The sequence below is a fragment of the Macrotis lagotis genome, chromosome 5, assembly GCF_037893015.1.
Source record: "Macrotis lagotis isolate mMagLag1 chromosome 5, bilby.v1.9.chrom.fasta, whole genome shotgun sequence".
Lineage (NCBI taxonomy): Eukaryota > Metazoa > Chordata > Mammalia > Peramelemorphia > Peramelidae > Macrotis > Macrotis lagotis.
In genome coordinates this window covers 8,676,173-8,747,338 of record NC_133662.1, presented here as the reverse complement: position 1 = coordinate 8,747,338, position 71,166 = coordinate 8,676,173, and the positions used below count along the sequence as shown (strand labels likewise).

Sequence of the window (71,166 nt, the reverse complement as noted above, 5' to 3'; positions counted from 1 at the left end):
TCTGTTAACCCTGTTGTCTTTGCTCAGACAAAGAAAATAGGCTCTTTGTTGAATGGGTTAGATTAAATGGAAGAGAGAACTGGTGAAAGGGTATATCTGTTTCTGGGAAGAGTCACTCATCCCTCCACTCTACTCCAAACTTCCTAGGAAAAATGGGCACTGTGTTCCCAGAGAATGGACTTACCACCTGATTGAAGGGAGCACAGATCTGAAGACTGAAGGTTGGTTACCAATTCTTCAAATCTTTCCTTTGTGTCCTCCAATTCCCTCCCTCCCTTTCCCCCTATAATCTCCCACTCCAATCTTTGTCCCTTATTCCACAACAGGTCGCCCTGATATGAAGACTGAACTCTTTTCCAGCTCTTGCCCAGATGGGATCATGTTGAGAGAGACAGGACAAGGTTACCAGCGCTTCCTCCTCTACAGTGAGTGCCCATGCAAAGTAGGAAGTAGAAATTCTAAAAGAAGGTGAAGGAAACTTTACTCTCCCACACTCTTCCCTGGAAAAAGCATGGTGATATCACCAGAGGGAGTGGTGCTGTAGAGGTCTATGATGTCATTCCCAGAGGTCTGGGTTCTGGGAGTAAGAGGATGGGAGTGTGTTTGAGAGAAATCAGTGTTGTTCCTTTGCTCCCTCTTCAGACAGATCCCCACAACCTCCTGAAGAATGTGTGAATGAATTTCGGTCTCTGACCTTTTGCTTGGACTCAAAAGCTTTCCTGAGGACCCCCAGGGAGTTAGGTGAGACCTGAGATATCAACAAAGAGGGGTGGATTCTTCAAAGGGAAAGAAAGAGTAGGGAGTTAGATAGTAGATCTTGGGGGAGAGGATGAGACACCCCCCCCCCAGTAGGGGTAGCCAGATCAAGGTAGGATTCTGCCTCCTAGAATGGGTCATTTCAGAAATATCAGTTGATATGGTTGGTGGTATATAAAACAGAAGAATGCCTCAGAAATTTTTTTGAGGAAGGAGTCATATGCTTCCAAGTTTTTCTTACTGTTCTCCCTTTTTCTTTCATTCTCTCCTGTCCCACTCCTCTCTTTCTCTTCTCTCCAGAGGCCTGTGAATTGTCCAGTGACTGACCTGTAACCTCTAGGGAGCTGGAGACCTCTTGTTCCCTTCAAAAACAATAAAGATGATTTTCTGACCTTTGTCTTTTCCTAGGACTAGTCAACAGGTACCAGTTTCACTCTCCGTCCCCACCCTTTCAGCCCCCTGCCCTTTCTTCCCTGAAGATAATTCACATTCCCCAGACTTTGGCTTCAATGTCGTCGATAGGAAGGAGACTGGAAGAAATGTGAATTTCCCTTTTGTAATGATATATTTAGGAGATCAGTGCAACAGTGATTGCTCAGTGATCAAGCCTCCAAACATTCAAGGTGGGCATGGGTGTTTCTCTAGCTATGACATCCCAAGGCTTTCTGCTGGGTTTCTTGGACCAGAGTGATTCTCCTTGAATCTCAAACCCACTCTCCATCCATCAGCTTTATAGCTGACATACCTCCCCCTTTATCCATTTATGACTAAGATCCTAGTATTCAATAAATCCTTCTGCTTTCCCTTCCATCTCCCTGGACCCAGAGGACAGTCCTGAAACTAGCATTCTTATCCCCTGGGGAAATTACAAGGGGTGGGTAAAACCTTTTTATTTTTTTTTTAAATTGGGGGATAGAGAAGTAACACTAAAAAAAAAAAAGGTGACTACAGCTGGTAGATTAGAGGGTAATTCTCCATACTTTGTAGTGCCCCAACCCAGTTGCAGAGGGAAGGGAGTCTAGGGGGTCACTTTCTCCACCCAGGTGATTTCTCTCCCTTAAGTCCCAAGTGTTCCTTAACCTTAAGGCAGTGACCCAACACCATGGTCACAGGCCCTCCCTTTAATTGCATCTTCCTCCTCCCTATCTCTTCCTTTTCCCCCCTCCCATTTGTATTCCTCTTCTTCCTGTGACACCTGGGTACCCTCACGGAGACTGACAGCCAGCACTAAGGCCTGCAGAAGGCCAAAGAGGCAGGCAAAGTGGAAGGGGTGTGCAGTGAGCAGGGTAAGAGCCATGTGAAGTCCATGGAGAGTAACAAGGAAGGAGAGAAGCCCATGCAGCCAAAGCCCCAAAGGCCCTCGAAGACCTAAGGCATCTAGGACCAGGCGCAGGGGCTTGGAACATAGCCCTAGTAGGGCTGAAGCCAGAAGTTCCAGCAAATGCAGGGTCAGATTAGTGGAGATCTGGAGCCATTCCTCAGAGCCCCCCAAGAACTGTGGGTGGGCCACCAATCCCATATTTGTTTCCCCCTGAAGCCAGCCCAGCAGCTTCTGATGATGTCCTATTTTCTCCATAGGAGCATCAGGGTTGGAGGAGTTTGTTCCCCATTTAAGAGGTACCCCTTGTCCCTTAGAGTCTTCTGAGTTTGGGGGGCTGCCTCTCACTCTGGGGATCACTCCCCTAGAGTCCAGTATCCTGGACTCCTCAAAGTTAGGCATATCCATGCACAGTTTGGGGGAATTCCTTCTGTCCCCAAGTTGTTCAGTATCTCCATAGTTGGGAGAGTCCCTGTTCCATTCAGGGGGACCCCTTTCCATTTGTCTCCCAGAGTCTCCCACAGTCTCTGGAGCACTGTCCCAATCACTCCCTGAGTTCTCAGGAGAGCTATCCTCCTTTACAGACTCAGGCAGGGGGTCTTTTCGGCGACCCCAGGAACGGGGCAGCCAGCCGCCGAGACGTTGAAGAAACATAGTTTGGGTGATGGGCAAGGGGAAACCCCTCGGACTAATGGGCTCTCCAGTTGTTCCTGGCCCTACGGGAGGAGGTCGGGAGAGGCTCCCCAGATGGCTCTGTGTTCCAGCTGCAGGGAAGGGTTCCTGTTTGATGTCCCTGGTAGTTCTTCAAGGGCTCCCGATATTCAATCAGGTTCAGTTCCTGCCTCTTAGGGTATGAGAAGGGCACTTTCTACTCCCAAGAACGTCACTGGAGATTCCAAGGTAGACGGGAAGCTACGGGCCTCCAAATTCATGAAAGCTCCTCAAAGATTCCAAGAATGCCTCGGGGATATATAGCAAAGCTCTGCAGTCCTACAAAAGTTTTCCTGTGGCGCGTATGATTCTGGGCCCTGTAAAGCGGCACCCCAATGTTCAACTCACCAAGCCACCGAGCCCAAGATGCCGCTGGAAAATGGGCGATGGTGTCGCCAGGAGAGGAGGCCCCTCAAAGTGTCCCAGGATCCACAGGTCCCTCTAAGTACAGGACGGGGCGGCCGCGCCTGCCCGCTGCTGCTGGCGGGCCTGGAGGTCTAGACAGAAAGCGGGCGGCGCGGCCGGGCTCCGGGAAACTCTTCTCGGGAGTCAAGGGCCCCCGCGCTCTGGCTTTGGGAGGGCGCAACACCCCCGAATCTGTGCTGCCAGTCCCTGGTCGGGGCGGGCAGGGCGCTGAAGCCAAGGCCGGGGGCTCGGGGACACCGAGGGAGCCGGCGGCGGGAGTGGCCCGTGCGCCCGCTCGGAGGCGCGGGCCGGGAGCTCGGAGCGCGCCGGAGGCCGGAGCCCGACTGCCGACTCCGGAAGCAGCTGGGGCCGGGAGGGGGCGGGGCGCGGGGGGAACGGGAGAGGGCGGGGGGGGGCGAAGGGAACGTGGGGGGGGCGAGGGGGGAACGTGGGGGGGGCGAGGGGGGAACGTGAGGGGGGCGAGAGGGAACGTGAGGGGGGCGAGGGGGGAACGTGGGAGGGGCGAGGGGGGAACGTGGGGGGGCGAGGGGGGAACGTAGGGGGGCGAGAGGGAACGTGGGGGGGGCGAGGGGGGAACGTGGGGGGGGCGAGGGGGGAACGTGAGGGGGGCGAGAGGGAACGTGGGGGGGGCAAGGGGGGAACGTGGGGGGGGCGAGAGGGAACGTGGGGGGGGCGAGGGGGGAACGTGAGGGGGGCGAGAGGGAACGTGAGGGGGGACGTGAGGGGGCGGGGAACGTGGGGGGGCGAGAGGGAACGTGAGGGGGGACGTGAGGGGGCGGGACCGAGAGGCGCCCTCCGCCCCACCGGCCGGCCCGCCCGCCTCCGGCCTTGCCCCGTGGGGCGCCTCATCTGTGTCTAACGTCATCTCCGCGGCTCACCCCGGGGGCTGGGTCTCTGTTCCTCTGCTCCAGTGCACGTACCCCTCCCTTCTGCTCCCCGCTTCGCTTCAGCAACCCCCACCCCAGTCTCCTCCCCGCCACCCCCTCACCCGTGGTCTCACTCAGCTGCGATCCAAGGATCTTCCACCCTAGGGGCAGCGAGGGCCAGCCCAGATTTGGGGTGGAACTCGAGGCAGGTTCATCTGCAGAGATGCTCAGGTCCGGGGAGATTCCAGAAAGTCTCCAAAGGAAGCTGAAACGTAGCAGTCAAGCAAGGAAGCATTGCCAAGAAAACTGAACATCAGCAGATGCAAAGATAAGGACTTGAGGAAAGGCCATGAAATTTGGCAAAGAAAGATGATTGATCGCCTTGCAAAGATCAATCCCAATATGAGGCCATAAATCAGACTGCATGGGTTTTAGGGGAGTGAAAGGAGAGACAATATAGACTTTTTTTTTTTTAGGGTTTTGCAAGGCAGTGGGTTAAGTGGCTTGCCCAAGGCCACACGGCTAGGTAATTATTGTTTGAGGCCAGATTTGAACTGAGGTCCTCCTGACTCCAGGGCCGGTGCTCTATCCACTGCGCCACCTAGTCACCCCAATATAGACTTTTTCAGAGAGTTTGGAAGAGAATTAGAAATATAGGATAACTTGGAGGAGGATGGAGTGTTTCTTATAAACTGGGGAAGGTGGGGCGGCTAGGTGGCATAGTGAATAGAGCACCGGCCTTGGAGTCAGGAGTACCTGGGTTCAAAAGCCACCTCAGACAATTAATAATTACCTAGCCGTGTGGCCTTGGGCAAGCCACTTAACACCGTTTGCCTTGCAAAAAAAAAAAAACTGGTGAAGGCAAAACCATGTTTGTAGGTAGCAAGGAAGTAGTTAATAGGTAAGGAAATATTGCTATAGATATTGCAGATGTACTCGGAAAAAATAAAACAAGAGATACGGAATGGAAAATCTAGGAAGGGAATAATGGACAAGGAAAATCAACACCTTAAAACAGGTACTGGAAAGCTCCATTTAAGAACTGAATGCCTTGAAACTTTGAATAGGCTGGAGAGTAAACAAAAATTAAATTAAAAAAAATACAAAAACAAAATCAAAGTATTTACAGAAAATAAAAAATCTAAGATCTATAATATCAAAAACAACTGATTTGGAAAACATTGAGAGATAATCTAAAAATTATCAGACCATCTAAAAACTATAATCATACAAAAATAGTCTGGGTAACATATTTAAATTCTAAATTCTAAATTCTAAAATGAAAGCTGCCTAGAACTTTTAAAACTAGAGGACAAGTAAAAACAGAAACTACTAGTCACCTCCAGAAAAAAACTCAAAAAATGTAAACTCCTAGGAGCATCGTGGCCAAAACACAGAACTTCCAGGATGGATGGATGGATGGATGGATAGATGGATAGATGGATGGATGGATGGATGGATAAAGTAAATATTACAGATAGTTAAAGAATTCTAAACTGCTCTGCTGACCTTTGGTCACCTTTGGTCCCGTATCTTCAACTGCCTTTTAGAAATCTCAAAAGAGTTGTCCTGTAGATATCTTAAGCTTAGCATATCCAAAAATTGAACTCATTATCTTTCCCTTAAATGTTCCATGGTTCCAAACTTTCCTTCTGGCTTGTCAAGGGTACCAGTATCCTCCCATTTATCCAGGCTTACAACTAAAATGGCATTCTTAATTTCTCCCTCTTTCTCACTTACTCCCCACCCCCATCCAACCTAATTGCCTAGCCCTAACAATTCTATTTTATAATATCTCTTGTAAACACACTCCCACTCCACAATTCTGCCCTCTCCACATATATACACACAACTCTGCTAACAATGTTACTACCTCAGTGTAACCATTTATCACTACCGGCCTATACTATTGCTTGCCTTTCTTTTGTTTATTATTTCCAATTTATCTTTTATATATTTTGATGAGGCATACTTATTTATATATTGGCTCTCCCATTAAGAATATGAGTACCTAGGGAGCAGAAACTATCTTTTTACTTTTCTTTGTGTCACCAGCATTTAGCACAGTGCCTGGAACTTAATAAACTTATTGATTGTTTAATGAAAAATCACAGGAGGGGGGCAGCTAGGTGGTACAGTGGATAGAGTACCAGCTCTGGAGTCAGGAGGACCTGAGTTCAAATCCAACCTTAGACACTTTATAATTACCTAGCTGTGTAATCTTTAACCTTTGGCAAGTTACTTAACCCCATTGCCTTGCCAAAAAAGAAAAACATTAAAACAACAACAACAACAACTGATCAACCTTGATGGATGCAGCTCCTTTAGGCAGTTCAGAGAATTAGGCCAACCCTGGAAGACAACAGATGTATATGTACAATATTCACCAGACTATTTGACACTGAGGGGGTGGGGGAGGGAAGGAAGAGTGGAAAGAAATTATATAACTTTAAACTATGCATATGCTTATGGATGAATGTTGAAAAACTTTCATTAAATTGGACTGGAAAAATAAAATATTAATAAAAAAGACACAATCTTTAATCCAATTGTCTAGGAAAAGCCTTTTTGTGCAAAAATAGGTTTGCAAAAAAAGTCATTGAATTGTGCATGCAATTAAAAAATTTCGAATAAAAAAATCAAAAACCCAACTAAAAATCAATGTAGGGGCAGTTGGGTGGCACAGTGGATAGAGCACTGGCCCTGGAATCAGGAGTACCTGAGTTCAAATCCAGCCTCAGACACTTAATAATTACCTAGCTGTTGTGACCTTGGGCAAGTCACTTAACCCCATTGCCTTGCAAAAAAAAAGCCTAAAAAAATCAAAGTAGAAATTCTGAAAATTAAAGATTAATACAATTGGCTGTAAGATATTTTATGTATTTTGTAATTATTTTTAGAGAAGGAGAAATTTTTCCTATCATTTTCTTGTGTTTTGTTAATGTGAATTTAAATGGTAACAATTTTTATGAATTTATTTTGCATCCTGCCACTTTAATGGTGTTATTAAAATAGTTTCTTTGCTGAGCCTCTAAGGTTTTTTTAAGTAAATGACCATAATGTGACTTTTCAAGGCCTCTTGGAAAATGACTGGGGTAAAGGATCATAAAGATCTCAATAAGGTAGGAAATGTGTGTATATAAGATCAGATTGCAGATCATACTCTCTAACTTTATGTTCCCTTAGGTTCTGATCTGGACCCTCATTTCTTCTCCCCTTTATACTACCTTCCTTCATTTGGTAATTGCATCAACTCGCTCATGGATTTAATTATCATTTCTATGCTGATAATTGTTGTTGAGTTGTCTCATTCATGTCCAACTCTTCATGACCCTATTTGGGGTTTTTTTTTTTGGCAGAGATAATGGAGTGGTTTATCACTTCCTTCTCCAGCTCATTTGATAGATGAGGAAGCTGAGACAAATAGGGTGAGGTGACTTGCCCAGGGTCATCCAGTTAATGAGTGTCTGACACTGGATTTGAATCAAGGGAAGAATAGTGTTACTGACTCCAGACCCTATCACATCTGAACTCATAAACATGATTTTCTTGACTCTATCCACTGCACCATCTAGCTGCTTTGTATGTGTTTTCTGAATGTTGTCTAGCTTTTAAATTGTAAGCTCCTTCAGGCAGGGACTGTCTTTAGCCTCTTTTGAATACCCAGCACTTAGCACTAGACCTGATATATAGTAGGGGCTTAATAGATATTGGTTGACTGGCTGGCATATTCAGAGGCAGTGTAGTGGATGAAGTACTTGACCTGGAATCAAGAAAAACTTACTTCAGACCCAACTTTGGACACTTAATAGTAGAGTGATCCAGGTGAGTCACTTAACCAATTGATTGTTTAATGAAAAATCACAGGATAGGGGCAGTGGATAGAGTACCAGCTCTGGAGTCAGGAGGACCTGAGTTCAAATCCAACCTTAGACACTTTATAATTACCTAGCTGTGTAATCTTTAACCTTTGGCAAGTTACTTAACCCCATTGCCTTGCCAAAAAAGAAAAACATTAAAACAACAACAACAACAACTGATCAACCTTGATGGATGCAGCTCCTTTAGGCAGTTCAGAGAATTAGGCCAACCCTGGAAGACAACAGATGTATATGTACAATATTCACCAGACTATTTGACACTGAGGGGGTGGGGGAGGGAAGGAAGAGTGGAAAGAAATTATATAACTTTAAGCTATGCATATGCTTATGGATGAATGTTGAAAAACTTTCATTAAATGGGACTGGAAAATAAAATACTAATAAAAAAGACACAATCTTTAATCCAATTGTCTAGGAAAAGCCCTTTTGTGCAAAAATATTTTTCCAGCTACATACACAGATAGTTTTCAACAATCATTTTGGGGTAAGGTTTTGAATTTCAAATTTTCTCCTTCCCTCCATTCTCTTCCCTCTCCCCTTGACAAAAAGCAATCCAGTATAGGTTATATATTTATAGTTATGTTAAACATCTATCCACATTAATCATGTTGTGAAAAAAGAATTAAATCAAAAGGAAAAAACATGAAAAGGGGAAAAGCATAATACATAAAGTATTTTAAAAATTAAAAATAGTAAGCTTTGATCTGCATTTAGACTCCATAATTCCTCCCCTGAATGTGGATGGTATTTTCTATCACATGTCCTTTAGAATTTTTAGGGTTTTTTTTTTGCAAGGCAAATGGGGTTAAGTGGCTTGGCCAAGGACATACAGCTAGTGTGTGTCTGAGGCCAGATTAGAACTCAGGTACTCCTGACTCCAGGGCCAGTGCTCTACCCCCTGCACCACCTAGCTGCCCCCTTTCCCTCTATTTTAATAGGTCTTTGTCACTCTTTACGTGGTATTATTTATCCTCTAATCTTTCTCCTATTAGTAATGTTTCTTTTCCATGTCTTGATTTAAACCTATATTGTAACCACAACCTCTATCACAGTATACTCTTATCTGTCCTGATAGAGGTACAGTTCTCAAGAGTTGATTGATTGATTTGATTGATTTAGAAGCAATATTACCTAATAGCCTCTGTTTAAGTACAGTCCCTCCAATTGTCTTATTAGAAATACAAATCTCAAGATTGATAAACATCATCAAATTATAATCTATTTAAACACACCTTTCCAAGTATGCTCTATAGAAACACAATTCTCATGACTAAAACGTCATGTAAAGCAAATGTACTCAAGAACTAAAAGTTTGGTCACATCCCAGTCAATTTATACCCACACCTTTTGTCTAAATATGTTCCTTTCAATTGTCCTAAGAGAAATATAGTTCTCAAGAGTTAAGTAACATTACCACCCCATCCACTTCCAATTACTTTTTTTATGCATTTCTTGAGTCTTATATTTGAAGATTATATTTTTTTGTTCAGTTCTGTTCTTTTTATCAGGTATGTTAATTAGGTATATTTCATTGAAAACCTTCTTTTCCCCCCTAGAAGAATATGCTGAATTTTGCAGGGCAGTTGATTGTTGGTTGTAATCCAAGCTCCTTTGTCCTCCAGAATATCATATTGCAGGCCTTCCAATCTTTTAATGTTGAAGCTGATAAATTCTACATATTCCTACTGCGGTTCCCTGATATTTAAATTGCTTCTTTTTGGTTACTTGCCATATTTTCTCCTTTAGCTGAGAATTCTGAAATTTGTCTACAATATTCCTTGGAATTTTTATTTTGCAATCTCTTTCTGGGTGTTATCAATGGATTCTTTCACTGATTATTTTATCTTCTTGTTCTAGGTTATCAGGGCAGTTTTCCTTGATAATTGCCTGAAAGATATTGTTCAGGATATTTTTCTGATCATGGCTTTCAGGTAAACCAAAAATTCATACATTATCTCTGCTGGATCTATTTTCCAAGTCAGTTGTTTCTCTTAAGAGGTATTTTACATTTTTTTTCTTTTTTCTTTTTAGGTTTTTGCAAGGCAAATGGGGTTAAGTGGCTTGCCCAAGGCCACACAGCTAGGTAATTATTAAGTGTCTGACTGGATTTGAAGCCAACTCCTTCTGATTCCAGGGCCAGTGCTTAATCCACTAGGACACCTAGCTGCCCCCCCCCCTTTTTATATATTTTACATTTTCTTCTATTTTTTTCAGTCTTTTGGTTTTGTTTAATGGAATTTTGGTGTTTCACAGCCATTCATTTCTATTTGTCCAATTCTAGTTTTTAAGGTTTTATTTTCTTCAGTTAGTGTTTTTGTTTCCTTTTCCAATTGGTTAATTTTATTTTCCAAATGGTCAAATTTACTGTTAAAATTATTGTTTTCTGGGGCGACTAGGTGGCACAGTGGATAGAGCACCAGCCCTGAAGTCAGGAATACCTGAGTTCAAATGGGGCCTCAGACACTTAATAATTACCTAGCTGTGTGGCCTTGGGCAAGCCACTTAACCCCATTGCCTTGCAAAAAAATCTAAAAAAAAAATATCGTTTTTCTATTCAGTTAATTTTTCATAATTTTCCTGCATGACTCATTTCTTTTCTTCATTTTTCTTCTTTCTCATTATTTCATTTTATTTTTTAATTTTTTTTCTCATTTAGGAGAATTTTATTTTTTATTTTTTATACAAATGATTTTTTAATACATTACTAAAATATACTTGTTTAAGAGTAAACATAATACTCCCTCCCCCAAAAATATAGACCCTCATGAACAATAAAGTAAAGAGAAAAATAATAATAATAATAATAATAATAATAATAATAATAATAGGGGCAGTCAGGTGGAGCATTGGATGGAGCACTGGCCCTGGAGCCAGGAACACCTGAGCCCAAATCCAGCCCCAGACACCCAACAATCACCCAGCTGTGTGACCCTGGGCAAGGCACCCCAACCCCATTGCCCTGCAAAAACCAAAACAAAACAACATTATATAATAATAATAATAATAATAATAATAATAATAATAATAATAATAATAATAATAGGGGTGGCTTGGTGGCACAGAGGACAGAGCACTGGCCCTACAGCCAGGAGCACCTATGTCCAAACCCGGCCTCAGACACCCAACAATCACCCAGCTGTGAGGCCCTGGGGAAGTCACCCAACCCCATATGGCCCACAAAACCCATACACCAATAATTAATAATAATAATAATAATAATGTGCTTCAGTCTGTGTTCCAACACCACCAGCTCTGTCATGGGTGGATCACATTCTTTATGATAAGTCCATCACAAAAGCTACTTCCATATTTTTCCATTGTTGCCATTACTCCCTTGCTCTTCTGAATATCTCATTCCAGCCCTTCAATCCCTTAATGTTGCTGTGGCCAAGTCCTGCATAATCCTTACTGTGGCTCCTTGGTATTTAAATTTTTTCTTTCTGGCTGCTTGCTGAATTTTTTCTTTTATCTGATAGTCCTGGAATTTGGCCACAACATTCCTTGATGTTTTCATTTTAGAATCTCTTTCTGGAGGGCATTGCTGTATTTTTTCAACACTATTTTGCCCTCTGGTTCCATGATATCAGGGTGATTTTCCATCACTAAATCCTGTAATATTAAGTCCAGGCTTTTTTTCTCTTCAATGTTCTCAGGAAGGCCAATAATTCTCAGATTCTCCCTTCTCGATTTATTCTCCAGGTGAGTGGTTTTGCTGATGAGGTACTTTACATTTTTTTCTATTTTTTCAATCTTTTGGTTTTGTTTAACACAATCTTGTTGTCTCATGAAGTCATGAGTTTCTGACAATTCCATTTTTTTTCTAAGAGATTTTTCTTCCTTTATCTTTTGCACCTCCTTTTCCAGTTGATCCATTCTATTTTTGAAGGCCTTTCTACTTGCCCAAATGCAGTTTTGAATCATTTCCTTTTTGCATTTGCCAAATTGAGGATTTGAGAGAATCATTTTCTTTTCGCATCTGCCTAATTGAAGATCTGAGTTATTCTCATTTTGTATTTGTCTAGTTGTTTTTTCCAAGGATTTGTTTTTTTATTGTGAGATGTTAATTTTCTCTTGCAATGTGTTAATTTTCTCTTGAGTTTCTTTTCACAACTTTTCCAATTAGTTTTTAAACTCCTTTCTGATTTCTTCAAGGAAGTGTTTCTGGGCTGGAGACCAATTCATATTCTCCTCAGCAGTGCTAGATCTTTCTGAGTTAGGATCTGTCTCTTCTAAGTCTTTCTCCATGGGCGCCCCCTTTTCTCTGGCTGATTTTCATCTTGTGTTGGGGGGTGAGGAGCTGGCTCTCAGAGGTTTGCTTTTGAGCCTCCTAGAGGCTTTGTTCACTTGGCTTAGTAATTCCAAGGGCCAGCCAGTAGGGGTGCTGGTTGCTTGGTCTGGAGTGAGGTCCTCAGCAGCAGGGTCCAAATTGACCTTGAAAACTAGGCTGGGCCCTGGGAGAGGGAGTCAATCTCTTTCGGTTGAGTGAGCTCTGCTGCCCTGAGGGGGTGGGGGGGGTGTTTATTGTTTCTTCTGGGCAAAGTGCTGAAAGTATGGAACTCAGGTCCCTGGCCCAGCTGGTTGTTCTCCAGGGTGTGCTCTGAGACTCTGTGCTGGAACTCACCCTCCTATAGCTCTTCTACCCCTGGCCAAATACTCCACAGCTAAAGCTGGATCTCATACCTGCCACTCACCAAATACTCCACAGCTGAGGCTGACCCTCTGGCCTCCCCCAGCTGCCATCCCCAGCACTGATCCTCTGCTCTCATCTCCCAGTTCAACCACAGTCCCCTGAGAAAGACCTTCTTGATAGGTGATCTTCTCCTAGCTTCTCTTTCTGGGTTTTGTTGATCAAATTTCTATTCAGAGGTTTCTCTCATGTTATTTCTGAGGGGAAAGAGAGAGCACTATCATAGTGTCTATCTTCTCTCCACCATCTTGGCCGGAAGTCCCTGAAATAAAGTTTTTTAAAGAATTGAATCTTACAAATTTATAGTCATGTATGAATACAGAAAAGTGATAAAGGTTTGAGGAGCAGAGATCAGAGGATTTCATGTTTTGGGTAATTAGGGGGAGAACTCCAGATAAATCTCAGGCCCTTTATTAAACCTGGTGATAGGCTAACTCAAAGTTTCAGGAAGTGTTATAAGCTGTGAGAGTAGAATAAATAATTTGTAGTAGTAGTAATAATAATAGCTAACATTTATATAGGGATTTAAGATTTGCAAAGAACTTTACAAATATTGCATTTTATCTATGCAACTATACTTGGAAGTATATTATTATTTACATTTTACAGATGAGGAAACTCAGTCAGACAGAAGGTTAATTGATTTGTACAGGATCACATACAGAGTATCTGAGGTCAAATTTTATTTTATTTATTTATCTATCTATCTATCTATCTATCTATTTATTTATTTCTTAGATTGAGGTCAAATTTTAACTCTTCCTAATTCTTGTCTAACACTCACTCTATCGATTGAACTTCTTAGTCATAAAATTAATTAACTAATTTAGTAGCTTGCTGTTCTCATAAGGGGCAGAAAGCAATGGAAGGAGGTATGGGTGGATACAGTTTTGGCAGCCCTAAGTGCACTATCACCTACCACTCATACCTACATCAAGTCAATAAATATGAATAATTTTGTTTCTTTTTTTGGCAACATTTAAACTTTTGTTTTCTTTCTGTTGCTCTACTGCAACCTAGGTGAATAGCTAGATGGTAAAGTGGGTAGAGCACCAGCTTTGTTGTCAAGAGGATCTGAGTTCAAATGTAGCTTCAAATACTTGACACTTATTTGACACAGCTAATGGGACCTTGAGCAAATTATTTACATCCGATTATCTCACATGCAGGGCTATTTCCAGTTGTCCCTGTTCCACATCTGGTTTATCATGACATTACCTCCCCTGATGTTTTCTTTACTCTTCTTTGAAATGAAGGACAGGGACTTTCCAGGGTGGAGCCAAGATGAAGATAACATGATCCCAGAGCTTTTCCCTACCAAAGATAAATGAAGCCACTGTAGTGACATTAAAGCTATAGATCCCACCAAGAAAAAGAGAAGATCCAAATAAGTTTTCAACAGTAGATATCTTGGAACATCTTTAGGAAAGTCTGTCTTTTTGGTAGAAAAGGGGAAGTAAAGGCCAGAGGGGCAGGAAGCTTTTAGCCACAGTGCAATCCAGGTTCCAATAGCCTGACATCAGCATAGGTCCTGGCAGCTAGATAGCAAGCCAGCAGGGAGGGTCCCAAACCAAAACAAGACTAAATCCTGGGAACACCAGGGCAAAAGACAGGACTGGGTTGGGAACAAACTGCTGCATAGGCAGAACCTGAACACAAAGGAGGAGATAAACCTCTGCAAAGGCAAGGCTTGTAGTACAAAGGCAACATCTTGACCAATGACAAGTCAGGGATCAGTCCTCCAGTCCCAGCATAAAAAGCTTGGATCTATACTCCCCATATCCTAGGACCGGAACCAAAACAAAGATGAGCAAAAAAGCTAGAAGAGCGCTCACTATAGAAATCTAGAAATCTACTTCGCAGATAAAGATGATAACAATGCCAAGTCAGAAGAAGAAATCAGTGAAAAATTACTTACAGGGAAAGTCTCAAAAGAGTCTATGAATTGGACTCAAATCTAAAAATTCATAGAAGAGCTTAAAAAAAGAATGTAAAAACCAAAGAAGAGAGGAAGAAAAAAGAAATGAGAGTCATGCAGAAAAATTAGGAAAAATTGAACAGAGAATTCAACACCTTTAAAAGTAAAAATCACCAATTGGGGAAAAAAATGAAACTCAAATAAAAATAAAATTCACCAACTGGAAAAGAAAACAGAAAATTTAATTGAAGAAAATAAGACCTTAAAAATTAGAATAGAACAAATAGAAACCAATGAATCAATGAGCTTACAAGATTCCATCAAATAAAATAGAAGAATTGAAAAAAATTGAAGAAAACATAAAGTACCTTTAGTATAAACAAACTACCTGGAAAAATCTATCCAGAAGAGATAATCTATGAATCATCAGACTACCAGAAAGTCTAGATAAAAAAAAAACCCAGGCAGCTAGGTGGCTGAGTGGATAAAGCACAGGCCTTGGAGTCAGGAGTACCTGGATTCAAATCAGGTCTCAGACACTTAACAATTACCTAGCCTTGTGGCCTTGGGCAAGCCACTTAACCCCATTTGCCTTGCAAAAAAAAAAATCAAACAAACAAATTAAAAAAAAAACAACCCCAAAACTGAAGAACTGGAAGACCTGGAATACCATATATCACATGGCAAAGGACCTGGGATTACAATCAAGAATTTACTACCCTGCAAAATTCATCATATAATTTCAGGAGAAAAGATCGATGTTCAACAAATAGTGGACATCCAGAATTTCCTCTCACAAATACCAGAAATGAACAGAGAGTCACAATTCAAGAGATGTATAAAAATATAATAAAAAGGGGAAACAAAACAAATATTAGTCAAGACCTTCAAATTGTATATAACCCTAAAAGGGAAGATATAACTCTTCTAAATCTGGAGAATTTCACTTCTCTTAGGATAATTAAAAGGTCAAATATGGTTGAAGAGATTGGACTTAGAGGATATGGCTATCATTGGGTCTTTTCTCTCCATTGAAGAGGTTCAAACTGACATCACTATTTTTAAGACATAAAGTCCTGATAAAAAGCAGGGGTGTTAACTCTAAACTTAAGTGTCTCTGTATCCTTGACCCATTTCAATTCAGCTGTGCTGATAAAACAGCATTTTCTCTGATGAGGGCATCATAAATTGGGCAATCTTGAGTCAGTGACTCCTATAATTGTAAAGTTCTTAAGTAAGAACTTCAGAACCTCCCCATGCTTAGAGCACTTTGATATTCTTATACTTAATTAAATCAGGGCTGAACTTAATCCATACTTTACTTAACAAGCAGTTAAGTACCCTGAGAGGGGAGGGGTGGGAGTGTGGAAGAAAGTATGCTTCCGGGAAAGAGTACAAATAGTTCATGAAATAATTTGGCTTTGGATGATACTTTTACTCATGAGGATTGTGTGTCCTTGGAGGGTACTTGAAAAGGAGGTAAAGTAAAAAAGGATTATAATTTGAAGCAATTCAAGACTCTTGAAAAGTGTCCTAATGAGACAGAAGAGGGTAGGGTACTTAGTGACTTTGAGGCAATGCTGCTTATCAAACAATCAATCAATCTGTGATGGAACTTTGATAAAACTTTGAATTTATCAAGCAATCAATTAATCAAACTGTGATTGATGATACCTTATTAATAGTACTTGAGTGATAAATTACACTATGTGAAGAAGCACAAAGATTTATAATTTTAGAAGGAAAGATGGGAGGGTGGGAACACTGAATAAATTCTATTCAATAGATTTGGCCCAGAGAGGGAATAAGACACATTTCCACTTGGTTTTAAAAATATATCCTACTCTACAGGGAAGAGCAAAATGGGGGAAGGGAAAGAAAAGGGAAGAAGGTACTGATAAAAGGGAAGGTAAAGGTATAAGTGAAAATAAACTGAAAGTTTAAATTTTAAAGGAAAAGTTAAAGGGAAAGGGAGTAAAATTTTGGTGAGGAGGAAGAAGAGGAAAGGCAAATGAAAAATTTAAAGGGAAAAGATAGCATGGAGTGAAATACAAAATTAGTAATCTTAACTGTAAACGTGAATGGGATGAACTGTCCCATAAAATGAAAGTGGAGAGCAGATTAAAAACCAGAAACCTACAATATATTGTTTACAAGAAACACATTTGAAGCAGAGAGATACACACAGGATAAAGGTAAAAAGGATGGAGCAAAATATATTATACTTCAGCTGAAGTAAAAAAATCAGGAGTAGCCATCCTGATTTCAGATAAAGCAAAAGCAAAAGTAAATATCATTAAAAGGGACAAGGAAGGAAACCAAATCTGTAGGAGGCCACCCCACAGCATACCTAGTGGCCTTGCAGTACATGAGATGAAGTCCCGTAGAGCAAACTCTAGGATATAGGCCAAGGCAAACCTTTGCTCTACACAAATCTTCTTAAAAGGCACCATAAATAATGAAGCTATATCATTATTAAACATGCATGCACTTAATGTTATAGCATCTAAATTCCTAGAGGAAAAGCTCAATGAAATACAAGGAGATACAGACAGTAAAACTTTAATAATGGGGGACCTTAACTTCCTTCTCTCAGAACTAAATAAACCAAATAATAAAATAAGAAAGAAGTTTAGAAGGTGAATGAAACCTTAGAAAACTTAGACATCATAGACCTCTGGAGAAAACTTAATGGGGATAGAAAAGAATATACCTTTTTTATTGTAAGCACATGCAAATTATACTGAAATTGACCATGTCCTAGGGTATAAAAACCTTAATTAAATGCAGAAAGGCAGAAATAATAAATGCATACCTCTCAGATCATGATGCATTAAAAATTACATGTAAGAAGGGGTCACAGAAAAATAAATCAAAACTAAATGGAAATTAAAAAACTTAGTTTTAAATGATGAGGAGAGCAAACATCAAATCATAGAAATAATCAATAATTTGAGTCAAGAAAATGATAATAATGAGATATCATACCACAATTTATGGGATGCAGCCAAGGCAGTTTTGAGGGGAAATTTTATATCTCTAAATGTCTATATGAATTAAATAGAGAAAGATGAAATCAATGAATTGGGTATACAACTAAAAAAGCTAGAAAAAGAACATGGAAATCCCCAATTAAATACCAAATTATAAATTCTGAAAATCAAAGGAGAAATTGATAAAATTGAAAGCAAGAAAACCCATCGATCTAATAAATAAAACTAAGAGTTGGTTTTATGAAAAAAGACAATAAAATAGATAAACCGTTGGCTAATCTGAATTAAGAAAAGAAAGAAGACAACCAAATTACCAGTATCAAAAATGAAAAAGGTGAACTAACCACAAATGAGGAGAAAATTAAAGAGATGATTCCGAACTACTTAATCCAGCTGTTTGCCAATAAATTTGATAACCTGAATGAAATGGATAAATATTTAAAAAATGCAAGCTGCCAGATTAACAGAAGAAGAAATAGCATACTTCAATAAACCCAATTCAGAAAAAGAAATTGAAGAAACCATCAATAAATTCTCTAAGAAAAAGTCTCCAGGTCAGATGGATTTATAAGTAAATTCTACTAAACATTTTTTTAAATTTATTTTTATTAAAGATATTATTTGAGTTTCACAATTTTCCCCCCAATCTTACTTCCCTCCCCCCCCCCCCACGGAAAGCAATCTGTCAGTCTTTACTTTGTTTCCATGTTGTACCTTGATCCAAATTGGGTGTGATGAGAGAGAAATCATATCCTTAGAGAAGAGACAAGAATTCTAAGAGGTAACAAGATCAGACAATAAGATATTTGTTTTTTTTCCCTAAATTAAAGGGAACAGTCTTTGAACTTTGTTCAAACTCCACAGCTCCTTGTCTCAATACAGATGGCACTCTCCTTTGCCTACAGCCCAAAATTGCTCCAGGTTGCTGCACTGATGGAATGAGTGAGTCCATCAAGGTTGATCATCCCTCCCATGTGGCTGTTAGGGTATACAGTGTTTTTCTGGTTCTGCTCATCTCACTCAGCATCAGTTCATGCAAATCCCTCCAGGCTTCCCTGAAATCCTATCCCTCCTGGTTTCTAATAGAACAATAGTTCTACCAAATATTTAAGAAACAATTAATTTCTATCCTACATAATCTATTTTTAAAAATAGGAGGAGTTTGGCCAAATTCCTTCTATGACACCAATATGGTGCTGATACCTAAACCAGGAAGAACCAAAATAGCCAAAGAAAATTATAGATCAATCTCTGTAATGAACATTGATGCAAAAAAAAATTTTTTTTTAGTTTTTACAAGGCAGTGGGGTTCAGTGACTTGTCCAAGGTCACACAGCTAGGTAGTTATTATGTGTCTACGACTGGATTTAAACTCAGGTCCTCCTGATTCTGGTGCTGGTACTTTATCCCCTGTGCCACTTAGCTGCCCCCATACAAAAATCTTAAATAAAATTTTAGCAATGAGATTATAGCAAGTTAATATTGGGATAATACACTGTGATCAGGTAGGCAGGGATGGTTCAATATTAGAAAAACATTTAACATAATTGAACATATCAATAGGAAAATCAACAGAAATCACATGATTATCTCAATAAAGGCTGAAAAAGCCTCCATCCATTCCTATTAAAAACACTAGTTTAGGAATAAATGGAGTTTCCCTTAAAATAATAATAATTAGTATCTATCTAAAAATTATCAACAAATATTATTGAGAATAAACGTGGAGCATTTCCAATAAGATCGGGGTGAAACAAAGATGCCCATTATCACCATTACTATTCAATATAGTATTGGAAATATTAGCTTCAGCAATAAGACAAGAAAAAGAAATTGAAGGAATTGTAATTGCCAATGAGGAATTAAAGCTTTTACTCTCTGCAGATGATATGGTGGTATACTTATAGAATCTGAGAAAATCATCTAAAAAACTTCTTGAAACTATTAACAAATTCAGCAAAGTAGCAGATATAAAATAAACCAACATAAATCATCAGCATTTCTATATATGAACAACAAAGCCCAAGAGCAAGAGATGGAAGAGAAATTCCATTTAAAGTAACTGTAGACACCATTAAATACTTGGGAATCTACTTCCCAAGACAAACCGAGAAAGTGGGATGAACAGAATTATAAAACAATTCTCACCCAAATAAAATCAGATCTAAATAATTAGGAAAATGTCAATTGTTCATGCTTAGGTCGAGTTAATATAATAATATAATAATGATAATTCTACCCAAATTATTATTTATTCAGTTCCATACCAATCAAACTACCAAATAATTATTTTACCAAACTAGAAAAAATGGCAGCAAAATTCATCTGGAGCAACAAAAGGTCAAGAATAGCAAGGGAACTGATGAAAAAAATGTACGGGAAGGTAGGCTAGCTCTACCATATCTAAAGCTATACCATAAAGTGGCAGTCATCAAAACTGCCCAGCACTCATTAAGAAATTGAATAATAGATTGTTGGATTAGGACAAGTTCAAAAGAAACAGCAATAAAGGACCATAGTAATCTACTGTTTGACAAACCCAAAGACATTAGCATCTGGGAAAGAGTTCTTCACTGTTTGACAAAACTTGTTGGGAAACCTGAAAAATAGTAAGGCAAAAACTAGGCATAGACCCACATCTCACACCTTATGCCAAAATAAGGTCAAAATGGATACAGGATTTAGACATAAAGTGCGATACCATAGACCTATTTGTTAATAATCAAGAAATACTCTGTCAGATATATGGAAAGGAGAGAAATGGACTATATTATAAGATGCAAAATGAAGGATTTTGACTATATTAAGAAATTTTTGCACTAAATAAAATTGATGCTGCAAAAATTAAAAGGAAAGCAGAAAGCTGGAAAACAATCTTCAAAACTAGGAGTTCCGACTAGAGAGCATAAGAATAAATGGACTGTTCCTTAGAATAATAAGCAGTATCTATCTGAACCCATCAACAAGCATTATATGAAATGGGAATAGGCTAGAGGCATCCCCAATAAGATCAGGGGTGAAATAAGGATGCCAATTATCACCACTACTCTTCAATATTGCATTAGAAATGTTAGCTTCAGCAATAAGAGGGAAAAAAAAAGAAATTGAAGGAATTAAAATTGGGAAGGAAGAGACAAAACTCTCACTCTTTGCAGATAATATGATGATATACCTAGAAAATCCCTAAAAATCATCTAAAAAACTACTAGAAATAATTAGCAACTTTAGCAAAGTTGCTGGATAGAAAATAAACCCACATCTCTATATATGACTAGCAAGATGCAGCAAAAAAAGCAATCCCATTCCAAGTTAACTTCAGACAATATAAAATACCTGGGAGTCTACCTGTCAAGGCAGACTCAGAAACTTTTTGAAAATAATTACAAAAACACTTCTCACACAAATAAAATCAGATTTAAATAACTGGGTAAATAACTGCTCATGGATAAGTCGAGTTAATATATAAAATAATATAATAAAAATGACAATTCTAACCATCTGTATCCAGAGAAAGAATTGTGGAGTTTGAACAAAGACCAATTTAGGGGAAAAAAACCTGTTATCTTATTATGTAAATTTTCTATCTCTTATACTTTTTCTTCCTTAAGGATATGATTTCTTTCTCATCACATTCAACTGAGATCAATGTATACTATGGAAACAATGTAAAGACTAACAGAATGCCTTCTGTGTGGGGGTGGGGGGAGGGGAGCAAGAATGAGGGGGAAATTATACAACTCAAAATAAATAAAATCTTTCTAAAAAAAAAGTAACCACTGATGAATTCATATGAAGTAATAAATCTCTTTTGTAGCTTTAAAAAAATGACAATTCTACCTAAATTAAACAATTTATTTTAGTACCCTACCAATCAAAATTCAAAAAATTTACTTTAATGAGTTAGAAGAAATTGTAAGTAAATTCATATAGAGAAATAAAAATTCAAGAATTTCCAGGCATTTAATGAAAAAAAAGTGCAAAAGAAGGTGGCTTTGCCCTACCAGATCTAAAATTATATTACAAAACATCAGTCATCAAAACTATCTGGTATTGGTTAATAGAGTGGTGGATCAGTGGAAAAGACTAGGTGCAATAGCAGGAAATGATTATAGTAATCTGCTTGTTTGCTAAATGGAAAGAGTCCAGCTATTGGGATAAAACCTCTCTCTCAATAAAAACTGTTGGGAAAACTGGAAGTTAGTATGGAAAAAACTTAGACCAACACCTCACACCCTATACTGAGATAAGATCAAACTGGATACAGGATGTAGACATAAAAAACAATATTATAAGCAAACTAGAAGATCAAAGAACAGTTTACCTGTCAGATCTATGAAAAGGGAAGCAAGTTATGACTAAGGAAGAGATGGAGAACATCATTAAAAACAAACAAGATATGGGGCGGCTAGGTGGCGTAGTGAATAAAGCACCAGCCTTGGAGTCAGGAGTACCTGGGTTCAAATCTGGTCTCAGACACTTAATAATAACCTAGCTGTGTGGCCTTGGGCAAGCCACTTAACCCCATTTGCCTTGCAAAAACCTAAAAAAAAACAAAAAACAAAAAAAAAGCAAGATAATTTCAATTACATTAAATTAAAAAGCTTTTTTACAGACAAAACCACTGTAACTAAGATTAAAAGAAATGTAGTGGGGGTGGCTATATGGCACAGTGGATAGAGCACCAGCCATGGAGACAGGAGTACCTGAGTTTAAGTCTGGCCTCAGACACTTAATAATTATCTAGCTGTGTGGCCTTGGGCAAGCCATTTAACCCCACTGCCTTGCAAAAACCTAAAAAAAAATGTAGAAAATGGGTAAACAATTTTTACAACTAGTATTTCTGACAAAGGTATCATTTCAGAGAACTCAGTCAAATTAAAAAAAAAAACAAGCCATTCCCCAATTGACAAATGGTCAAAGGATATGCAAAGGCAATTTACAGATGAGGAAATCAAAGCAATCCATAGTTACATGAAAAATTGCTCTACATCGCTAATTATTAGAGAAATGCAAATTAAAACATCTCTGAGGTACCACCTCACCCCTCTCAGACTAGCCAATATGACCAGAAAGGACAATGATCAATGTTGGAAGGGATGTGAGAAATCTGGGACACTAATACATTGTTGGTGGAGCTGTGAACTCATCCAACCTTTCTGGAGAACAATTTGGAATTATGCCCAAAGGGCAACAAAAATGTGCATACCCTTTGATCCAGCAATACTACTACTGGGTCTATACCCTGAAGAGATGATGAAAAAGGGTAAAAACATCACTTGTACAAAAATATTCACAGCAGCTGTTTGTGGTGGCAAAGAATTGGAAATTGAGTGAATGTCCATCAATTGGGGAATGGCTTAATAAACTGTGGTATGTGTATGTTATGGAACATTATTGTTCTATTAGAAACCTGGAGGGATGGGAATTCAGGGAAGCCTGGAAGGATCTGCATGAATTGATGCTGAGTGAGATGAGCAGAACTAGAAGAACACTAAGAACACTCTAACAGCAATGTGGGGTTGATGATCATCCTAAATGGACTTGCTCATTCCATCAGTGCAACAACCAGGCGCCAATTTTAGGATTATCTGCAATGGAGAATACCATCTGTATCTAGAGAAAGAATTGTGGAGCTTGAACATAGACCAAAGACTATTACCTATAATTAAAAAAAAAATATCTTATGTAATTTTGCTATCTCTTATACTTTATTTTTTTCTTAGGTATATGATTTCTCTCTCATCATATTCAACTTAAATCACTGTATACCATGGAAACCATATAAAGACTAGCAGAATGCCTTCTGTGGGGGTGGGGGGTGGGAAGTATGATTGGGGAGAAATTGTAAAATTCAAAATAAATAAATAAATAAATTAAAAAAACTAGAAGTTCTTATTGATAAAGGTCTCTTTCCAAAATATATAGAGAATTGGGGTGGCTAGGTGGCACAGTGGATAGAGCACTGGCCCTGGAGTCAGGAGTACCTGAGTTCAAATCCAGCCTCAGACACTTAATAATTATGTAGCTGTGTGACCTTGGGCAAGCCACTTAACCCCATTGCCTTGCAAAAAACAAAAACAAAAACAAAAACAAAATATATGGAGAATTGCATCAAATTTATAAGGTTACAAGTTATTTCCCAAATGATAAATGGACAGAGGATATGAACAGGCAGTTTTTAAATGAATAAATTAAAGCTATAATATATAATTATATGAAAAAATGCTTCAAGACATGTATATATAACAAACACACACACACACACACACACACACACATATATACATACATACATACATGATCAGGAAAACTGGAGAAAGAAAAAAATAGTTATAAAAAAAATTTTAACCATAGCAACTCTAACTGAAAACTATGTATATGTATAGTTGAGAACATTATTCATTTCTTTGATTACTTCAGAATTACTGCTATCATATTTTAAAATGCAAAAGTATTGTTACAAAATTATAATCATACTAAATCACCATCACTCAATCACTCCCCGTTTTAGTCAAAGGTGTGCATAATGATACCAGCAGACCAAAAGAGAGAAAAAGGACCTTTTCACTCTTACATTTTCTCAGAGAATAGGGAGGAAGTTCTTTTAAATATTCCTCATGTGACCATAGGGTATCTATCCTTTCCATCCCATGCAATATGAATACAGATGCAATTATCTTATTCACCAAAATAATAGAACATTTAGTAATTTCAATAAGTTTCTTCACTTCTACCCAAATATTTTTATCAATTTTAAAAAGAAAATGAATGGAGAGGCTAGGTGTCACAGTGGCTAGAGCACAGGCCCTGGAGTCAGGAGTACCTGAGTTCAAATTTGACCTCAGACACTTAATAATTACCTAGCTGTGTGGCCTTGGGCAAGCCACTTAACCCCATTTGCTTTGCAAAAAAACACAAAAAAACAAAAACAACTATAGACAACATAAAATATTTGAGAGTCTACCTACCAAGACAAACCCAAGTATTTTATGAATATAATTACAAAACACTTTTCATACAAATAAAGTCAGATCTAACAACCCAGAAAATTATCAGTTGCTCATGGATAAGCTGAGTTTATAGAATAAAAGTGATAATTATACCTAAATTAATCTTATTCAGTGCCACAAGTGTCAAATTGCCTCAAAATTATTTTATATAGCTAGAAAAATAATACTAAAATAACAAAAGATCAAGGATATCAAGGGAATTAATGAAAAATATGCAAAGGAAGGTGGTCTACCAGTACTAGATCTAAAACTATATTATAAGCAGCAATTATCTAAACTATTGGCTAAGAAATAGAATGCTGGATCAATGTTATAGGTTAAGTTCACAAGATACAGTAAATAACTACACTAATCTACTGGTTTGATAAACCCAAAGACTCCAGCTTCTGGGATAAGAACTTACTCTGTGACAAAAACTGCAAAGAAAACTGGCAAAAATTAGGCACAGACCAATTATCTCATACCATATACAAAGAATAAAGTCAAAATAAGTACATGATTTACACACAAAGGGTAATACCATAAACCAATTAGAAGAGCCAGGAATAGTTTATCTATCAAATCAATGGAGAGAAGAATATGTATGACAAAAGAAGAGATTAAAACAATTATAAAAAGCAAAATGAATAATTTTGATTACATCAAATTGAAAAGTTTTTGCACAAACAGAATCAAGATTAGAAGGAAAGCAGAAAGCTGGGAAACAGTTTTGACAGCCAGTATTTCTGATAAGTGTTTCATTTCTAAACTAAAGAACTGAGTCAAATTTATAAGAAGTCATTGTCCAATTGATAAATGGTCAAAGGATAACAGGCAAATAAATATCAGATAAAATAAATTAAAGCTACTTACAGTCATATGAAAAAATGCTCTGCCACTATTAATTAAAGAAATGCAAATTAAAGTAATTCTATAGGTTTCACCTCACACCTATGAGATTGGCTAATATGATAGAAAAGGGAAATGCTAAATGTTGGAGGTGATGTGGGAAAACTTAGACATATCCTTTATTGGTGGAATTAAGTGATCTAGACCATTCTGCCTTTATTTTTTTCTTTTTGGTTTTTGCAAGGCAATAAGGTTAAGTAATTTGCCCAGATCACACAACAAGGTAATTATTAAGTGTCTGTGGCTGGATTTGAACTCAAGTCCTCCTGATTCCAGGGCTGGTGCTCTATCTACTGCACCACCTATCTGCCTGATCCAACAATTCTCCAAAGCAGTTTTGAACTATACCCAAAGGGCAATAAAACTGTGCATACCCTTTCATCCAGCAATACTACTACTGTGTCTGTATACCAAAGAAATCACAAAAAAGGGGAAAAGTCCCACCTATATTCTTAGCAGCTTTTAGTGGTAGTAAAGAATTGGAAATGGAAGGGTTATCAATTGGGGAATGGCTGAACAAGTTGAGGCATATGAATGGAATATTATTGCTATATAAGAAACAATGAACAGGCAGATTTCAGAAAAATCTGTTAAGACTTACATAAACTAAGTAAAGTGAGCAGAAACAGAACACTGTACATCTTTGCAGCAGATAAGGAGGATGGATTTAGCTCTTATCAGCAATAGTGATCAAAGACAATTCCAGGACTTTTTTTTTTAGGGTTTTTTTTTTGCAAGGCAAATGGGGTTAAGTGGCTTGCCCAAGGCCACACAGCTAGGTAATTATTAAGTGTCTGGGACCGGATTTGAACCCAGGTACTCCTGACTCCAAGGCTGGTGCTTTATTCACTATGCCACCTAGCCGCCCCTCTAGCAGACTTTCAATGGAAAATATCATCCTTGCTGAAAAAGCTTTTGACAAAATACAGCACCCATTCCTACTAAAAACACTAGAGAGTGTAGGGAATAAATGGACTGTTACTTAGAATAATAAGCAGTATCTAACTGAAACCATCAACAAGCATTATATTCAATGGGGAGAGGCTAGAGGCATTCCCAATAAGATCAGGGGTGAAACAAGGATGCCCATTATCACCACTACGATTCAATATTGTATTAGAAATGTTAGCTTTAGCAATTAGAGAAGAAAAATAAATCGAAGGAATTAGAATTGGGAAGGAAGAAACAAAACTCTCACTCTTTGCAGATGACATGATGATCTACCTAGAGAATCCCAAGGAATCATCCAAAAAACTACTGGAAACAATTAGCAATTTTAGCAAAGTTGCAGGATATAAAATAAACCCTCATAAATTCTCAACTTTTCTATATATGACTAGTAAGATACAGAAGGAAGAGCTAGAAAGAGAAATCTCATTCAAAGTAACCTCAGACAATATAAAATACCTGGGAGTCTATATGCCAAGGCAGACTCAGAAACTTTTTGAAAACAATTATAAAACACTTCTCACACAAATTAAAAATATTCTTTTTTTTTTCAAGGCAATGGGGTTAAGTGGCTTGTCCAAGGCCACACAGCTAAGTAATTATTAAGTGTCTGAGGCCGGATTTGAACTCAGATACTCCTGACTCCAGGGCCGGTGCTTTATCCACTTCACCACCTAGCTGCCCTTCTCACACAAATTAAATCAGATTTAAATAACTGGGCAAACATCAACTACTCGTGGATAGGTAGAGCTAATATAATAAACATGACAATTCTACCTAAACTACCTGTTTAGTGCCCTACCAATCAAAATTCAAAAAAATTACTTTAATTAGTTAGTAAAAGTTGTAAGTAAATTCATATGGAGAAATAAAAAGTCAAAAATTTCCAGGGATTTAATGAAAAAAAGTGCAAAAGAGGGCTTTGCCCTACCTGATCTAAAATTATATTATAAAGCATCAGTCATCAAAGTGTGTGGTATTGGCTAAGAAATAAGAGTGGTGGGTCAGTGGAATAGACTGGATGCAATAGAAGGAAAATGATTATAGTAATCTGCTGTTTGATAAAATCAAATAGTCCAGCTATTGGGATAAAAACTCTCTCTCTCTTTGATATAAACTGCTGGGAAAATTGGAAGTTAGTATGGAAGAAACTTAGATTAGACCAACACCTCACACCCTTTACCAAAATAAGATCCAAATGGATACAGGATTTAGACATAAAAAACAATACTATAAGCAAATTAGAAGATCAAGGACTAGTTTACCTGTCAGATCTATGGAAAGGGGAGCAGTTTATGACTAAGGAAGAGTTAGAGAACATCACTAAAAACAAACTAGATGATTGTGATTACATTAAATTGAAAAGCTTTTGCACAGACAAAACCACCGTAACCAAGATCAAAAGAAATGTAGTAAACTGGGAAACAATCTTTACAACTAATATTTCTGAGAAAAGACTCATTTCTAAAATATACAGAGATCTGAGTCATAAAAAAAAAAGCCGTTCCCCAATTGACAAATGGTCAAAGGATATGCAAAGGCAATTTACAGATGAGATCAAAACAATCCATAGTCATATGAAAAATTGCTCTAAATCATTACTTATTAGAGAAATGCAAATTAAAGCTTCTCTGAGGTACCACCTCACACCTCTCAGACTAGCCAATATGATCAGAAAGTATAATGATCACTGTTAGAAGGGTTGTGGGAAATCTGGAGCATTCTTACATTGTTGGTGGAGCTATGAACTCATCCAACCTTTCTGGAGAGCAATTTGGAACTATGTCCAAAGGGCAACAAAAATATGCATACCCTTTGACCCAGCAATACCACTACTGGGTCTATACCCTGAAGAGATGATGAAAAAGGGTAAAAACATCACTTGTACAAAAATATTTATAGCAACCCTGTTTGTGGTGCAAAGAATTAGAAATTAAGTAAATGTCCTTCAATTGGGGAATGGCTTAGTAAACTGTAGTATATGTATGTCATGGAACACTATTATTCTATTAGAAACCAGGAGGGACGAGATTTCAGGGAAGCCTGGGGGGATTTGCATGAATTTATGCTGAGTGAGATGAGCAGAACCAGAAAAACACTGTATACCCTAACAGCCACACGGGAGTGATGATCAACCTTGAAGGTCTTGCTCATTCCATCAGTGCAACAATTGGGGATGATTTGGGGGTGTTTGCAATGGAGAATACCATCTGTATCCAGAGAAAGAACTGTGGAGTTTGAACAAAGACCAAGGACTATTATCTTAAATTTAGAAAAAAAAAACGGTTAACTTATTGTCTGATCTTGCTATCTCTTTTACTTTATGTTTCTTCTTTAAGGATATGATTTCTCTCACATCACACTCAACTTGGAACAATGTATACTATGGAAACAATGTAAAGACTGACAAATTGCCTTCTGTGGTGGGTGGGGGGAGGAAAGTAAGATTAGGGAAAAAATTGTAAAACTCAAAAGAAATAAATTTTTTTAAAAAATATCCTTATTCAGATAAATATGGAATCTGAATACAGATCAAAGCATACTATCTTCACCTTTTTAACTTTGCTTTTTCCTTCTTATGATTTTCCCCTTTCTGTTCTGATTCTTCTTTCAGTGTGACCCAATATGGAAATATATATTAAGCATGTATAAGCATGTATACGTTTAAGCTTTTTCAGATTACCTGCTATCTGAGGGTGGGAGAAAACTTTGCAAAAATGAATACTGAAAATTATATACATATAATTGGAAAAATAAAGAGAAAAAAGAATTTAAAAAAAAGTAGTGTGAAATTAGTCTAGAAAGATAGGTTGTTCCAACCAGAATGGAAAATGTTTTAAATGTCAAGAGTTTATATTTATCTAAGACAAAGAATTACTTAACACAGGCACTTAAAATGTTTGTTGATTGTAGAATTCAAAAGTTTGCAAAAGATTGTTGAAAATTATTTTTGCAGGGTGGCTAGGTGGCACAGTGGATAAAGCATCGGCCTTGTAGTCAGGAGTACCTGGATTCAAATCTGATTTCAGACAGTTAATAATTCCCTAGCCCTGTGGCCTTGGGCAAGCTACTTAAACCCATTGCCTTGAAAAAAAAATAACCTAAAAAAATTATTTTTGCAATTAGAAAAAATAAAAATAGTGATTACTGTAAGTTACTTGATTTCTTTGGCAGCTGGGTGGCCCAGTGGATAGAGCATGGTGGACCTGAGTTCAAATCCAGTCTCAGACAATTACTTAGCTCTGTGACTTTGGACAAGTCACTTAATCCCATTGGCATAAATAAAATTTTTTTAAAAAGGTATGGATTGGATGAATTGATCTCTCTTCCTCTAGCTCTAAATCCCATCATCTTAAACCACACAGCCAAGACAGAAGATATCCCAGCTTACTGCTGCTGTCCCCACTCTCCTACCCCCAGTCCCACTATACTTCAAAATGCCCTCCAAAGAAGAAAAACATAACAAACAACAAAACTTTGAAGAAACAAGTTTATTTCTCAACTTTAAGCAGGGCTGAAGCAACATTTGCAATATCCCTCCAGCAAAGCCTAAATCAACCTATCATTAAAAAAAAAAAAATTCAAGATTCCAGTTCTAGGAAAACCCAAGGGACTGAAATTCTAAGTTCAGGTCAGATGTCAGCAGTAATAATACTTGTGGGTAGGTAGCTAGTCACAGATCTCCAAAAAATTTTTATAGTCATGATCAGAGTCAAGGTTCATATAAGTTCGTAGGTTTTGCTCCCAAATTTGACTCTTCACCTCTTGAAGTCTCTTTTCTCTCTTGTCCAAAGAGGCAGCCCGGGGTGCTCCTTTTCTTTCAGTCACAGCCCGAAGATCTCCAGCAGGGAAATGTGTGATTCGAGGTTGGGGAGCTGGCCTATATCCCAAACCTTCCTGGTCTCTTTTGAGGATTGTGGGAATGGGGGCAGTCCGCCCTCTACCCCCAGGTCCCAGTCCTAATCCAGGTTCCCAGCCCCCCTTTACTAACAATTGGAAGCCAGGGCTAGAGGTAGAAACTCCTGGAGGAAAGGGGGGAGGCTGAGGTCCAGGGGACAGGGACAGGAGGTGAGCAGTAGAGCTGTTGTGATTAGGATCTCGGTAATGGGAGTTACAAGTCTCACAGTACTTTGGCAATGGAGAACAGGGCCTGGAAAAAAAGAAGGTAGCAAAAAAAGAATGAAGATGGGCTTGCTTTCAAAAGGTCCAGTTCAGTTGCTATCTCTTCCAAGAACCCTGATCACACATATGTGGGCATATTTTATCCACTATTTTTCTTAAAGTACTCTGGAGTTCTTTTGTGGTTTTCAATAAACCCCAATAAAACAATTATGGAGAAATGGTCATAGATTTAAAACTAAGAAGATTTAGAAATTATCAAGGCCAACTCCACTCCCTATTTTACAAATAAGGAACTGTGAAGCCCAGATATATTTAAATGACTTCCCCAAGTCACAGGGATAGTAAAGAACAGCATCATAGCAGAACCCAGTAGACTCTTGGAAGGGATTTATGTAGTTTTGTGTACCCAACCCAGAGCAGACACAGTGCCTTAGAGTCTACAGGTGTTTAGTAAGTCTTTGAAGAATGTATTAATAGACATAAGTTCTAAGAATAGTTCATTCAGCTCTGGAGTTGAAAAAGACTACCAGGAACATGAATAATTAGTTCCACTGAACTAGTCTTCCAGAGTCATCAAAGCTCAGTGGAAAGACAAAAGTCAAGACAACTGCCTGTGGCCCAAGATACAGAAGCTGAGCCTTGTGTCTTTAGTGTGTGACCAAAGTCCATAGTGCCTGCTTTAACTGCCTTCATGATCTTGGAACAAATTGCTCTCAGCCATCCATTCTTCCATGGAAGGAAGTCTTCACATGCTTGGGGAAGATATCACCCAAATTCATAGATGTATTTGAGGCCTGTTGGTCACTCTCAACCTGGTTTAGTCCCAATGCTCATTAAAAAAAAACAAAAAACTATCAGGTCTAACTAAGTCATGTTCCCAGGATACACACTCTCACTCTCACTCTCACACTCTCTCTCTCTCCTCACCCTCTTGGAAACCAGGGTCCTGCAATCACAGAACAATCTCAAGTGATCAGGATTCCTGTTTGGAAAGCAGTCTGGGTATTACTGACCCCTAGGCATTATTCCTTAATAAGGTGGGGTAGACCACTGCGATATTGAGAGGTAGGTAGAAAGGGTCTTGACCCAGTGGCTATCACTTTCTGAATAAATTGGCCTTCAAAATTCTTCAATACAACCAAGCCTCTCCTTCCTTTCTAGATTTGCTACACCTTATTCCCTGCCTCATTCTCCGACATCCAGTGATAATCTTCTGGCTGTTCCTAGGGCAGAGCACCCCTTCCCCTGCCGGCTCTGGGCATTTTCTCCAGCTGTGCCCCACTCCCGGATTGTTCTCTCTCCCTCCCCGCCTCCACCTCCCGGTTTCGAGTCAAGCTAAAATCCCCCTTTCTCTCCTTTAGGCACGGCGCAGAGCTTTCCCCACTAGAGGGCGCTCCCTGGGGCTTGCGCCCGGCTCGGTGCTCGGGGAAAGGCCGCTTGACTGGGCCAGGGACAAGCGCCGCCTCACCGGGCCTCGGGCCTCCGCTCTCCGCCGCTCTCCCGGATGAGCCGGGCCATGGCGGGGAAGCCGGCCTCCTCGGCCAGCTGGGCCGCGTCGCGGCCTCCGGGCTCACAGACGCCCACCCAGGCGGCTCCTCGCGCCAGGAGGTAGCGCACGGCGGGCCCCCGGCCGGCCCGCGCGGCGCACATCAGCGGGGTCCACCAGAACAAGTCCCGGGCGTTCACGTCGCCCCGGCCGGGGCCCGCGGGCTCCAGCAGGGCGCGCAGCTGCCGCACGTCTCCGGCCTGCGCGGCCCGCAGCAGCCGCGCCGTGCGCGCGTCCCAGGGCCCCTCGCTCGGGCGGCCGGCCGCAGGGGCTCCCGCTCTCCGCGTCCATCTTCTCCCCTTGGGAGGTGCCCCGGGCAGTCCCGGGGTCTCCGTGGGGAAGCCCCCCTCCACCCCGACCAGGGCCTCGTAGAAGCCCCGGGCGGCTGCCCCGTCCAGGGGAGGCTCCAGCTCCGCCGGCCGGCACCCGTCCTTCCCAAGCTCCTTCGAGTCTCGGGCCGGGACAAAGGCGATGGGGGCGGGGAGGGTCATGCCGGCCGCGGCAGGGAAAGGGCCGAGTCTGGGCCTAGAACGTGCCCCACCCGGAGGGGGGCATCCGGGTCTGCCCGCCGCCGCCGCCGCCGCCGATGGCAGCAGGGCCCCGTCCGCACCCACGTCCACTTCCCTGTGCTCGGAGCAAACGCCCCGGAAGCGATAACCGCCCAGCGTGCGCCTGCGCCGAGCCGCGGCTGGGCGAGGGCAATGAGGTGGTCCGGAGCCAAAGGGAGACTCGAAGCGCGCCGCCGCCGCGGCTTCCAGCGAGAGCTGGCAGCAGAGCCCGCCGCAGCCCCACGCTGGACGACGATGGAAAAAAAAAAAAGGAGGACGGACGGACGGACGGACGGACTCGCACCCAGACACGGACGCACTCACGATTCCTCACGCCCAGCCTTTCCTCCGCCCCTTAGCAGCCCGGGTAGATACGAATCGCTGCGGAGCGCGAGCCGGCGCCAGCCCAGAGGCTCGGACATCTCCGTGGGGGAGGGGAGGGCGCCAGCCGTTAGGCTTCTTCGTTTGCATAACGCCCCACAATGCTCCTCGTTCCTCCCAAGGTGGCCCCCGAAGCCCATACCCCGGGGCCAGAGATAGGCTTTCTGTGGAGTCAGCTGCCCACGGAAGGTGGGCACAGGCCTGCGGGGTGCAGCCGAGTCTAAACGTGAATTTGGGCCACGCTGCCTCTCACTCTTAGTTCAACCAGCAATTGAGGGCTATACAAAGAGCCCTGAGCTGCTTCGGGCCCAGCCTAGCTCCTAAGAGAGGAGGAGGAGGAGATGGAGAAGGGCAAGGGGACAACTAACAGGATGGCTGGTGCCACCTCAGGTTAGCTTCCCCCTCCCATGACAAGCCCCTTCCCTAGAGGTTGGGGTTAAACCCTTTCACTCCCCAGTGCTAACACCCTCTCTTCTTTGCAGAGAAGGGGCAAAGAAGAAATCTGTCAGGGGGGAGGGTGACTATGGGGACCTGTTTTGTAGAGCTGGCGTATAGGGGCTAACCTGGTAGATTTGTGGAGAGGTAGGAATAGGGGATGGTAAGAGCCAATTGGCAATTTGGAGAAGTAAATAAAAGGTGGGAGTAATGAAACTGGATAAGAAGAAAGAAGATGATGAACTATGATGGAGAGGTAAAAATGAGGGAAGATCTTTATACTTTACTAAGAAAATAGAAGCCATCCTTCATGAACTCTGTTTCTCGCCTATTCTATATGCTGACCCTCTCAATTATCACCCATTTTCTCCCTTGTGCCAGGCTCTTAGAAGAAAGCACCCCTTCTTGACAATCTCCTCTCAGTTTGTTCCTTTGTCTTATCTCCTCCAGAAACTTTCTCATCTTCAAATTCTTATCCACTGACTCCTTCCTGTCTACAAACATATTCTGGCCTTTATCATACTTCCCTAAACCTTCATTTGACTGAAGTACACACTCAGGTTATCATCCTAAAACCTATGCTTTTCATAGTCAAACTCCTGGAAAAAGACTTCTCTCTTAGATTACCACAACCAAAAATGTTCTTTTACAAGGTTATTAATAATTTCTCAATTATAAATTATTAGTTTTCTTAAAATTATAAATCCAATGGCTCTTTTCTCACTCATCTTTCATAAGCTCTCAGTTTTTGACACAATTCATTACCCCTCCTCCTTAAATACTTGCTTCCTACTTGGGTTTCATCATGTTGCTCTGTCCTCGTTTTCCAACCTGAATGGCCATTTCTTGGTCTCCTTTACTGGAACTTCAGTCGTTTTCTCTTAGCTCCACCTCACCACAGTTCAGTGTTAAAACCATTAAGCATGAGTGTTCCCCCTAAGGCTGTGTCTTGAACCCTCTGCTCTTCTCTCTCTACACATTTCTTTATTCATTTATTCAATTATCATCTCTATCCAAAGATCTCCCAAACCTATATAATCTAACCTTAATCTTGTTCCCAAATTCCAAGTTCTATCTCTTAGGTTCCGTAAACTCTTGTTAAGCATCTACAGTGTATCAGGTAACTGTAGTAGACGTTTGGGATACAAAGACAAAAACATTGATGGATAGTCTATTGACTGGCTGTTGGACATCTCCACTTGGATGTTCTGTAGCAATCTCAAACTCAACACGTCCAAAACAAAACTCATTTCCAACCGTGCAGCCAGCACCCATCACACCTAACCAGTTGCTCTTTCTGCTTCCAGTTTGTTCTGTCTTTAACATAGAAGAAAAAAAAAAATCTTGTTTAATCTCAAGACTGAATGTGGCACTCCCCTAATTCAGAAAGGTCTGTGTCTTACTGTTGCCTCTTGGCATAAAATACAAATTCCTCAATTCAGCATTTACTCTGGCTTGAGTTTACCTCCCAAATTTATTGCACACTAATCTCTTATCTACTCTTATGTTATAGTGAAACTGACCTGTTTGCTTTTCTCTGAATTTGGCATTCCATTTTCTTCAGTTCAGTGCTATAGCTTTAAAAATTAAGAATAAACTGAAAAGTTAAGTCCATTACCTTGGCTACTCTATCTGTGAGATATGTACGGGAACAACTCTGTCGTCCTACTTAGGAAAATGCATAGGAAAAATGCTCCTGGTCTCTGTAATGCACTTCATCCCGTTCATCTCTTAGAATTCTTAGCTTCTTTCAAGGCTCAACTCAGATGCCAACTCCTTACTAGGAAGTCTTTCCTAATCCTAGATTTTCATTTTCTCTTAATTATCTTGTACCTCATAGGGAAATCGAAGAATATCATCAATGAGATTACAGATCAACAAGAGTACTGGAATACATGTAATCACCGTACATTTACAGGGCCTGTTTTCAGGGTTTCTTTTGTAATCCCACCCTCTTTCAATGCCTTGAACGTAACATGTTTAAAAAATGTTTGTTAAAAGAATTGAATGATGAATGATTGAAGAGAATGGGATGATGGCTAGTTAGGGGGATGAGGGCTGCGAGAAAAGGAGAGATAATGATTAAAAATATGCTTGAGAGAGAACAGCTAGATTGGTTTACAGTAAATTGAATATAGGCTGAAGAGCTAGACCATTATTGTAGATCCTCCAACTCTACTTTAGTCCAGGGCACAAAACTACGTTTCCCATGTTCACCAGCGCTTACCTCGTTCTCGAATCACGTCCCCAGCGCCTTGCCCGAGTGCTTCCTCCTCTGCGGCCCCGCCCCTTGCCCTATTTCTCTGAGAGGGCCGGGGCCCGGGTGTCTCCCGGAAGTCGTAGGCTCAGCCCTGCCTCGCCGCGCCTGGAGACTCCATCTCCCGTCTTCCTCGGGGAAGCCCGGTGTGCTGCGCCTGCGCCCTGCCTGCTTTCCCGCCCTCCCATTTCTCTTCCCCCTTCCCTTCCCCCTTCGCCCCCCACCACTTCTCCTGCCGCGGTCGGGTCCGCGGCCTTAGCTGCGCGGCTTCGCTGCTGCCGCCGCCGCCGCCGCCCCGGGAGCAGCTTGGCCCTCTCCCTCCCGAGCCCGGCCCGGTCGGTGAGTCGGAGCACGACCCTCCGCACGCTGGGGGCGGGACCCGGGGACGCTCGGCCTTGGGGAGGGAGAGGTCCTGAGGAAGGACGGGAGGCCGCGGTGGCCCCGGATCCGAGGCGGGCCCGGGCTCAGGGCGCGCGGCGCCCCCCCAGGGCCTGGCCCGGAGCCGCCCCGAAGCCTGTGGGCAAGGGCTGAGGGCCCCGCGGAAGCTGCCTGGGCCCGGCCCCCCGGGGGGAGGAGAGGGTGCCCTGGGCGGCCGAGGGACCCGCGAGGGGCGAGGAGGGGGCCCGCCCCCCACACACGCGCGAGGGTTCTGAGCCTCGGGGAGCGCAGACTCGGCCGAGGAGGTGAACATGGAGAAATTCGGGGCTCGGGGCGGGGGAGAGGAGCAGGGCTCCCCGGTAACTGAGTCCGCGAAGGGGCCCCGAGAGGGCCGGCATCCCGGGGACGGGGAGCTCCGGGGGGAGCCTGCCCTTCTCCAGGCTCACCTCTGTCCCCTCAGCCGACGTGAAGATGAGTAGCTCAGAGGAAGTGTCGTGGATCTCCTGGTTCTGTGGGCTTCGTGGCAATGAGTTCTTCTGTGAGGTAAGATCTCTAGTCAGAGAGGGCTCCCCAGGTTGTGCCCCACTCACCCGCAGATACTATCCTCCACATGGCTACTCCTCGTCTCTAGTTCTTGGGAGTTAAGTGCCTAGTCTCTTTCCTCGATACTAACCAGCCTTGGTGGAGCGTGTCATTACGCTCCTGAAGCTGCCTCATTTTTCAGGAACCCATCCAGGAGTTCTCCATAGGAGAGGCTTAAGAATCTGAAGTGGGTATATTTTACTTGGGGTATTGTTCTTCCATTGAGGAACTCTAGGCGGTCTTGTTCTTTTTCATGTAGTAGGCATTGGCAGTCTGGTGAACTCATGAACACCTTAGAGATACAAAATAACATTACAGTAGAAACCAATCGTATTGATATAGTTATCAAAATATTGAGTTGGGGAAAACAAATTCGCAGGCCCCGGATTAAGAGCCCCTTGCTCTGTTGTCATGAAAGAGAAAGCCTTGAAATGGCTTGTCGGAGAGGCAAATAACTGCTGTGGTAAGGAGAGGGTGATTGAGATGTAGGGTGCCTTTGGGAGCAAAATAGATAATGGCTCTGTTATGTAACATGTCAGAGGTAACTTATCTTTCCTACCATCCTGGTGCTAATCTTCCAAATGTCAGGATACTTTCCTCCTTTGTATTCTAACAGGTGGATGAAGACTATATCCAAGACAAGTTCAATCTCACAGGACTCAATGAACAAGTGCCCCACTATAGGCAGGCACTAGACATGATCCTCGACTTGGAACCTGGTGAGATGCCCCCCACCTGCCTCTTTTATTACAGTTTTCTAAGATGCCTGACTCTTTTCCTTTATTCCAAGCTCCCTAATATGAATCCTCTAACTTTTTCTGTACCCACAACTCCTGCCTACATTTTTTGACTTTTTTTGTTTGTTTTTGCAAGGCAATAGGATTAAGTGACTTGCCCAAAGTCACACAGCTAGGTAATTAAGTGCCTGTGGATGATTCTGAATTTAGGTACTTCCAGACCCCAGGGTCCATGTTCTATCCATTGCACCACCTAGTTGCCCCGATTTTTTGACTTCTAATAAAATTCCTCAGTACTCTGAGCCTGTCTTATAACTCCTACCACATCTTGATTTTAATTGCAAAAATCATCACCCCATCCTCAGTTTTTCCCTTTCTCTTAGTATCTTCCAATTTCCTGTTCCCAGCTTCTGACCAGTAGCACAGCTCTGTTGCATTCATTTTTGTGTTAGATTTGTAGGGAGGAGGCAGGAGGGAACTCTGGAGATTTATATAGCAGTATTCCATGGAGGGCATTGTTTTTCTAGGTTAGTTTGACAGTTGAGCCCAAGTTCCTGGGCCAGGTTAAGGGTGAGTGGGCTGGAGACAAAAGGAGGGTGGAGGGAAGATAGACTTGACTGGTATTTCCTGGGGATGGGTAGGGCTTCATGGGGAAAGGGATGAGTGACAGCTTGACTGGATCCTGGTTTGGGTGTGGGGGGCATGTTTCAGATGAGGAGTTGGAGGACAACCCCAACCAGAGTGACCTGATCGAGCAGGCAGCTGAGATGCTGTATGGACTGATTCATGCCCGCTACATCCTCACAAATCGTGGCATCGCCCAGATGGTGAGGTTATCCCACCTCAATCTAATTTTGTTTACTGATTGTTGAAGAAATAAAAAGAAACATAAGGGAAAATAACTTTTTTTTTTATCCTAAGAGTTAGAAAACAAGGGATTAGAAATTACATAGGATTTTCCCATCTGAGAAAATGAAGTTTAAAATTGGGCTATCCCACAATTAGTTTTTGTTTATTATTAATGACAGAATTTTCTGTAGTTCCTGAGTGGTTTTTATGCTCTATTAGGAAAGTAACATTTGGGGAATTACTATCTTCCTTTGAGGCAACCAGTAACTTCATAAGAACAAAGTTAAGAAATTTCATGTCTATACAGACAAGTGTTATGATGAGAGTAAGGGGAAAGGAATAATTGGTTCTTAGCTATTTCAAATACCTTAGAGATAAAGGGAGTACTTTATACCTGTGGTGGAAATGTACCCCAAAGAAAACTTATATATATATATATATATATATATATATATATATATATATATATATATATATATATATATTTATGTACAACCTCTTTTTGGACCAATACCTTAAAATATGCTACTATTTCCCAATGTTTCCCCTCTCAGTTGGAAAAATACCAGCAGGGAGACTTTGGCTATTGTCCCCGTGTATATTGTGAAAACCAGACCATGTTGCCCATTGGTAAGTATTTGGGGGGGGGGGGAAGGGAAGGAATTCCTAAGGAGGAGTGGAGTTGGGGCTTATGGGACCAAAAGCCTGGGTCATAGGTTGGAGGCAGGCAGAAGGTGAAGAATCAGATGCTGAAATTACTTCCCACTGCTCTTAGGATTATCAGACATACCAGGTGAGGCCATGGTGAAGCTGTACTGCCCCAAGTGCATGGATGTTTACACTCCCAAGTCGTCCAGGCACCACCACACAGATGGTGCTTATTTTGGCACTGGTTTTCCCCACATGCTCTTCATGGTGCATCCTGAGTACAGACCCAAACGGCCTGCCAACCAATTTGTGCCCAGGTGAGAATGGAAGAAGAACCGGGGTAGATTGATCAGGCTTCACCATCCCCCTTTTCTTGGGAATACCTCCCCTGAAAACCAAGTGAAGGAAGCTAGAGGTTATTTGTTGGGAGATGATCCCAAAGGGGGCCCTTTAGATTTCAGTCAACAGTGGGTTTGAGAATGTGGTGACTAGTGTCCCACTTTTCCCTTTTTTTGATCTTTTCCTTCTTCCCAGGCTGTATGGCTTCAAGATCCACCCTATGGCCTATCAACTGCAGCTTCAGGCAGCCAGCAACTTCAAGAGCCCTGTCAAGACCATCCGCTGACTTATCTCCTCCCCTCCCCCCTACACCTCAGGCTGTGACATCATTCCCCCACCCCCACCCCCAGTACATACACACACCTTTCCAGAACCCCTAATGGTTTTTAGTTTAAATTAAGAAGTCATTATTGTGGTGGTATGGTGGGAGTATGAAATAAAATGGAGGAAAAGGCACAGCTTCAGCCCAATAACTGGGGTTTAAAAGGGGAATTTTAAAAAATGATCGAAATGTGGGCATTCATAGCCTACTACCCATCCCCACCCAAAAGAACTGGCCTAGTTTGCACCATAAAATTGTATTTGAGAGAAGAGCAGAAATCAAATTTGGAACATAGAGGTAAAGTCAGGAGGAGGGTAAATTACTTGAAATTCTGTCACTCGAGTTTCTAAAGAAAACTTAAGACTTTCTAAAGTCACTGCCCCTTTCAAAATTTTACACATTATCTTTAAGACAAAAATTGGAGATGTGATGATATAAACAAAAATGTCCCAGGGTGGAGTGGATCTTTGTGAAGTCAGCAGGTGCCTGCCAGGGAAGGTGTGATTAGGTCAGGTGGCCCTGCCTGCTTACTCCCATTGAGTCCAGCCTTCTGGCCTTGGTGTAACTTTACACGTTTGGGGTTTTTTTGCAAGGCAATGGGGTTAAATGGCTTGCCCAAGGCCACACAGTTTAGTGAATTATTGTCTGAGGCTGAATTTGAACTCGGGTACTCCTGACTCCAGCGCCGGTGCTCTTATCCACCACGCCACCTAGCTGCCCATTGGTGTAAATTTACCTTGTGGCGGTCCACTGCTACTACCCAGACTAAGACTTGTCGAGGGGAGGGTTCATGGGGAATTCTGGAACTCAGTAATTTTTGCCTTAGGGCCAGAGGTGAAGCTACTCTGCTGCACTTTGAAACAGGCCCCTTTGGTTATCTTGTCATACATCCTAGTCCTGTCCTTGGCTCTGAATTCTTCACCCCCTCCTCTGACTGCTGTCCCTGCAGCTGGGACCTTGGGTGGGTGGGAACACCCTGTTCATCTTGGTTTATGGGCAACTTTTTACACTGTCCACTCCCAATATGCATATACACACTGAGTTGGGGAAATGGGAATAGGGATACACATCTCCTAGTCCATAATTGCCCCCAGATTAATAAGGCAACAGGGATTTGTGGGAGTAACTTTTGTGAGAAATCTTACCTTGAGCTATTCAAATGAGAGCCATCCTTAGTGTTTCGAACTTGACCTTGGGTAAGCATATTACAAGGGACAGAGCCCTGAAATACTCTCATCTCTGCCACTGTGACCTTGGGCAGGATATTCTCATTGGGCTTCAATTTTTATCCTAAAAATGAGATTAGCTGTACATGATCTAAGGTCTTTTCCACTCTATCCTGTGTCTCTTATATTGATTTGGGACTGAGAAAGGAAGGTGGATACTAGGAGGGAAGGGTTGGGCAGGACTGCTCTCAGCCACCAAGCCCCTTTCATCTTAGGTGCCAACCCCAGTCTCCCTTCTGCCATCCCAATTCCTCCACTGCTACCGAAGCATCTTGGACTCAAACATCTGCCCCACAGTCAAAGGTGGAGGCTGCCTAACTATTCACAATGGTGAGTGACCTCCACCTTTTTTCCCACCTCATTAAACTGAACCTTTCCAGCTTTTCCTTCTAGCTGTCTGGAAACCACTACATCAGGAGCCCGAAGCTTCCCTAACATTTTGACTGCCCTTTTTTGTTGTTTTTTTCAAGGCAATGCGGTTAAAGTGACTTGCCCAAGGTCACTCAGCTAGGTAATTAGCTCTGAGGTCAAATTTGAATTCAGGTACTCCTGACTCCAAGACCAGTGCTCTATCCACTGTACCACCTAGCTACCCCTAGACTGCCCTTTTTCTGTTCCCAAATAAATCCTAGTTCCAAACTACACTGGTGGTTCCTACTACCCTCAATCCTACGCCAGTTCTTCACTGACCTCATATCCAAAAAATTTATCCTAAGATATCAATTGTTGATTTAATTCCAACCTCAACCTTCACTGCCACCTTTCCATTCTTTTCTCAGCACTCTTTCCCCCCCCCCCCCCCCTTTATTTTATGGCACCACACATTTCAAATCTGTCCCTACAAATCTTAGGAGTATAGGTTAAAGTTGGAGGAAGTATTTATATACTTTGGAGGCAATATAGTTTTGGGTACTGGAAAAAGACTGCCATTAAAGCAGTTTGAGGGGAAAGGACATTTACTGATGAATGCAAAATGAAGACAATGACACTTTGGAGGGACTTGAGGACAGTCTGGAAACACGAAATAGGTTGGGAGGCAAAGTGAAGACATTCTGAAGACAGGTGTAAGGACATTTGGGGAGTCTGGAGGGAAGAGGGAGACTACCTTCAGGCAGTAAGAAGTCAAACGACTGTAGGGCAAAGGAGCCAATGTCAGAGTACTCACTATCTGGCTTCTATGCTAAGTCTTTGGGTGTCTAATCAATGCTGTCATGAGCCACTAATTCTCCCAACACATCTGTGACCAGACCTTGTTGCAGAATCAAGATAAAAATGTTAGATTTCCTCAATTCCACTCCCACCTCTAGAGTTATAACCACCACACATTCTCCAACAGAATCCTCAACCAGCCAAATTGAATGGCCCTAACCAGCCACTTCTGAGAGTTAACTTAGAGACCACTTACCTTTCTTGGCCCCCAAATCTAATCCTACCTTAGAATACATCGAGGGATCTCAGTAAGATGCCTTTTACCTTATTTCTGGGAATTCTTGGAAAGTTCCAAAGTACAAAACCTATCCTTCAGGGTCCTGGCTGCCCACTCCCAAGTTTCTTTTTCAGATTTTCCAATGCAATCAAAGTCAATTCACCACATTCATGAAATATCTCAACTACATGAAGATACTGTTAGGCACCTTACTACCCTGAGATGATACATGATAGACTCTCAGAGCCAGGAGAGACCTCAGAGGTCATTTAGCCCAATGACTATATCTCCCAAGGCCCTAAACATTTTACAGGTTGCCTCTCTAGATTTCATTTTCCTAATTTATAAAGTGAGGAACCCCTTTAAAGAGTTGTCAATGGAAAAACTTCTTGTCAACTCTATAAAACTATACAAATGTGAGTTTTAATTACTAATGGTCACATCATTATTGGCAAAGCAGGATAGAGTTCACATTAAGTTCCAGCTGACTAATGCTCTTTCCATTACACCTTTTTCCCTCAGTATTAGATCATTTAAACTTCATCTCTTAAGTTTCACCCTGACCCCTTTTCCCCATCAGTAGTGAAAGAGGAGGAGTTGGTAATATCTCTATACCTTAGTCTTTTTCCTCTAATTTTAATAATAAAATGATGCAAAAAAAAAACTGTCCAAATTTAATGAGATTGCGAATAGGCTGGGGGGAGGGGTGTGTGTGACATAGATGTTAGCTTCATTTTACAATTATACAACCAGAAGTATCTGAGGTGACATTTAAACTCAGATTTTACTGAGTCCAGATCCAGTGCTCAATTCACTGTGCCACCTAACTGCCTCATGCTGGCCCTTCCTATCCAACCAATTGTCTCCTACCTTGTTCCATGTATTCCACCTCCAAGTCTGGAATGCTCTCTGCCTCAATTTCCTTGTTTCCCAGTCTTTTTTAACCTTAGTTCCTTCCCTAGTGGGCAACTAGGTGGCATAGTTAATAAGTAGAGGACTGACCTTGGAGTCTGGAAGAAGAGAGTTTGAATCCAACCTCCCACTGAATTGACACTAACTGAATGACCTTGGGCAAGTCATTTAACCCTATTCGCCTTATCCAGGGCCATCTCCATCCATCCTGATCCATATCTAGTCACTGGACTCAGATGGCTCTGAGAAAGAAAGTGAAGCTGGTTACTTTGCCCAGTACCCTTTCACTCAAATCCAATTTGTTTCCTTGTCACAGCATCACCCTCCCTGATGTCATGGTCCTCTGAGGAACAAGGACAAGCATTATTATCTTTCCTCTTGAGACTACTCCTGATTTATATTGAATGTTTCTCATTTTTATCTAGTTGTTTTCATGTAAACTATGAACTCCTTGAGAACAGCCACTGAACTTTGTTGTTCTTTATATCTATCCCCAGGGTTGAGCACAGCTCCTGACACAAATCAGGAACTTCATGCTTTTAGACTTGACTGGACAAGGAAGAGTCGGACTTTGGGGTTCATCCAGGCCTTTCTGCCACCCCCAATTTCCAGATGATTCCTCAAGAATGTTAGACCCTGGCATCCTGTAAAATGTAAAAATAATAGTTGTGAGGACCAAAGGAGATAGTAGTGGTACCTAGCATAAAGCAAGCAATATTTAAATGCTATTATTATTAACAGGATTTTCTATTTGATCCAGTAGATAACAGAAAATGGAGATAAGGAGAGGAATTTGAGACAAATTTCTCTAAACCAATCTGACAAGCCCCACCGCAAGATGGTAGCAATGTTAGAAGAGAGAAGGGAGCAGTTAGTTATATGAGAATAGTTAAGAAGATAAAATCAATGACAACTACTTAGGGATGGGAGAGGTGAAAGAAAGTGAAAAGAAAATGACATCACAGTTGCTGGTGAATGGGAAAACTTTTTTTTTAATTAAGCATTTACTATGTCTAAAGCACTGGGGATTTAAATGGAAATTCAAACAACCCCTGCTGTCAAGAAGTTTACATTCTCATCAGCATTTCTTTATATCACCATCAAAACCCAGCAGCAAGAGGCAGAAAGAGAAATTCCATTTAAAATAGCTATAAACAATATAAAATACTTGGGAAACAAAGCTAGGAATTATATGAACACAATTATAAAACATTTTTCACACAAAGTCAGATCTAAATAATTAGAAAAATATCAATTGCTGATGTGTAGGCCAAGTCAATATTTTTTTTTTTTTAAAAAGGACTATTCTATAGATTGAAGCATACTTTTCATGAGGTTTCTCCTTTTTTTGGAGCGGAGGTTATGTTTACTTGCCTATTGTGATGTTTTCACTTCACATTTTTAGATTACATCAAATAACTAGCTTTCTCAGTGACGGGGAGTGGGGAGGAAGGGAGAGAATTTGGAACCCGAGGTTTTAAAAGTGAACATTAAAACCAGAGGGAAAAATAAAATAAAATATAAATTTTAAAAATGACTATTCTGCCTAAACTAATTTACTTATTCAGTGCCATACCAATCAAATAAAATATAGTAATAATAATAATAATCTAAACTAAATGGGAGGAAATCAATATTTGATAAGAATATAGAATTTAGGGGCAGCTAGGTGGCCCAATGGATAAAGCACGGGCCCTGAAGTCAGGAGTACCTGAGTTCAAATCCGGTCTCAGACACTTAATAGTTACCTAGCTGTGTGGCCTTGGGCAAGCCACTTAACCCCATTTGCCTTGCAAGAAAAAAAAAAGAATATAGAACTTACTGTGCTAAGTGCTTTACAAATATTATCTTATTTGATTCTTATAAACAATCCTATGAAGTTAGGTGATATTATTATCCTCATTTTTCAGTTGAGAAAACTGAGGCAAAAAGAAGTGACTTGTCCAAGATCACACAGCTAGTAAGTTTCTAAGTGTCTGAGGCCAGATTTGAATTCCAGGTTCTACTGACTCCAGTTCTGGTGCTCTATTCACTGTACCACCTAGCTGCCCCTATATAGCTTTTTTTTCAGTGAAGAGTTTAAGATCAAACTGACCTCAACCTGATCAGATCTGAGATGAGATCAGGTCTACTCCATCTGGTCCTGAGTTGACCTAGGGTCCTTGACTTTTGCAAGTGTCCTGGTCATTATACTGATGAATGTATATATGAAAGACCAGGACAGGGAAAACATTAAGAATGGTAAAGGGAGGGGGCGGCTAGGTGGCATAGTGGATATAGCACCGGCCTTGGAGTCAGGGGTACCGGGTTCAAATCCGGTCTCAGACACTTAATAATTAATTACCTATCTGTGTGGCCTCGGGCAAGCTACTTAACCCCATTTGCCTTGCAAAAACCTAAAAAAAAAAAAAAGAAAAAAAAGAATGGTAAAGGGAGAGCATATTGATTAGATTGTAACCCTAATGATTCAGACCAATGGCTGACTCAGAGAGGAGGAGAAAGTCTTTCAAATTGAATATAAGATTATACATTGTCACAATTCAGGGCATTTCCTGCTAGGGGAAATGGTCCTATTCTGCAGAAAAATTAATTAATAAAAAATCCCTATTTTAATCTGGACTAAGTTTTTATAATTATGAGCCATTTATAACACTCTCCCACCCTCTTCCTACATCTACTGAAACTCACTAGCTTGCTGGTTCTCCAAAGAGCCTTTTGTAGTAATTTATTGTACTCATCTGAAAACTTTTTGTTTTAGTTTCTGGACTTTTTGTGGCAAATTATAAACTGTTTTTACAACCTGTGAATTAAAGTCCTTAGACTTTCTTACTTCCCTGAATCTGAGAGATTGGTGAGTTCTTCACAAAATCTTTAAGCTCCCCTTTTCACCTAAACCTCATTTTCCCATTTTCAATACCACAACAATCCTTGCCACTTGTGGGCCTCATGACATGCGGGGCTCATATTACATAATAACTACTACAATATAAACAGAAAAAAATGTAACCACAAAATAATAAAAAAGAAATGAATGCTAGGGGTAAGATAGATGGCACTGTGGATAGAGCACTGACCCTGGAGTCAGAAGGACCTGAGAGCAAATCCAACCTCAGACACTTAATACTTAGCTGGGTGACCTTGGGCAAGTCACTTAACTCCACTGCCTTGTGAAAAAAATTTTTTAAAGTGAATGCTGCAAAATTACAAAGAACAATCTTGGCATCAAAGAACAAATATGTGAAGACACTCTCAGCCCCTTGCAGATATCAGAGGTTCAGAAGCAGGGCCCATTGCACACATTTTCGGACTTTTCCACTGTATTTTTGTTTTTCAGGATTTGTTTCTCTTATTTTACTTTTTCTTAAAAAAAATAGTCTTTCTTACATGGAATTGCTCTGGGAGGGGTAGAAGAGGAAATGTTTAGCAGTTTCAGTCATGTCTGACTTTTTTTTTTAAATTTAAACCATTTAAAGTTTTCTTGCAACATTACTGGAGTAGTTTCCATTTCCTTTTCCAACTCATTTCATAGATGAGGAAACTGGGGCAAATAAAGTGACTTGCCCAGAGTCACATAAATAGTAAGAGTCTGAAACCAACTTTAAACTTAGGTTCTCCTAACTACAAGACCAGCTCTCTATTCACTATGCCACCTAGTTTCCCAGAGGAGGAAAATAGGGAGAAATTTTAATGAGGTAATAAAACCAAAAAAATTTTAAAAATTTATTTTTTTTTTTAAAAAAGGAAGATAATCTTCCAGGGCAGAGCCAAGATGGCAAGCATGAAGCTAACATGCTCCCAGAGCTTTTCCCATGAAGCCTTTCAACTAACATTCAAGGAATAGATCCAACCAAGAAAAAGAAAAAGATAAGATCAAAAGAAGTTTTCAATGGTAAATATCTTGGAGGATCTACAGTGAAGGTATCACTTTGGGGGAAACAGGGAAGTAAAGCAAAGTTGGTGGGAGAGCAAGAAAGCCAACAGGAGGCTCTTAGCCACTGAGCAATCCAGGTCCTGACAGCTTGACAACAGCCAAGGCCCCGGCAGCTAGATAGCAAGCCAGCAAAGAGTAACTCAACCCCAAACAAAGTCTGAACCCTGGGAACACTAGGGCAAAAGAGAGGACAGGGCTGGGAACAACCTGGTGCTAAGTCAGAACCTGGAAACAAAGGAGGAAATAAACCTCTGCAAAGGCAAGGCCTAGACTGCAACACCAATGACAAGCCAGGGTTCAGAATCCAGTCTCAGAAAAAAACAAGTTTAAATCAGCACTCCCTATAATTCAGGAGCAGAGCTAAAATAACAAAGATGAACCAAAAACCTAAAAGAGTGCTCAGTATAGAAGACTGCTTGGCAGATAAAGATGATAATAATACCATGTTGGAAGAAAAAAAATCAGTGAAAAAATCACTCACAGGGGAAGTCTCAAAACAGTCTATGAATTGGACTCAAATCCAAAAACACATAGAAGAGCTTAAACAGGAATTTAAAAACCAAAGAAGAGAGGAAGAAGAAAAATGGAAAAAAGAAATGAGAGTCATGCAAGAAAATTATGAAAAATTGACTAGAAAATTTACCACCTTTAAAAAAAGGAAATACAAAAGGTAATTGAAAAAAAACCCTAAAAATGAAATAGAACAAATAGAAACCAATGAAACCAAGATTCCATCAAACAAAAAAATAAGATTGAAAAAATTGAAGAAAACATAAAGTACCTTTTAGGAAAAACAAATAACTTGGAAAATAAATCCAGAAGAGATAATCTATGAATCATGAGACTACTAGAAAGCCTGGATCAAAAAAAGAACCTGGGGGCGGAGCCAAGATGGTGACAAGAAGGGATCAAGTCTTAGGCGCTCTCTGATAAAACTTGAAACTAAGGACTCTAACTAAACTTTCCAGAGACAGAACCCACAGAGGGACCCAATGAGGCAGTTCTCCTACTCAAGGTAACATGGAAAAGAGCAGAAAGGCTCTGCTCCCCGGGGTCAGAGGGGCAGCCTGCCAGAGTGAAAGAACTTCAGCCTCCCAGAGGCAGACCCAGAGAGCTGGGAGCCCCAGCTCACAGCAGCGGGGGAATCTCCTGAGCTGCACCCCCGGGGAGCACCGGGCACAAAGTGGGGGAATAGCAGGGGACCTCTGCCAGAGCGAGCACATGGAGCCCAGCCCTCAGGGCACACAGCGAGCAGCTTGGTCTTTTGGCAGCCCAGATCCAGAAACAGAAGCAGGCAGAGTTGGTAAGCAGGAGCCCCCAGGGCATGAGCCCATTGAGCTGAGGGAGGGGAGTGAAGAGAGACTGCAGAGCTCTGTCCTCTGCCCCTGGAAGAGGATTCTGGGGCTCTGACCACATTCAGATCTTGATCGCAGTCTAGGGCCCCCCCCCCCCATAGAACAGCAGGGCCCCCCTCACCTCAGCCCCATGGCAGAGTGGGGCACATATGGTTATTCACAGACCAGGAGGGAGGACAGAGCCTCACACACACTGAGACCCTTGTGGGAGTGTTCCAAAAGCTCAGGAAGCACCCCAAAACCAGGCCAAGGCTGGGAAAATGAGCAAGCAGAGAAAAAAGAGGAAGACTATTGAGAAATATTTTGCAAATGAGCCCAAGAAGGATCAACATACTCAGTCTGAAGATGAGGAAGCACAAGCTCCTGCATCTAAAGACTCCAAGAAAAACAGAAATTGGGCTCAGGCTATGACAGAGCTCAAAAAAGACTTTGAAGATCAAATGAGGGAGTTAGAAGAAAAACTGGGAAAAGAAAGGAGAGGAGAGATGCAGGAAAAACATGAAAATGAAGTCAGCAGCTTAGTCAAGGAAATCCAAAAAAATGCTGAAGAAAATAGCATGCTAAAAACCAGCTTAGGTCAAATGGATAAAACAGTTCAAAAAGTTATTGAGGAGGGGCAGCTAGGTGGCATAGTGGATAGAGTACCAGCCTTGGAGTCAGGAGTACCTGGGTTCAGGTCTGGTCTCAGACACTTAATAATTACCTAGCTGTGTGGCCTTGGGCAAGCCACTTAACCCCATTTGCCTTACAAAAACATAAAAAAAAAGTTATTGAGAAGAAGAATGCCTTAAAAAGCAAAATTGGCCAGACGGAAAAAGAGATAAGAAAACTCTCTGAGGAGAACAAATCCTTCAGACAAAGAACAGAATTCAGGGAGATTGATGAATTTACCAGAAATCAGGAATCAATACTTCAAAACCAAAAAATGAAAAATTAGAAGAAAATGTGAAATATCTCATTGAAAAAACAACTGATATGGAAAGATAGGATAGGATAGGAAAGATAATTTAAAAATTATTAGAATACCTGAAATTCATGATCAGGAAAAGAGCCTTGACATCATTTTCAAAGAATTACTACAGGAAAATTGCCCTGATATTCTAGAAGCAGAGGGCAAAATAGAAATGGAGAGAATCCACTGAACCCCCCGAGAAAGAGATCCCAAAAAACCAACCCCTAGGAATATTATAGCCAAGTTCCAGAGCTCCCAAGTCAAAGACAAAATATTGCAAGCAGCCAGAAGGACACAATTCAAATACTGTGGAGCTGCCGTCAGGATCACACAAGATTTAGCAGCAACTACATTAAAAGCTTGTAGGTCTTGGAATATAATATACTGGAAGGCAAAAGAGCTTAGAATGCAGCCAAGAATCAACTACCCAGCAAGGCTGAATGTCCTCTTCCAGGGAAAAAGATGGACTTTCAATGAACCAGGGGAATTTCAAATGTTCCTGCTGGAATGGCCAGAGCTGAACAGAAGATTTGATCTTCAGATACAGGACTCAGGTGAAGCATGGAGATTGGAGGAGAGGGGAAAATATGAGGGACTTAATGATGATGAACTGCATGTATTCCTGCATAGAAAAATGACACTGATAATACTTATATGAACCTTCTCAGTTAATAAAGCAGGTAGAAGGAGCTTTTATAGTTGAAGCACAAGAGAAAGGTGAATTTGAAGATAAAATATGGTGTAAAAATGGAGTCAATAGAAAAAAAGGGAAATGTAATGGGAGAAAGAAAAAGGAGAGGGGGAATAGGCCAAGATATTTCATATAATAAGATTTTTTTTTATTACAATGAGCTATTGCAATGATATGGAAAGGGGAGGCAAGGGGGAATGAGGGAACCTTTGCTTTTATCAGAGGTGGCTAGGAGAAGAAACACCAAATATACTCAATGGGGTATAGGCATCTGGAGTAAGAAGGAGGGGGAGAGCAGGGGGAAGGGGTGGGGATGTGAATAAAGGAGGAGAGGATGGACCATGGGGGGAGAGTGGTCAGATAAAACACATTTTCTTTTTTACTTCTTGCAAGGGGCTGGGATTGGAAGGCCTGCCCAGGACCATGGGGCCAGGTGGATTCTGGGCCTAAAGGGTGGTATGGGGGCTCAGGGCTTCTTGGCCCCAGGACCAGGGATCTGTCTGCTGTGCCACTCAGCTACCCTACAGCAGAGTCAGAGTGAAATGAGAAAGAAAATATAGTATATGGTAGTGGAGAAATAAGAAAGGAGGGAGTTGCGATGAGCAATGGCAACATTGGAAAAATATGGAAGTAACTTTTGCAATGGACTTACCATAAAGAATGCAATCCACCCATGACAGAGTTGTTGGTGTTGGAACAAAGACTGAAGCAATTTTTTATTATTATTATTTGGGGGAGGGTGCAGGGCAAATGGGGCTGGGTGGCCTGCCTGGGGCCACATAGCAGGGTGATCTTTGGGTGTTTGAGGCCAGATTTGGACCCGGGTGCTCCTGGCTCAAGGGCCAATGCTCTGTCTGCCACCCAGCCACCCCTACTATTATTACTATTTTATTTATTTTGGATCTTTTTTTTCCTTCTTTTTGGTTTTTGCAGGACAGTGGGGATCAGGTGGCTTGCATGTCACACGGCTGGGTGATTGTTGGGTCTACGGGGCTGGATGTGGGCTTGGGTGCTCTTGGCTCCAGGGCTTGTGCTTTGTCCATTGCGCCACCTGGCCATACCTACAATTATTGCTATTATTTTTTTTATTTTAATTTTTTTTTCTCTCCCCTTTACTTTATCGCCCAAGCAAGTCTATATTCACGGGGGGGGGGTATTTTGTTTACTCTTAAACAAGAATATTTTATTAATGTAAAAAAAATTGTACAAAATGAGAATTTAAAAATAAAAATTAAAAAAAAAAAGAACCTGGAAAATAACAGGCTGGAAATTATCAGGGAAAACTGTCCAAATCTGCCAGAAAAAGAAGGCAATTAACCATTGAAAGAATACACAGAACCCCTCCAGAAAGAGACCCAGGATAAAAATTCCAAGGATTGTTACAGCCAAATTCCAGAACTCTCAGATAAAGGAGAAAATACTGCAAGCAGCAAAAAGAAAACAATTTAAATACAAAGGAAACACAATCAGACTCACACAGGATGTATCAACCTCAGCATTGTATGACTGGAGGAATGCCATATATCAGAGGGCAAAGGATCTGGGATTACTACCCTGAGAAATTCAACATATACTGTCAGGTGAAAAGATGGATGGATGTTCAATGAAATGGAGGACTTCCAGAATTTCCTTACTCAAAGACCAGAGCTGAACAGAAAATTTAATTGCCAAAAACACAATTCAAGAGATGGATGGGGCAGCTAGGTGGCGCAGTGGATAGAGCACTGGCCCTGGAGTCAGAAGTAACTGAGTTCAAATTTGGCCTCAGTCACTTAATAATTACCTAGCTGTATGGCCTTGGGCAAGCCACTTAACCCCATTGCCTTGCAAAAAAAAAAAAGATATGCATAAAAGGATAAATGAAAAGGGAAAGGAAAAACAAAACAAACAAAACAAATGTTAGTCAAGACCATCAAATTATATACAACCCTAAAAGGGAAGATATAACACTTCTAACTCTTGAGAGTTTTACTTCTCTTAGGATAATTTAAGGGTCAAATATAGTTGAAGAGATTGAACCTAGAGGATATGGGTACAGTCTGGTCTTTTCTCTCCATTGAAGAGTCCTAGCTGACATCACTATGTTTGAGTCAAAAATAGGAGTGTTAACTCTAAATTTTAATATCTCAGTATCCTTTGACCCACTTCAATTCCTGCTCTGCTGATAAAGCTTAGCACTTTCTTAGATGAGGGCATCATAAGCTGGGCAGTCCTGAGTCAGTGTTTCCCATAACTTACAGTCATTTGTAAAGTTCTAAAATGAGACCTTCAGAAACTCTCAATACTTAAAGCACTTTAAGATTCTTATAGTTAATTAAATCAGGGTTTGACTTAATTCTTACTTCACTTAAGGAGGGCTTAAATATCCTGGGGTGGGGGTGGAGTAAAATTGTGGAAAAAAATAGGCTTGGAGGGAGGGGGTGCAAATATTTCATGAAATAATTTGGCTTTGAATGATATTTTGACTCATGAGGCTTGCATGTCTTTGGAGGTTACTTGAAAAGGGAGTAAGAAAAAAATGATTATAATTTGATGTAATTCAAGAATTTTGAAAAGTGTACTTCTAATGATTCAGAAGAGGGGAGTTTCAAGCATCTGCCTGCAGATTGTCTTGAGATGGTTCGGCGTGTTCTTATTGGATGCAGGTCCTCAGAGAAGCCCCCCTGCTGCATGGTCCAGGGGCTGACCAGGCAGAATCTTCAGGAGCTGATCTGGCAGAAACTCAGCTAGCTGACCAAAGCAGGGACTTAGGGGCAGAATTTAGGCAACAATTCATAGGTTTCCACATTCAGGATCTTACAGGCATTCAGGCTAAAGTTCACAGATTTCGAGACTCAGAGTCTTACATCTGAAGGTCTAGCTAAACTCCTCCAGTGACCCATTCCCACCCCAAGCTTGGGTGGACACATCTTTTTGTCTAGCTAGCCCAACCCTGGGGGTGGTCTAAGTATAGAAATAGTTTCATTTGTCCAGGGATACATGATGTCACTCTGAGCCCCTCAATTTTAATACAGTTCACATCCCTATTGTGTTAACTAATCAGAGTCAATTGCCACTCTTCCAAAAGAATATAAAAACTCTGAGCCCACCATGATAATGTTTAGTCTAAGATAGAAGGCCAAAGACCACCATTTTTTTTAGGTTTTTTCCAAGGAAAATGGAGTTAAGTGGCTTGCCCAAGGTCACGCAGCTAGGTAATTATTAAGTGACTGAGGTCAGATTTGAACACAGGTACTCCTGACTCCAGGGCCGGTGCTCTATCTACTGTGCCACCTTGCCACTCCCATCATTTTTTTTAATAATGTGCTGGCCTTAAAAATAAAATGATCAAATTAGCTAGAAACTATCTCTCAGACTTTTTAATCACCATAATCAAATAGGGGGTTATGTTTCTGCTTGCTTGAAGTCTTTTTCTCCCCTTCATGGTATAATCACAAAATTCTCCTTAGGTACAGTGCAGTTTCCTCTCCCACACCTCTCCACCCCCCCCCCCCCCAGGTCCTTGTACAGTCTTGAAGCTGCCTTTACTCAATATATGTAATTTATCCTCATCTCCCAATTCAGACACCACCATTAGTCTCAGCTGTTTCTGAGAATTCTTCGAACACTGTTGAAAAAAGCCCAAAGCCTCTGACCCTCTGAAGTTCATTAGATACTCTTCTGACCAAAGGTAGGAGAGGAGTCTCACGCTCTACTTTTTTTCCTTCCCTATCAAAGTTTTTCTTTTCAGGTACTTAGTTGGACCTGCTCTCTTCTTGGTCACTACTGGAATCTCCTGGATTCCGAAATGATCTGATATTTTAAATAAAACCTATGAGGCATAACTGAGTCTCTTTAGCATCCCACTTCCTTTCATTTCTTTTATATTGATCAAAGACATTTTCTTACCTTTTTAAAAAAATTTTTTTGTTGTTGATTATTGGATTCAACGGAAAGTCTGAGCTCTCACTAATTATATAGGCACATCCTTCTTATAAATATAAGTATGGGACAACCTTCTTATAAATGTAAATATGCCACACCTCTATTTAGTTCGATAGAACAATTGATTGACATTGGGGAAGATTACATTTGGAGGTTACTTTCAAAAATCCTTTGCATAATTATAGAAAGAAAAATTGACTCAGTAAGCCAATTAGAATATGTAGAGTTTTGTGTATTTGTAAGATATCTTTTTCATTTGCAATAATTTAAATCAAGTATCAAAATAAAGTGAACATAGAACAAATCTTCAAATCATTTTATCATAAAATGATAAACCAAGATTTTTTGACAATGGAGCATATTCACATTGCTCCTACTAAAATATTAAAAATGATAAATTATTTTTAAAATATTATCTCATCTTTATCTCATACTTTTGCATTTCTATTTGTATAAAGTTTATAGATTTATTAGTATAGTAGCAGTAGTCTAATAGATTTATGAATATTTTGAGGAGTACAAAGTTTGGAGACACTTTTCTAGGGAGCAGAAAGTACTCCCTGGAAACTATAACAGATAACCCAAGCCATCATATCTGGAACTCTGGACCCATAAATTTTCAAATATTTTTTCAATGAAGAGAAAAAAACAAAGAAAAAGACAAACAACATACCTCTGAAAATTACATGTGGGGCGGCTAGGTGGCGCAGTGGATAGAGCACCTGCCCTGGAGTCAGGAGTACCTGAGTTCAAATCTGACCTCAGTCACTTAATAATTACCTAGCTGTGTGGTCTTGAGCAAGCCAATTAACCCCATTTGCCTTGCAAAATCCTAAAAAAGAAAAATTACATGTTTGATTTACTATAAAAGGCAGGCTGTACACAGTGTAGATTTCAAATTTCATGAAGAATGTTCTTTTTCTTGGATGGCTAGGCGGTGTAGTGGATAAAGCACTGGCTAGGAGTCAGGAGTACCCGGGTTCAAATCTGATCTCAGACACTTAATAATTACCTAGCTGTGTGGCCTTGGGCAAGCCACTTAACCCTATTTGCCTTTCAAAAACCTAAAAAAGAAAAAAAAAGAACGTTCTTTTTCTGTTCCATTTTGTATGTGAATGTACTCATTTCATTCAGTGTTGGTTGCATTCAGAATAGGAAAAATAATTCTTTTAAAAATGTCTACTTATATGGGGGTGATTATCAACTTCAATGGTCTTGCTCTTTCCATCAGTGCAGCAATAAGACACAATTTTGGGACATCTGCAATGGAGAATAGCATCTTTATCTACAGAAAGAATTGTGGAGTTTGAACAAAAACCAAAGACTATTACCTTTAATTTTTAAAAACCTGTTATTTTATTATATAATTTTGCTATCTCTTATACTTTATTTTTCTTCCTTAAGGATATGATTTCTCTCTCATCACATTCAACTTAGATCAATGTATATCCTGGAAATAATGTAAAGACTAACAGAATGCCTTCTGTGGGGGTTGGGGGGGAGGGAAGTGAGATTAGAGGAAAAATTGTAAAATTCAAAATAAATAACTTTTAAAAATGGCTACCTATATAGAAACAAATATAAGGAAAGAGATTTCAGGAAACCTAATTAGGATACTCCTTACCTCTAAAGAAACTTCAAGAATTGCTCTCTAGGCAGTTACAGATAAGAGACAGGTACATACCACAACCTGGCTGCCTAGTTGTTGCAAGATGTGCCCTATACATGTAGCCTGGAAGGTATCATGTGCCTTAAGAGGAGGCAGAACAAACAACTCTAGCTGCTTCTTCCTCCACTTTCCACAAAGGAGACTAATTTTTCTCAGGAAGTAAAGCAGGAATTTGGGGTCCAAAGTTTGACCACTCTGCTCTCCTCAGAGAGAAGGAGTTCCAGGCTAGCATTATATCTGTTTGATTCCTTAAATATTAGTCTAAAGGATTTGGTTTCCATGTTCAAATTTTACTTCTGGGTTTTTTGGTAATAAGTGGGGAAAAGCAAGACCTAAACTTTATATTCCCATATCAGTTATGTAATGAATAAAAAAAAATTAGCACTGAAATCCATTTATCTAAGTCAATTGCAAAACAGAAATCAGTGAAAGTATACATAAAAGTATATATACTGAACAATACATGGAATAAATGAGCTCACTCACTGGAATTGAGATAACTGTTTAACCAAGAAAAAGAATCCTAGATCTCACCCAAAGGGAAGTTCCTTGAAATCTTGGTAGCAAACTGAGGAGAGGGACATGAAGATTACCAGCTCCTCTTGTGCTGGCTTCTTTTCAGAGTCTTTTCCTTTAGTAACCACGAGTGGAATTGATATCTTCCATTTCCTTTCTTGACATGGCAGATTAGAAGTACCCGAAGTTTGAAGTTATGGACTCAAGAGAGTCTAAAGAAAACTGAAGAGACTCCTAAAGATACACAATGAGGGGGCAGCTAGGTGATACAGTGAATAGAGTACTGACCCTGGAATCTGGAGGACCTGAGTTCAAATCCAGCCTCAGACACTTGCTGTGTGACCTTGGGTAAGTCACTTAATCCCACTGCCTTGCAAAAAGAAAAAAAAAACCTAAGATATACAATATATCTTTGTTACCACTCTCACCAACTCAGTTTCCATCATTAATCTTTATCAGTGAGCAGAGTCCTATACCAATTGGCTTTGGAACTCATATTATACATCCTAATGGCCAATATCAGATGGTGACACTACTATAACTAAAACAGAGAGATCCATTGTTCAGTCTGACTTTCTATAGATCTTTTGCAAATTCTGTCTCCAGAAGTCTACTACTTATACAAAAGGGAATCTAGCCAGAAAGGGGCTGAGGGGTAGACAAGCTCATATGAATGATTTTTTTTAAAGAAAGATTTTATTTATTTTGAGTTTTACAATTTTTCCTCCATTCTTGCTTCCCACCCCCATAGAAGAGATTCTGTTAGTGTTTACATTGGTTACATGTTATACACTGATCTCAGTTCAATGTGATGACAGAGAAATCATAACCTTAAGGAAGAAATATAAAGTATGAGATAGTAAAATTACATTATAATATAATGCTCTTTTTTTTCTAATTTTACAGTAATAGTCTTTAGTCTCTGTTCAAACTCCACAGTTCTTTTTCTGGATACAGATGGCATTCTTCTTTTCAGATAGCTCAAAATTGTCCCTGGTTGTTGCACTCAAGGGGTGAGCAAGTCCATCAGGGTTGATCATCACCCCCATATTGCTGTTAGGGTATACAGTGTTTTTCTGGTTCTGCTCATCTTGCTCAGCATCACTTCATGCAAATCTCACCAGGCTTCCCTGAATTCCCATCTCTCCTGGTTTCTAATAGAACAATAGTGTTCCATGACATACATATGCCACAGTTTGTTAAGCCATTCCCCAATTGAAGGACATTCACTTAATTTCCAATTTTTTTGCCACCACAAACAGGGTGGCTATAAATATTTTTGAACAAGTGATATTTTGGCCCTTTTTTTTTTATCATCTCTTCAGGTTATAGACCCAGTAGTGGTATTGTCGGGTTAAAGGGTATACACATTTTTGTTGCCCTTTGGGCATAATCCGATATATAGAAATAAATATAAGGAAAGAGACTTCAAGAAACCTAATTAGGATACTCTTTACCTCTAAAGAAACTAAGGTTGGATGAGTTCACAGGTCCACCAAACAATGTATGTGTCCCATATTTCCCACATCCCTTCCAACATTGATCAATGTCCTTTCTGATCATATTGGCCAGGTCTGAGAGGTGTGAGGTGGTATCTCAGAGATGCTTTAATTTTCATTTATTATTAAAGTATTATTAAATTATTAAAATTAATTAATAATTAATTTAAGGAAAAAAGTGCAAAAAAAGGTGGCTTAGCATTACCAGATCTAAAATTAATCATTTAATTATTAATTATTTAATTTAATTAATAATAAATTAACACTTATTAAAGTAATGATTTGGAGCAATTTTCATATGAATGATTTTTGATATGCTGGACAATCTTTGTACACAATTGAGTTTTATGCACAAATGGTGATTTTGCAGAAAAGCATTTTTTCAAAGTGTTTCTTCAAACTTCTGTCAGCCATCCCAGCAAGTCCCCAAGGTTTAGAAAGATAACTTGATTTTTGTAAAAACAAGTAGATGTGGGCAGCTAGGTAGTGCAGTGGATAGAGCACTGGCCTTGGAGTCAGGAGTAACTGAGTTCAAATCTGGCCTCACACTTAATAATTACCTAGCTATGTTGCCTTGGGCAAACCACTTAACCCCATTGCCTTGGAAAAATAAAATAAAAAAAAACAAAAACAAGTAGATGGGGAAGTTTCCTCCCTAGAGAAGTACAACAGCATTCCCCTATGCCAGCTATGGCTCTATTGGGGAATTCCAATGGGATCAATTAAGACAATCAAATTACCCATCTGATACCTGTTAGATAAGAACTCATCTTAATTGATCAATAGGAGATATATGTGAAACAGGCCCTAATACTTCCCAAAGTCCAAGATCAGTTTATGTTTTTGAATGCTATGGAATGAACTGGATTGCAGTTGCACAGGAAGTGGGTTCAGAGTGGTTGAGAAGCACAGTGATCTGAAGATAGACTGGATGCAATGAGAAAAATCAGATTTAAGAAGTCTACAGAAAGTAGAAGTCTAGCAGAAAAAAACATTATAGCTAATGAGAACAACTTGAAGATTTCTAAAAACTGTGAGCTATCCTTTTTCTATATGAGCTTTCTAAGCTTTAAACTGCTTTTCCCTGTACACTCTGCACATACTTTTGGGAAAGTATGCTACAGATTCTTGTGGGGGGTGAGGGAGGAATTACTTTGTACCAACTGTACTTTTTGGTAAATATTCTTTTCTAAAAGCTAATTAATAGTGGCTAATTGATAACAATTGATAATATGGAAAATACCTTGTCAGGGCTACCTCTAAACTCTATTGGAAGTGTGTGTGGGGGGGTGTAGGGTTTGTTCAAGGAAGATTAGTACCTCTGGTGGGAGGGCTGCTAAGCCCTTTTCAGGCCTGCTTTCCACCTTTGATGTCTACCTGAGGCTCCTAATTCTCACCTGTGGCTCCAAGAAGCATGCAGTGACAACACCCTGGTAAACCATTTCAGCAGACAGTCTAAATCAGGTTGAGAGTAACTGAGGGAGTCTCAAACTCATCAGTGAATATGATGGGGGTGGGGGGTGTCAATCCCCAGCATGTGAAGTTCCAATGGTAGAATTCTCATTCTACATTTCATTCCGACTGCTAAGAAAGCAGCTGAAGCAGGTACTTGTGGAGTGCCTAGAGCTTGGTTAGACATTGAAGACAATAAGGTCATTCACTGAATCTAGAGCCATCACCAGTTGTCTCCACTCTGTCTTGCCCTGCTGTATCATGCTAGCTTTGGAAGAGAAAGTGAGACAGATGACTTCATGCAACTCTACCTCACTTAAAACCAGTTTATGCTCACATCAAAAGACGTATGTTTTTGTTTGTGTGTGTGTGTGTGTGTGTGTGTAATTTGTTGTTCAATTACATGCAATGGTAGTTTCTACCAATCATTTTTTTGGTAAGGTTTTGAGTTTTACAATTTTCCTCCCTCCCTTTCCTTCCACCTCCCCACAATGGAAGGCCATCTACTATAGGCTTTACATTTGCATCCATGATAAGCCTGGCTCAAAACTGATCTTGTTGTGAGAGAAGAATCAGATCCAAAAGGCAGAAATTTGCTTATAGTGTTGGTTTTTATGTCTAAATCCTGTAACCATTTGGATCTTATCTTGGCAACAGGTGTAAAATGTTTCTTCCATACTAAATTCCAATTTTCCTAGCAGTCTTTATCAAAGAGAGAGTTTTTATCCCAATAGCTGGACTCTTTGGGTTTATCAAACAGCAGATTACTATAATTGTCTCCTGCTTTTGCACCTAGTCTATTCCACTGGTCCAACACTCTATTTCTTAGCCAATACCAAACAGTTTTCATGAATGATAGTTTATAATATAATTTTAGATCTGGTGGGACTCAGCCATCTTTTTCTGCCCTTCTTTTCATTAAATCCCTGGAAATTCTTGACTTTTTATTTCTCCATATGAATTTACTTACAATTTTTTCTAACTCATTAAAGTAAATTTTTTTAGAATTTTAATTTAGGTAGAATTGTCATTTTTATATTAGCTCGGCCTATCCCAGAGCAGTTGATATCTGTCCAGTTATTTAAAGCTGATTTTATTTGTGTGAAGAGTGTTTTATAGTTGTTTTCATAGAGTTTCTGAGTCTACCTTGGCAGGCAGACTCCCAAGTATTTTATATTATCTGAAGTTACTTTGAATAGGATTTCTCTGTTTAGCTCTTGTTGCTGTATCTTGCTAGTAATATATAGAAATACTGAGGATTTTTAAGGGTTTATTTTATAGCCTGCAACTTTGCTAAAGTTGCTTATTGTTTCTAGTAGTTTTTTAGAGGATTTTTTAGGATTCTCCAGGTATATTATCATATCATCTGTATGTATTCCTGCATAGAAAAATGATACTGATAATGCTCATATGAACCTCCTCATTTGATAGAGCAGGTAGAAGGAGCTTTTATAGATGAAGCACAGGAGAGAGCTGAATTTGCAAATATAAGATATTGTAAAAACTGGTGTCAATGACTAAAAGAGAGTAAGAGGAAGGAGAGGGGCAGCTAGGTGGTGCAGTGGATAGAGCACTGGCCCTGCAGTCAGGAGTACCTGAGTTCACATCCAGCCTCAGACACTTAATAATTACCTAGCTGTGTGGCCTTGCTTTGTCCGCTATGCCACTCAGCTGCCCTACAGCACATTTTGGAAGAGGGATGGGGTGAAGGGAGAGAGAGAATATAGTAAATGATAGCAGGGAGGAATGGTTGGAGGGAGTTATAGTCAGGGGCAGCAACTGTGGAAAAGAATGGAGGTAGCTTCTGTGATGGACTTATGATGATGAATGCAATCCACCTGAGACAGAGATAATGGTATCAGAACACAGACTGAAGCACATTTTTTTTCTCTTTCTTTTACTTTATTTCTCATGAGGTTCTATATTTTCGTGGGGGAGAGAGTAATATGTTTGCTTTAAACAAGAATATTTTAGGGGCGGCTAGGTGGCGCAGTGGATAAAGCACTGGACCTGGAATCAGGAGTATCTGGGTTCAAATCTGGTCTCAGACACTTAATCACCTAGCTGTGTGGCCTTGGGCAAGCCACTTAACCCCATTTGCCTTGCAAAAAAACAAACAAACCCCAAAACTCCAACATTTTAGCAATGTATAAAGAAATGTGGAGTTTGAACAGAAACCAAAGACTATTACCTTTAGGATATGATTTCTCTCTCATCACATTCAACTTGGATCAATGTATACATGCAATGTAAAGACTAGGACTGCCTTCTGTGGGTGGGGCAAGATTGGGGGAAAGGTTGTAGAATTCAAAAGAAATAAAAAATAAATGAAATGGGTGAATATTTACAAAAACATAATTACAATTCTATATAAACTATTTGGAAAAATAGGTAAAGACAGAACTCTGCCTAACTCTTTCTATGACACCAATATGGTACTGATACCTAAACCAGCAAGAGTTAAAACAGAGAAAGAAAATTATAGACTTATCTCCCTGATGAATATAGATGCAAAAATCTTAAATAAAATCTTGGCAAAGACTACAAGTTATCACTAGGATAATACATTATGACCAAGTAGGATTTATCCCAGGAATGCAGGGTTAGTTCAATATGAGGAAAACTGTTAGTATCCTCAATTATATCAACAACAAACCTATCAGAAATCATATGATTATATCAATAGATGCAAAAAAGCTTTTGACAGGGGCAGCTAGGTGATGCAGTGGATAGAGCACCGGCCCTGAAGTCAGGAGTACCTGAGTTCAAATGCGACCTCAGACACTTAATAATTACCTAGCTGTGTGGCCTTGGGCAAGCCACTTAACCCCATTGCCTGGCAAAAACTAAAAAAAAAAAAAAAATTTTGACAAAATACAGCACCCATTCTTACTAAAAACATTAGAGAGCATAGGAATGAACGGATTGTTCCTTAGAATAATAAACAGCATCTATCTGAAACCATCAACAAGCATTATATGCAATGGGGATAGGCTAGAGGCATTCCCAATAAGATCAGGGGTGAAACAAAGATGTCCACTATCACCATTACTATTCAATATTGTATTATAAATGTTAGCTTCACAGCATGGGGGTGATAATCAACCTTAATGGATTTGCTCATTTCATCAGTGCAACAATCAGGGACAATTTGTATTCAGAGAAAAAAACTGTGGAGTTTGAACAAAAAACAAGGACTATTACCTTTAATTTAGGAAAAAAAACCTGGTATCTTATTGGCTGATCTTGCTATCTCTTTTACTTTATGTTTCTTCCTTAAGGATGTGATTTCTCTCTCATTACATTCAATTTGGATCAATGTATATCATGGAAACAATGTAAAGGCTGGCAAATTGCCTTCTGTGGGTGGGGGGGTGGGGGGAGGGAAGTAAGATTAGGGGAAAAATTGTAAAATTCAAAATAAATAAAATCTTTAAAAAAATAAAAAAGCAATAAATTGGAACTACCTCAGAGGGCACCACCAGCATTAAAAGGGGATGGGGTATGCTATCTTTTTTTTTTTTAAGATTTTTCAAGGCAGTGGGGTTAAGTGGCTTGCCCAAGGCCACACGTCTAGGTAATTATTTAGTGTCTGAGGTCACATTTGAACTCAGGTACTCCTGACTCCAAGGCCGGTGCTCTATCCACTGCGCCACCTAGCCGCCTCTGGGGTATGGTATCTTGCCAAAACTAGAGACTTACTGAGACTCAGAGGAAACAAGGAGGTGGAGAGAAAATTCCAGGAATAAGGAAAAGAGAGTAAGAAAGAAATGTCCATTTTTTAAAGATAAAATGACTATGCAACATCAGTAATAAGACAGTGACTGATCATAGAGAATGTGGAAGAAAGTAAGAACACAGAAAAGTTAGGAAGGGAGTCATATTATGAAGGAATTTAAAAGCCAAAAAAAGGAGGATTTTATATTTGATTCAGGGAATAATAGGTCACAAGAGTTAAATGAAATGGGAAGGTGATAAGATCAAATCTTTATTTTAGTAAGATCAGTGATTAACTCAGTAGTAAGAGTGGGGAAAGATTTGTGGCCAAGAAGCCAACCAGCAGTTTCATGCAGTAGTATCTATGTATGAGTTGATGATGATGATGGCCTATATTAGAGTAGTGGCAGAATCAAAGTGGATGAATTTAAAGGTTCAACAGAGATTTTTAGATGGGGGAAGGAGTATGTGATGAGAATGAAGAACTGAGGATGACACCTAGGTTTATGAGTCTGGATGACATGACAGTGGCGAAGGTTAGAAGGGAGATCAGAAAAAAAAAAGGAAAGAAATGTTAGCTTCAGCAATAAGAGAAGAAAAAGAAATCGAAGGAATTAGAATAGGGAAGGAAGAGACAAAACTCTCACTTTTTGCAGATGACATGATGGTATACCTAGAGAGAATCCAAAAAAAAATCATCTAAAAAAAACTACTAGAAATACCTAGCAACTTTAGCAAAATTTGCAGGATATAAAATAAACTCTCATAAATCCTCAACATTTCTATATATGACTAGCAAGTTGCAGCAGAAAGAGTTAGAAAGAGTAATCCCATTCAAAGTAACAAGACAATATAAAATACCTGGGAGTGCCTGTCAAGGCAGACTCAGAAACTTTTTGAAAACACTTACAATTACAAAACACTTCTCACACAAATAAAATCAGACTTAAATAACTGGGTAAATATCAACTGCTCATGGATAGGCCGAGCAAATATAATAAAAATGTCAATTCTACCTAAATTAAACTACTTGTTTAGTGCCCTACCAATCAAAATTCCAAAAAATTACTTCAGTGAGTTTAAAAAAATGGTAAGGAAATTCATATGGAGAAATAAAAAGTCAAGAATTTCCAGGGTTCCAGAGTGCTATTTGAACAAAACTTTCTCCTGGAGTAGCATTCACCCATTATTGCAGCTAGGTAGTGCAGTGGATAGAACACTGGCCTTGGGAGTCAGGAGGACAGTAGTTTGAATCTGTCCTCAGATACTCTTACTAGCAGTATGATCTTGGGCAAGTCACTTAATCCTGATGGCTCGCATGCAGGGCCATCTCCAGTCATCCTGATTCACATCTGGCCACTGGACCCAGATGACTCTGGAGGAGAAAGTGAAGCCAATGACTTAGCACAGCGCCTCCCTCACTCAAAACCAATTCATGTGCTTGTCGTGGTATCACCTCCCTGATGTCATGGTCCTCCTCTTAGAGAATTAAGGACAAATCTCACCCATTACTGCAGCCTGCTCCTTGTGTAGGTGTGAAACAACCTTACATCCCAAACACAGCCCAGATCTGAATTTCTAACTTCATTCAGGGAACAACAAGACACAGTCTGGGCCAGGCAAAGACCCTTAATCCTAGTACCTTCCTTTCCCCCTGCCTCCTCCAAACCAGTCCAATTCAACAAAGCTTAATTGAGCATCAGTCATGTCCTAAGCATCATGTTAAATTCTAGAAGCACCCCCCAATTCTAGTCCTGGATTTTCCTCCATTTGCATTTGGAGAGCACCAGAGCTAGAGTATAAACTTTGGTCCTGTTTACCTATCCATTAATTATGGACCTTCGAACTTTAAATTCGATAGTCCCATAATTTGGGGGGCGGGTTTGCAAGACAATGGGATCAAGTGATATGCCCTAGGTGACTGAGGCCAGATTTGAACTGAGGTCCTCCTGACTCCAGAGCTGGTACTCTATCCACTGCACCACCTAGCTGCCCCAATGGTCCCATAATTTTGAACAATACTCTTTTGGGGGGGGCGGAGCCAAGATGGCGACATGAAGGGATCGAGTCTTAGGAGCTCTCTGAAAAAAACTCATAAACTAAGGACTCTAAACTAAACCTGGAAAAGAGCAGAAAGGCTCTGCTCCCCGGGGTCGGAGGGGCGGCTGCCCGCCAGAGCGGTGGCCCGCCAGAGCAAAAGAACTTCAGCCTCCCAGAGGCAGCCCCAGGGCTCTGGGAGCCTCAGCTCACAGCAGCAGGGGAGTCTCCTGAGCTGCACCCCGGGGAGCACCGGCACAAAGTGGGGGAACAGTGGAGGACCCCTGCCAGAGGAGCACGGGGAGCCCAGCCCTCAGGGTACACAGCAAACAGCCTGGTCTTTCAGCAGCCTAGACCTGGAAACAGAAGCTGGCAGAGCTGGTAAGCAGGAGCCCCCAGGGCATGAGCCCATTGAGCTGAGGGAGGGGAGTGAAGAGAGACTGCAGAGCTCTGTCCTCTGCCCCTGGAACAGGACTCTGGGACTGACCACATTCAGATCCTGATCGCAATCTAGGTCCCCCCATAGAACAGCAGGGCCCCCCCCACCTCAGCCCCGTGGCAGAGGGGGGCGCTTATGGTCATTCACAGACCAGGAGGGAGGACAGAACCTCACACACTGAGACCCTTGTGAGAGTGTCCTAAAAGCTCAGGAAGCACCCCAAAAAACAGGCTTAGGCTGGGAAAATGAACAAAGAAACAAGAGGAAGACCATTGAGAAATATTTAGCAAATGAGCCCAAGAAGGATCAAAATACTCACTCTGAAGATGAGGAAGCACAAGCTCCTGCATCTAAAGACTCCAAGAAAAACAGAAATTGGGCTCAGGCTATGATAGAGCTCAAAAAAGACTTTGAAGATCAAATGAGGGAGTTAGAAGAAAAACTGGGAAAAGAAAGGAGAGGAGAGATGCAGGAAAAACATGAAAATGAAGTCAGCAGCTTAGTCAAGGAAATCCAAAAAAATGCTAAAGAAAATAGCATGCTAAAAAACAGCTTAGGTCAAATGGATAAAACAGTTCAAAAAGTTATTGAGGAGAAGAATGCATTAAAAAGCAAAATTGGCCAGATGGAAAAAGAGATAAGAAAACTCTCTGAGGAGAATAAATCCTTCAGACAAAGAATAGAATTCAAGGAGATTGATGAATTTACCAGTAATCAGGAATCAATACTTCAAAACCAAAAAAATGAAAAATTAGAAGAAAATGTGAAACATCTCATTGAAAAAACAGCTGATATGGAAAACAGATTTAGGAAAGATAATTTAAAAATTATTAGAATACCTGAAATTCATGATCAGGAAAAGAGCCTTGACATCATTTTCAAAGAATTACTACAGGAAAATTGCCCTGATATTCTAGAAGCAGAGGGCAAAATAGAAATGGAGAGAATCCACCGATCCCCCGGAGAAAGAGATCCCAAAAAAACCAACCCCCAGGAATATTATAGCCAAGTTCCAGAACTCCCAAGTCAAAGAGAAAATATTACAAGCAGCCAGAAGGACACAGTTCACGTGGAGCTGCAGTCAGGATCACACAGGACTTAGCAGCAGCTACATTGGAAGCTCGTAGGGCTTGGAATACAATATACCAGAAGGCAAAAGAGCTTAGAATGCAGCCAAGAATGAACTACCCAGCAAGGCTGAATGTCCTCTTCCAGGGAAAAAGATGGACTTTCAATGAACCAGGGGAATTTCAAAGGTTCCTTTTGGAATGGCCAGAGCTGAACAGAAGGTTTGATCTTCAGATCTCAGGTGAAGCATGGTGATTGGAGGAGAGGGGGCAAATATGAGGGACTTAATGAGGATGAATTGCATGTATAGAAAAATGATATTGATAATATTCATATGAACCATCTCAGTTAATAGAGCAGGTAGAGGGAGCTTTTATAATTGAAGCACAAGAGAAAGCCGAATTTGAAGATAAAATATGGTATAAAAATGGAGTCAATAAGAAAAAAAGGGAAATGGAATGGGAGAAAGAAAAAGGAGAGGGGGAATAGTCCAAGCTATTTCACATAATAAGATTTTTTTTATTACAATGAGCTATTGCAATGATATGGAGGGGGGGAGGCAAGGGGGAATGAGGGAACCTTTGCTTTTATCAGAGGTGGCTAGAAGAGGAAACAGAAAATATACTCAATGGGTATAGACATCTGGAGTAAGAAGGAGGGGGGAGCAGGGGGAAGGGGTGGGGATGTAAATAAAGGAGAGGATGGACCATGGGGGGAGAGTGGCCTATAACACATTTTCTTTCTTACTTCTTGCAAGGGGCTGGGATTGGAAGGCCTGCCCAGGACCATAGGGCCAGGTGGATTCTGGGCCTAAGGGGTGGTATGGGGGCTCAGGGCTTCTTGGCCCCAGGACCAGGGATCTGTCTGCTGTACCACTCAGCAACCCTACAGAAGAGTCAGAGTGAAAGAAGAGAGAAAATATAGTACATGGTAGTGGAGAAATAATAAAGGAGGGAGTTGCGATCAGCAATGGCAACGTTGGAAAAATATGGAAGTAACTTTTGTGATGGACTTATCATAAAGAATGTGATCCACTCATGACAGAGTTAATGGTGTTGGAACAAAGACTGAAACACATTTTTTGTTATTATTATTTGGGGAAAGGTGCAGGGCAAATGGGGCTGGGTGGCCTGCCTGGGGCCACATAGCAGGGTGATCATTGGGTGTCTGGGGCCGGATTCAGACCCAGGTGCTCCTGGCTCAAGGGCCAATGCTCTGTCTGCCACCCAGCCACCCCTACTATTATTACTATTTTATTTTATTTTGGGTCTTTTTTTTTCTTCTTTTTGGTTTTTGCAGGGCAGTGGGGATGGGGTGGCTTGCATGTCACATGGCTGGGTGATTATTGGGTTTACGAGGCTGGATATGGACTTGGGTGCTTGTGGCTCCAGGGCTGGTGCTTCGTCCATTGCACCACCTGGCCATACCTACAATTATTACTATTATTTTTTTTAATTTAAATTTTTTTTCTCCCCCTTTACTTTTTTGTCCAAGCAAGTCTATCTATATTCATGGGGGGAGGGGTATTTTGCTTACTTGTAAACAAGTATATTTTATTAATGTAAAGAAAAACATTTGTACAAAATGAGAATAAAAATAAATTAAAAAAAAACAATACTCTTTTATCTCCCTCCCTTCAAACTAGTTTCCTTTTCCCCTATTCTCTTCACCTTATACATCCCATTGCATCTGATATTGTTTCCTTTCTCATTCCTCTCTTTTTTCTTTCTCCTTAGAAACCTGGATCATTACTTACCCCACAGGCAAGTATAGTAGAGCTTAGAGCTCCAATAGATGTATTCAGTAGCATCATTGGGTAAGTTCTTTCAAGAGCTTCCTTCAGGAGTCTACTATATATATACAGTAGGAAGTGAGGGTGAAGAGAAGAGGAAGCCCAGTACCACCCAGGAGGAGTTTGTAGACAAACACAGCTTGTCCTTATAGATGGAAGGAGAGTATTTCACTCAAAGGAAAGGAGACAATCATTAGGTTTGTTTTTTTTTGCAAGGCAATGGGGTTAAGTGGTTTGCCCAAAGCCACACAGCTAGGTAATTATTAAGTGTCTGAGACCGGATTTGAACCCAGGTACTCCTGACTCCAGGACTGGTACTTTATCCACTGTACCACCTAGCTGCCCTGGTTCCAGGTGTTTTGACATCATTCCCTCCAAATTTCAACTTTTCCCTCATTAGAGAGGGGTCTCCATTCTAGTAGTAACTTTTGTCTTTCTCCAAACCTCTTCACACACTATTATATAGGTAAGAGTGGCCTACAGAAACAAAAGGGATTAAGATCTTGTATTCCTAAAGGGGCAGCAGCCACAAATTGAATAAACTTAGTTTTAATTCAAGAAAAATGAATTTTTGAGGCTGAGAAACCGGAGATCTGTCTCCTATTAAGGGGCTAGGCCAAGGGCAATGGGGATTCCAGGAAAAAGATGAGCAGGGACTTATATGGGGGGTTCAGGTCCCTATCATTTCATTTATTTTCAAGGAGGAGCTGCTTCCTGGATTTTCCTTATCAGAATATACCAAAGTTAAAAGTTCAGTTGGGGTTCAGAAGGGTGGAATTCAAAAAATATCAAGTAGTCTTGTTCCACCCCCTCATAACCACTATTCTGAACTTTGTTTGCTTCACAAAATTTCTCAATGTTCTTGATGTTTGCTAAGGTGAATTTGGTTTAAAGAAAGTTAATTCATTTTATTTAATTCCAGCTTCCCTTTGGTACTTAGGCATTTAGCCCATCACTAATCTAAGCATTAACAATCAAACCCTGGTTACAGTCTTATCCTAGACACTAGGATGGGAGATAGCAAGGAGATAAACTACACAGTCACAGAAAACTAAAATGAAGGAAATCAATTCAAGCTTGGGGAACTTCCATTATGAGCAGAGTCCCCACATCGAAATCTTCCTAGAGATCAGACATAAAGCAAACAGCTAGAAAATACATTTAAGTATATAACACTATCCAAACTAAGAGATGGCTAAAAAGAAGCCAAGAAAATCTACTGCTAATCAGGTAAGACTTCCTGAGAAAAAATGGAACAAAATAGAAGGGAAGGGGTGTTTTACAGCTAGAGGAGAAATGTTCAACCTGGGAGGGATAAGTCAATGTTGGGACTATTCCAAGAAATATAAATTTGATCAGCAATCTGGACATGTTATGAAGTAGGAAGAGACCTGAGATAGGGAAGGTGGGAGAAAAGTACAATATTTTAGGCAAAAGGTAATGAGGGCAGGGGGAACCGAAGAAGGGAGGAACTGATAGTGATGAACTGGATGTTGGTCAAGAAGTAAGTCTATCTCTCTTCCCAAATCATAATACAATTCTAAGCCCATAGCTGGGAGAATGTCTTTCTTGCCTAGTTTCCTAATCACCCCTACTGTCCCTTGGCCATTCTCAAGACTGTAAGCTTGAGAGGACAAAAGAAATAATGATGATTGAACAGAGAATGTTCATTTGGTGTCATCCCCAAGGCCCAATCTCCTTGGACACCTGGGCTTTCTGAACTTAAGATCCCAACTTTCTCTGTCACAAAATCAGTCAACCAAGATAGAAAAAATACCTTTTATTATTATGAATAATCTGTGATCATTGAAAGGGATGGGAAGGAGAATGAGAGAAATGGGGGAGGCTGGAGTCGTGCTATGGAAGGGGGATGGGAAAAAAAGGAAGATGGACCATCCCTCTATTCCACCAAAATAATGAACAACAATGTGAACATTAAGTATCACAGAGGAAAAGATGCCCCACTCATTATACCCGTTCCTTCAAAAAGGAGTCACCCCCACTGCAGGCTCTTCTAGAGCTTCCAGGGCATCTGGAACTCATGGGGAGGGAAAGGGGTACAATGGGTGGCCTCAAAGTTGTGTAAGTGTTTCCGAGCCTGAAAGAGAGCCAGATAGGAAGAATATACATAAGACAAAGGGCAAAGAGTAGAAGCATTTGAAAAACTGTCCCCAAGGATCTTCTCTTGGGTGCTCCCCTTGGTAATATTTTGATCACCTTTGATATCTAGACCCAAAAAGAGGAAAATCAAACAAAACTCACCAAAAACAAGGCTAGTTGCCTCTGCTCATCTGCACTAATATCATCACCTGTAAAAAAAGGGAACTAATCAAATACGGTAAATCCCCCTTTCCAACTCCCCTCTACCCCCAAAATCAAGCATTTTCTCCAAAGTTTCTCCCCCTTCCTTATCTCTCAAATTGTACTCCCATCAGGAATTCATATGAACATCTCTTAAGTCCCTAAATTACCAACACTCCAGGGGAAGTCACCCTCGTGCTCTGTCTGGTAGGATCGGAGAACAGACACACACCAATCCTCATCCACTTCCCAGCGGCTATACACAGAGGCTAGGGAAAGGGTTGATAGGGAAGACAGTCAAAGTCATTAACTTCACCAGGAGCCACCTTCAGTCCTCCTCCCATGTCTTCTCACCTTCCTCTAACTGGGAGGAAGCCTCTAACCACTGCCTCACTGCTCGAAGACTCTCTTCCCCCATTATCTTGGGGTACCTAAGAGAGACAGGGTTGGGATCAAGGACCTTTCTCCCTCCCTTTTCCACTCTTATTTTAAAAGCTTTCCCCACCTCTCACCGGTGCTGAAGAAGTTTCAGCAGAAGGTTATTTCCACGGTTGGACATAATATCATCAGGGACCCTGGGTATAAGAAGAAGAAAGACCTAAGAGGAGTAAAATTCCAGGACTCCTTGAGATACAGGACTGGGAAAAAGGGGAACATAGGGGACATAGACTGATTTCATGACTCACGTGGTGGTGATGATCTCATCCTTGGTT

General features: G+C 40.7%; 5 protein-coding genes across 10 annotated transcripts in view; 2 read left to right on the top strand and 3 right to left on the bottom strand.

The window, feature by feature from the left end:
* Nucleotides 1-1,147, top strand: part of APOM (apolipoprotein M) — a 5,252-nt gene extending 4,105 nt beyond the window's left edge. For all 5 annotated transcript variants that reach the window (XM_074236723.1, XM_074236721.1, XM_074236722.1 and 2 more), the window contains 4 exons: nt 148-221; nt 327-425; nt 643-741; nt 1,057-1,147. In XM_074236723.1, coding sequence (XP_074092824.1) covers nt 148-221; nt 327-425; nt 643-741; nt 1,057-1,082 — 298 coding nt within the window. In that variant the 3' untranslated portion in view covers nt 1,083-1,147. The remainder of the gene's footprint in view (nt 1-147; nt 222-326; nt 426-642; nt 742-1,056) is intronic.
* A 151-nt stretch (nt 1,148-1,298) lies between these two features.
* C5H6orf47 (chromosome 5 C6orf47 homolog) lies at nt 1,299-3,503 on the bottom strand. Its single transcript, XM_074236719.1, has one exon. It carries the CDS (start codon nt 2,726-2,728, stop codon nt 1,838-1,840), a length of 891 nt encoding a protein of 296 aa, XP_074092820.1. The 5' UTR covers nt 2,729-3,503; the 3' UTR covers nt 1,299-1,837.
* A 26,340-nt stretch (nt 3,504-29,843) lies between these two features.
* On the bottom strand, nt 29,844-32,605 carry GPANK1 (G-patch domain and ankyrin repeats 1). Its single transcript, XM_074236710.1, has 2 exons — nt 31,993-32,605; nt 29,844-30,552 (listed from the first exon to the last, which is right to left on the bottom strand). Exons 1-2 carry the CDS (start codon nt 32,559-32,561, stop codon nt 30,072-30,074), a joined length of 1,050 nt encoding a protein of 349 aa, XP_074092811.1. The 5' UTR covers nt 32,562-32,605; the 3' UTR covers nt 29,844-30,071.
* Nucleotides 32,606-33,222: 617 nt separating this feature from the next.
* Nucleotides 33,223-39,680, top strand: CSNK2B (casein kinase 2 beta). Of its 2 annotated transcripts, none has more exons than XM_074236711.1 (7): nt 33,223-33,389; nt 36,530-36,612; nt 37,268-37,370; nt 38,100-38,215; nt 38,792-38,867; nt 39,013-39,202; nt 39,420-39,680. In XM_074236711.1, the coding sequence occupies exons 1-7, from the start codon at nt 33,341-33,343 to the stop codon at nt 39,508-39,510; spliced, it is 708 nt and encodes a 235-aa protein (XP_074092812.1). In that variant the 5' UTR covers nt 33,223-33,340; the 3' UTR covers nt 39,511-39,680. The 2 variants fall into 2 exon arrangements, with proteins under 2 accessions (XP_074092812.1, XP_074092813.1); XM_074236712.1 differs by lacking the exon at nt 33,223-33,389 and adding an exon at nt 35,000-36,030.
* A 30,237-nt stretch (nt 39,681-69,917) lies between these two features.
* Nucleotides 69,918-71,166, bottom strand: part of ABHD16A (abhydrolase domain containing 16A, phospholipase) — a 22,066-nt gene continuing 20,817 nt past the window's right edge. Inside the window, exons 15-20 of the mRNA XM_074236709.1 lie at nt 71,140-71,166; nt 70,966-71,028; nt 70,808-70,884; nt 70,624-70,722; nt 70,415-70,461; nt 69,918-70,250 (exon numbers count right to left, since the gene is read on the bottom strand). The exon at nt 71,140-71,166 is cut by the window's right edge and continues 30 nt beyond it. Of these exons, the coding sequence (XP_074092810.1) occupies nt 70,167-70,250; nt 70,415-70,461; nt 70,624-70,722; nt 70,808-70,884; nt 70,966-71,028; nt 71,140-71,166 (397 nt within the window). The 3' untranslated portion in view covers nt 69,918-70,166. The remainder of the gene's footprint in view (nt 70,251-70,414; nt 70,462-70,623; nt 70,723-70,807; nt 70,885-70,965; nt 71,029-71,139) is intronic.

Coding starts and splice junctions, on each gene's coding strand:
- C5H6orf47 (XM_074236719.1), bottom strand. CDS start 2,728: ATGTTTCTTCAACGTCTCGGCGGCTGGCTGCCCCGTTCCTGGGGTCGC.
- GPANK1 (XM_074236710.1), bottom strand. CDS start 32,561: ATGACCCTCCCCGCCCCCATCGCCTTTGTCCCGGCCCGAGACTCGAAG. Junction 30,553..31,992: donor GAGCGGAGGCCCGAGGCCCG/GTGAGGCGGCGC, acceptor CTTTTTTTCCAG/GCCCTGTTCTCCATTGCCAA.
- CSNK2B (XM_074236711.1), top strand. CDS start 33,341: ATGGAGAAGGGCAAGGGGACAACTAACAGGATGGCTGGTGCCACCTCA. Junction 33,390..36,529: donor GATGGCTGGTGCCACCTCAG/GTTAGCTTCCCC, acceptor CTGTCCCCTCAG/CCGACGTGAAGATGAGTAGC. Junction 39,203..39,419: donor GCCAACCAATTTGTGCCCAG/GTGAGAATGGAA, acceptor CCTTCTTCCCAG/GCTGTATGGCTTCAAGATCC.